Genomic DNA, 72,089 nt, shown 5'->3' with positions numbered 1-72,089 from the left:
TCATAGAGAGCTGAGGAAAGACAAAGGATGTGTTGAATGCCTTGAATTGGGCCCTTAATTATCTGTCAATTCTGTATTTTGGGCCCAAGCCTGTTAGGGCGTAGCTTAGCACTATATATATAGACGCTATGGCAAACCCTATTCTGTAATTCTTTTTTTGCCTCTCCATAATAAAACTGCTCCCTCTCTTCCCCGTGGACGTAGCCAATTTATTGGTGAACCACGTAAATCTGTTGTCTTGTTTTTCGCATTTATATTTTCTCGTATTATCTCGAATTTCGCACAACAAATTGGTATCAGAGCCTCTCGGTTAATCGGTGTTTTTTGGATAATTCGAGATGTCTGCTTTGAACGTGAAAATCGATAAATTCACAGGGAGGAACAGTTTCAGTTTATGGCAGATCAAGATGCGGGCTTTGTTGAAACAGCAAGGTTTTTGGGCGCCGTTGTCGAAAGACAATAACGTCGTCGTTACTCCTGAGATGGCGATTCTGGAGGAAAAGGCGCACTCGACGATCATGCTGTGTCTCACGGATGATGTCATCACGGAGGTCTCGGATGAAGAGACTGCTGCTGGTCTGTGGTTGAAGCTGGAGAGTTTGTACATGATAAAATCTCTAACCAACAAGCTGCTTCTGAAACAACATCTATTCGGTTTATGAATGACTGAAGGTACACAACTCAGGGAACATTTAGAGCAATTGAATACTTTGTTATTAGAATTGCGTAATATCGATGTGAAGATCGAGGATGAAGATGCAACCCTGATTCTGTTAGTATCTCTCCCAATGTTGTTTGAGAATTTTATTCAATCATTCATTGTTGGGAAAGATACTGTGTCGCTGGAAGAAGTCAGATTGGCCCTTCATAGCAGGGAATTACGGCATAAGGCTAATGGCACAAGTACAGACATACAACCTTCCGGTCTGTTCACCAATAGCGGAAAGGGAAGGAAAAACAGCGGAAAGAAAAATAAGCCGATGTCGAAGGGTGCAAAGCCGGATGATGTTTGTAATTACTGCAAGGAGAAGGGACATTGGAAATTTGATTGTCCAAAGAAGAAGAAGAAATCGGAAAAACAATCAGTTTCTGCTGCTGTTGCTGAAGAAGACACCAATTCTGAAGAAGACATTACCCTAGTTGCGGATGAGCACACTCATCATTCAGATGTGTGGGTTCTCGATTTTGGGGCATCCTATCACATCTGTCCTAGGAGAGAGTGGTTCACGACTTATGAGCAAGTAGACGGAGGCAACATCTCGATGGCCAACAGTTCTGTCTGCAAGGTGGTTGAGACAAGCTCGATCAAGATAAGGACACATGACGGTAGCTTCTGCACAGTAAACGAGGTCAGGTACATTCCATTGATGACGAAAAATTTGATATCTCTCAGTCTTTTGGACAGCAAGGGATTCAACTGGTCAGGAAAAGATGGAGTCTTGCGGGTCTGAAAGGGTTCAAATCTGATTCTAAAAGGTGTCATGCGTGGTACTTTGTATTTTCTACAAGCTTCCACGGTTACAGGTTCAGCCCATGTTGCATCGTCAGAAGTTCACCAGGAGGATATGACTAAGTTATGGCACATGAGACTTGGTCATATGGGTGAAAGAGGGATGCAAATTCTGTCAAAGGAGGATCTTCTTGCTGATCATAAGGTTAAGAGCCTAGAGTTTTGTGAACATTGTGTCTTTGGAAAACTACATCGCAACAAGTTTCCAAAGGCCATTCACAGAACAAAAGTCACACTTGATTATATCCATTCTGATTGCTGGGGTCCATGCCATGTTGAGTCTTTGGGAGGCTGCAGATTTTTTGTGTCCATTATTGATGACTACTCAAGGATGACTTGGGTGTACACGATGATGCATAAAAGTGAAGCTTTCCAGAAGTTCAAGGAGTGGAAAATTTTGATGGAAAATCAAACAGGGAAGAAGATCAAGAGGTTGCGAACTGATAATGGGCTGAAATTCTGCTGGTCTGAATTTGATCAATTCTGTAAGGGTGAAGGGATTGCTCGACATCATACAGTCAGAAATACACCACAGCAGAACGGTGTAGCTGAGCGGATGAATCAAACACTTCTGGAGAGAGCAAGGTGCATGCTCTCTAATGCTGGGCTAGATAGAAGATTATGGGCAGAAGCGGTTAGTACAGCTTGCTACTTGGTTAACCGCGGACCACATACAGGCATACATACAGTGCAAGACACCTATGGAGATGTGGTCAGGAAAAGCTGTTGATTATTCAAATCTGAAAGCTTTTGGTTGTGCGGCTTACTACCACGTCAGTGAAGGTAAGTTAGAACCAAGAGCTAAAAAGGGAGTATTTGTGGGCTACGGAGATGGAGTGAAAGGTTTCAGAATCTGGTCTCCAGCAGAAAAGAGGGTTATTATGAGCAGGAACGTTGTCTTTGATGAAAGTTCTCTGCTTAGAACCTTTGTGAAGCCTACAACTACGTCAAAAACTGGGAGTCTTGATAAACAGGTGGAGTTTCAACTCATTCAGAACGAGAGCGATTTGAAAGAACCTGAAGAGGAGGATCAAGAGCCACAGACAGAAACTGATATTCCAGAATCTATGCCATCAGATATCTATCGGAGTATAGCTCAAGATCGGCCAAGGAGGGTTGGAGTTCAGCCACCTACGAGGTATGGTTTTGAGGACATGGTGGGTTATGCACTGCAGGTTGCTGAAGAGGTAGATACATCTGAGCCGTCTACTTACAAAGAAGTCATTTTAAGTCCTGATTCTGAAAAATGGTTTGTTGCTATGGGAGATGATATGGAGTCCCTACACAAGAATCAGACATGGGATCTGGTCATAGAGCCTTCGGGGAGAAAAATTATTACTTGCAAATGGGTTTTCAAGAAGAAGGAAGGGATATCACCAGCAGAAGAAGTCAAGTATAAAGCCAGGGTTGTTGCTAGAGGTTTCAACCAAAGAGAGAGAGTGGACTACAATGAGATCTTCTCACCAGTGGTCAGACATACTTCCATCCGAGTGTTACTAGCGATAGTTATACATCAGAATCTGGAGCTTGAACAACTTGATGTGAAGACAACGTTTCTACATGGAGAGTTGGAGGAAGAGATATACATGACTCAGCCGGATGGTTTCCAAGTTCCAGGGAAGGAAAATCACGTCTGCAAGTTGAAGAAGTCCTTATATGGACTTAAGTAGTCTCCAAGGCAGTGGTACAAAAGGTTTGACAGCTATATGGTGAAGTTGGGCTATACTCGGAGCTCATATGATTGTTGTGTCTACTACAATAGGCTCAAGGATGATTCATTCATCTATCTGGTGCTTTATGTAGATGATATGCTGATAGCTGCAAAGAAGAAGTATGACATTCAGAAGCTGAAGGGTTTACTTAGTGCTGAGTTTGAGATGAAGGATTTGGGAGCCGCTAGGAAGATTCTAGGGATGGAGATCATTAGAGACAGAGAGAGAAGGAAACTTTTCTTGTCACAGAGAAGCTACATTCAGAAGGTCTTGGCGAGGTTTGGCATGTCTTCATCTAAGCCTATTGATACCCTCAGTGCTGCCAATATCCATCTCACTGCCATGTTCGCTCCACAGTCAGAAGAAGAGAAGGAGTATATGTCACGAGTCCCTTATACCAGTGCCGTAGGAAGTTTGATGTATGCTATGGTCTGTACAAGGCCAGATTTAGCACATGCAGTCAGTGTAGTGAGCAGATTCATGGCACAACTAGGGAGAGAACATTGGCAGGCTGTGAAGAGAATTTTCCGGTACCTTAGAGGTACATCTGACGTTGGTCTTATTTATGGAGGTGATACTCAGTGCTTGGTTACTGGCTATTCTGATTCTGACTATGCTGGAGATGTTGACACAAGAAGATCGATGACTGACTATGTGTTTACCCTTGGAGGATCTGTCGTCAGTTGGAAGGCAACTTTGCAACCTACAGTGACTTTGTCTACTACGGAAGCGGAGTATATGGCCTTGACAGAGGCTGCAAAAGAAGGGATTTGGCTGAAAGGACTGGTTAGTGATCTTGGTCTGCATCATGTTGTCTTGTTTTTCGCGTTTATATTTTCTCGTATTATCTCGAATTTCGCACAACAGGATGCTTCCCATGACAATGATAATGATAGGATGTAAAAATTAAAAATGATCCATCAACATTACTTTTTTGTTGTTTCTTTTTGTCTGTTAATTAAAAAATATTGAGTCGATTTTTTTCATTAATTATACTTTTTTAAGGCTTAATTAAATTGACACACGTTCACTATCTCTTTGTCATTACAATCTCCATCACAATGCAATTATATCACCCAATTTAATTAATTATTCCAAAAAATCTTTAATGAAAATTACTTCTTGTTTAACTATGTATATACTGGCTGCTTCTTAGAAACAAAAAATAAAATGCCAAAGGTTTTGGTAATGATGATTCAAGCCATGATCTCAGATGCATCAAAATCAAGTCTGATTCAAATTAATATGCAACTATATAGTAATTTAATTAAATCTATGTGGGCATGTGTGTTGTTGAAAAAATATAATAGAAAATATATAGAAGGCACTCATGTATGTGAATGAACTATTTATACTAATTTGTGCAATATGCAAATCTATCATATTTGACGTGCTTGAGTTTAGTACCAAGAAACATATTTTCTAAAAATAGTTTTTTTTTTGTTTGATATTATCCGCAAAATATTTTAATATAATTTAAACAAATATTATAAGAGGTAATGACAGAATCAAAAAAATATTTAAATTTTAAAAGAATGAAATTTTTTAGCGAAGTAAGTGCACAAATTATTTTTTTATTGGTGAATGGGTGTACCCAATTTTGAAATTAAATTGCATATCATCTAATTAAATCAAACGAAAATATAAATCATAAAACTATCAATAATATAAATCAAAATTAACAGAAAAAGTCAAGAAATTTTTTTTATCTACTAGTTGAACTCACTCCATCTAATTCATATTAAATAAATTGTTGAAATTCTTTTCATAATTTAGGATATTTGTATATTTTCATAGTTCAAGACAATTGTTGAATCTTTTTCTCCATATTTACCATGCATCTTTTCAATTGAGATTCTTTAAGTAGTTTACATATTCTAAAAGAATGATTTAAAAATAATCAAAAGAGTAATAGAGAAAATGACTTTTAAGTTTTTCTTTAAATGTAATTTCATCGGAGAGTGTTAATCTAACAATTTACTTAATATAAATTGAAATATAAAGAAAAAAATAAAATCTGATAGGTTAATAAAATCATGGAATAAAATGTAATTAAATTTTAGTTTAAAAATAGAATATAATTAACTATTTCTGTTTCTTCCTCCTTTTTTTTTTTCCTTAAAGAAAATTTTGTTAAAATGCAGTAAGCATGAATCAAATCAGGGACCTTCGACTCTTAAATGGACACATTAATCACAGGACCATAGACTTTTGTTGTGTTTAAGAGTGTTTATTTATTCATATACCCATATAAATAAAGAATATCTTATCTATATGCATAATTTAATTTTTTGATGAATGATATTCGAGTGTCTATCTGCCCTGAGGAGAGGTGGGGTGGACTAGGGATGTTAGGTAGCGGAGATGGGGACTACAAGAATGGGATGAAGATGAAGTACGTTAGAGTATGACGAGGATACAATCAATATGAAATGTCAATACTTGTGTAACTTGTTTTTCCTTTCTTATTAAGATAATTATTTTCTTCATTTTTTAAGAAACTTATTTTCGTGTAAAAAAGTATTTTCCGAAAACATTAACCAATCAAACAATAATTTTTTTTTGAAAAACATAAAAATGTTTTCCTTCCTACCATGAAGACTTAGTAGTCTTGGTTGGGTAGACAATATTTCTCCATTTTCCATATTTCTACTTATCCTTTTCCATAGACTTGGTTGCATGAATAGGACATTCATTTGTTATGTTAATTAGAAATAAATAAAAGCTTGTTATGCAAAGACTTTTTCATGGTCTTAATTAATCAGTCACTCATTTGAATATCTGCTCCTATTGCAGGCCAGCTGATTTATTTATAAAGACACTTTTGTGTATATATTAGTATTAAATACTAGGCAAGTGCCCTTACATTATTCTAAAATTCATGACATTCTTTTTGGGTATTTGTATAAACTATATATAAAGTTTTCCATGGCCAAATATGTAGGAAAATCCGTTTATAATAAATGATAGTGAAACTTGAATTGGGGACCTCTGACTAATAATATGTTATAATGTCACATGAAATTGTGTGCCTATTTCATCTAATATTATAAGCCACTAGAGAAAGCAAATTTGGTTTACTATTCAATTGTACTTTTACACATCTCTACCCTATATGTTGATAATAATATCCAAAGTTTACAAAGGCTTGATTCTTAATTAATAAAAAAAGACAGTTCAGTGCATTAAAGATATCGCTATGTATGCATAGCGTTCAGTGAAAGATCTGACCATCAAGTTTGCATTTTACGATCAAAGGCTATTTTCAAAACTTAAACTCGTGACCTCCTGATCCCGTGATTTTCTCATGAAATGTTGCCAAACAATTTATTTTGTCCTTGACTTTGATGAGGAGACAAAAAGGATTGAAGTGGTTCAAAAGAAATGAGAAGACAAAACGCAAAAACATAAACGAAAGACCTGTGGTCTTGTCATCCTTTTGTTAACTTGTCTCTCTAATTCCAATCCTTATTTTAATGTTGAACAAATTAAAATCAATCCTCTCACAACAAACCAATAATCAAACAAGTTAATAATACTAATTAAAAAATAGTAGAAATTGTCTTAGACCAAACGTCACGTTATAACATGAGATGGACATAGATTTGATCTTTTTTGACAAAGTCTTCACCAGCTCAAGTGTTGATTAGTCTTAAGTTAAAATCAAAAAAAGATTATTTTTGATAACTACGTGACTGATCTTAACTACTACTGCACTCAAACATTACCAAATCATCTTGTCATTTAGTATACAAACAATGTGTTCATTGATCTATTCTTATTTAAGCCTAAGCCTGCATCCTCCTCCTGTAAAGTTGATTCATTTATGATGTGGCATGGTGGCATTATATGATTTAGAGGGGGGTGACTTTTTCAAAAAAATAAAAATAAAATAAAGGATAACTTACTTAAATATCATTAATTAGGAATTATACACGCTAGCTTATAATATTGCGAATCTAACTAGACTTTGGTGCGTCCAGATACGTCTAGATACATATATCTCGAGATACTCAGATACATGTGATCAACATTAAGTGTAGTTTGTTCTGGATACGCTGTATTCAAGTGAATTTGCATAAATTATCGAAGAAACAAAAATTGCAGATATATGGGGATATAAATATTGTCCACCTCCCTTCCATCTCGGTCACCACTCTCTTATCTTACTCGGATATTTGAATCACAGATACATGCAAATTTCACTAGATTAGTGAGATGCATAGACAAATTTCATTTGTCTTCCTCCTGTTCTCACTCACTTCTCTCTCTATTTCGATATACTTGGTAGCAAAAAAATAAGTATATAGATATATCTAAGTTGAAATCTTGTATGAATTATTAATAAGTGAGATAAAGTATAATTATCTCAAATTATAGAAAAAAAATTAGTATGGGTAGAGCTGTTAAAATGGGCTGGCCCAACCTAACCCAACTCAACCCTAACGGGCTAGAGAGCTAAATGGGTTGGGATGGACTGATCATTTTAATTAAAAGGCCTGTAAAATAACAGTTCAACTCAACCCTAAGCGGGTCATAGATTGGGACGGGTTGACCCTTTAGCCAAAAAATGAACAATATTACGTACTCTCTTAGAAAGAGTATCAAACGTTAATGTCCATGAACACGACACCGATACATACAAATTTTCATTTATGAATCACACACTTCGGTGGATACTTACAAAAATACATTTATGAATTACACACTTCCGTGAATACTTACAAATATAAATAATAGTCAATGTAGGATTTAGCGGAAAGATATTGATCATTCCACCATTCCTCCCACAAAAAGCTAGCTAGTTTAAATTAGATGATTTTTTTTATTTTTTTAAAATATATTTTGATAAAAATTAGGCAAATCACATAGTCTAAGGGACAAATTACATTTTATCCCTACTGTTTCAATATTTACCAAAAATCTCTTTTTTAAGAGTAATCCGGATACTTAAAATGACATAGGGATACTTAAATTATAGCAACAGATACTTTAATAATTAGTTTGTTGTTAATAGTTACGGCGTAAAAAAAAGGATAACATTTTATCCCACGATTCACGTTTACGTTTAACAAATTTAGCGTCTAATCTTGATAAACATCTAACTAATTTATTGCATTATTGAATTTCAAATGGTGAAAACTTCAGATTATGCTTTGAAAAAAAATCGAGCTTGTTCAAAAAAATTCTGGAACGCAATTTCTGAAGATTTAAAAATGAATATTTCGATCTTGTTACGACATTCTGAAATATGGGAAAGTGATGTTATATATGAGCGATACAAAAGTAATGGGATAGTGGTTGGGGAAAATATTTCGTTCATAAATCTTATTTCAGCAATTGCGGCTGAGTGGTATTGATGAATCGAAAAAAAATATCGAGATTAGATATATTGTTGAAGGTAATTCGTCTCCATTGTGTTTTCAGACTGATATGGATTTAAAATTGTACATAGAAATTAAGAAACATGAGGTGAGATTCAGAATGTATCCTCTATGCATTGATACTTTAGATAAAGGTGTTGAAGAGATACTAAATTTCGATACAACAACAGGTGTCATCGTGTGTGTTGAGGGTGAAAAAAATGACGCAAAGACTCTCAAAATTGTTGAATAAAAAATTGGTGACACATATTACATACCGGAAATGGATGTTGAAAAATATATATCAGATACCAAGAATTCAGTTGTGGAAGAGAATCAAATATACAAGGATAAGTCAACTTCTAAAATTGTGATGAAAAATTACAAAATAAAGAATAACTTCAATTTTAAAGTGAAAAGATCTGATAACAAAAGGTATGTTATACAATTATATGTTAATATTTTTAATAATATATACTTTGTTTGTAATGCATTTAGCATGATACACTAATATTATCTTTTACGTGTAGTCGTATGTATAATATATATTGTTCGTTTTGATGTTTTCACATTATAAATGTATAAACTAATAAAGATTAAATTTGTAATTACATTACAGAATAAAGTATCACAATGTGAGAAATTACAACACTATTATGAAAACAATAATGCATTTTTTAGTGCGGTCTAAAGAACACAAAAATTCTCTTGGCGGGGTCTGTTTGAACAGACCCGACAACTAAAGGGACTTCTATTGTGAAATTTAAATAATGTATTATATTCTATTTTTTTTATTTATTAAAACAGTCAACCTTAGCAAATAACAAATATATGTTATGTAATTGTCACTACGTATTAGTTTCTTATTCAGATGATTGTTATTGGAAATTGAAGGCCTCTGTTAGAGAGAATTCAGAGACATTCATAGTGAAATACTTTAATAGTGAACATACATTTCCATTGAGAGATAGGGTATTAAGTAAGATGCAAGCTACTGTTGGGTTTGTTAGTGGTATGCCAACTCCAAAATTAGAGAATCATAAAAGGAAACATATCCAGAACGATATAATTGAGGATATTAAGGAAATGTATAGCGTTGAGATTTCTTATCAGCAAGCATGGCGGACAAAAGAGAGTGCATTGGAACTTATAAGAGGTAAACCTGCTGATGGATACAGAAACATGCCAAGATACATATATATGTTGGAAACTGTGTATCCAAATTCATATGTAAGGATGCACAAGTCTGAATACAACAAATTTATATATCTTTTCATATCATTAAGGCCAACGATGAGAGATTTTGAGTTTTGTAGGTCAGTTGTTGTTGTTGATGCTTCACATTTTAGTGGAACTTATCGAGAAACATTTGTGTCTACTAGTACACTCGATGGAGCAGGTATGACATGTTGCTTGTGAAATTATTTTATTATTTTCTTAATAGTAAGACGTTATTTATTCTATATTGTTTTGTGTTTCTATATTAAGGTTGCATATTGCCTTTGGTGTACGGAATTATTGACACAAAAAATGATTGTTTATGGACATGGTTCTTTCAACAGTTTAAGAATGCATTTGGTGAGAGAAAAAAAATGTGTGTTGTATCTGACAGAAACAAAAACATAAAAAAAGGTGTAAGTATTGTCCATCCAAGTGTTTCTCATTTTGTATGCATATGACACCTCTAAAATATGTGTGTTCAAACTTTAAGAGAAGCGGGACCATTTTAACTGATCTGTTTTATTCAATGGCAAAGGCTTATAGAAAAGATGATTCTGAAAAAATTGATGGCTGAATTGAATAAAATAGATGAAAGAGTAAAAAGAGTATCTTCAAGATGCTGGGTATGAAAGGTGGTCTAGGTCTCATGCAACAGTGAACCGGGGAGAATGATAACTTCAAATATAGCTGAATATATCAATGGTTGCCTTGTTGATGCACGACAACTACCTATTATAGACTTTTTGGAAGAAGTTAGAATTCTATTTGGTTCTTAGAATTGCAAAAATAGAGAAATAACTTCTTATACAAAATAAACATTGGGGAAGAGATTTGAAGAAATATTGACTTAAGACGCATCAAAAAGTGCAAAAAATGAAGGTAAATATTTGTATTATCTTTATTATATTATTGTTTAACAAAAAAAAAAGAGTTGACTGTCTCTAATTTTTTTAAAAAAATTGCAGGTTGGTACATATTCTGAGTTTATTTTTTCAATCTATGAAGGTGGGATTAGATACATTGTTTGTTTTGAGAGGAAAATTTGTTCATGTGAAAGATTTCAACATGACGAGATACCTTGTCCGAATGCAATAGCCGTCTTGAAAAAATATAACATATGTACACCCCTACTGCTCTGATTATTATAAACACGATGCATTAACAAATACTTATGCAATTCCAATAGAACCAATGCCAAACAAAAGTAATTGGACAGCTCCGAACTGTGTTTTGAAAGAAGTCGTCTTGAAACCTCGATACAAAAAGATGCCTGGGAGACCATGAAACAAGAGAAAGAAAAATTCAGATGAAAAGCTAACAACAAAAACTAATTGTTGTGGACGTTGTGGACATGAAGGTCTCAATAAAAGAACATGTACCTTCTTTCCAAAAGATTCTTGATGATTTCTATTGATTTTATGCTTCATGTGTAATAATGTTTCTGCATATTTTTAATTTGCTAATAAGATTTGAACTTTTTCATTTGATGTGATTAAAACCATGTGATTGTTTCAAGCTACAAAATATATATTGATACTAAATATATCAAATTTTGACTGCATTATATGAAGTGTAAAGACATTGACAAATTTATAACTTGTTTATTCTCATTTACATAAAATGGTAAATATATAATGAATTTGATAACAAAATTTTGTTATTCAATGCAAAAAAATAAGCAATACTAAATATATATAAAGTATTATATGATTCAACATGTTGAACGATACTAAATATATTCATTACATAATTTTGTATTAATTATTAAAGATACACAAATTTATTTTTTGATACTAAAATATGTATCATATACTTAATAATACTAAAAATTTTGTGTATCTGATTGTAATATTGTATCACACATTTTTTGTTTACTGAAAAAACTACGATAATATAAGTAAATTATTTTGTATCATTTATTGTAATAATCGTGTAAATATATTATCAGGTATGCTATGAACATAGTTTATATGGTATCATCAATTATTTTTTAGATCCTACTTTTACAAAAATAATTTATATGTATTGTTAATTAACTTATATAATTGGAGACAAAAATTTGACAAGATTATAACCTATACTAAATATATATATAGTACTATATGATTCAAATTGTTGAACGATACTAAATATATTGATTACATTAATTTATATTAATTGTTAAAGATACAGAAATTTATTTTTTGATGCTAAAATATGTATCAAATACTTAATAATTCTATGAATATTTAGTATCTGATTATAATATAGTATCATATCTTGTGATTTACTGAAAAACCACGACATTTTGAACTAAATTATTTTGTATCATTTTGTGTAATGATTGTGTAAATATAGTATCAGTTATACTGTGAACAAATTTTATATGGTATCATCAATTATTTTTTAGATCTTACTTTTATAAAAATAATTTATAGTTACTATTAATTAACTTATATAATTGGAGACAAATATTTGACGAAAGAAATTATTCAAATTAATAACTACTTAGTAAGATTGAACGTAAAAGAGAAGTTGTAATACAAAATATTAATTAACGTAAGTTCAACATAATAGAAACCTAACTAACCAACATCAACCAATCCACCTTCTGCCTGTGTATTGTACCCACTCTTTGGCCTTGTTGGATCGTCCCTATCACTAAAATATCAAGCCTTGACATTGTCCATACCATACTTTCATAACAGTGTTCCGTATCTATTGCGAAGATAGTCACTCTGAAGATTAACAACGGAATTTCGATTTCGTCGCTCAAGTATTCTGCATAAGCAGCTACATATATTCCACAATCATTGCAAAAAAAAATGAAGATACATTAAAAAGGATTTGAATGTATAAGTAAATAAATTGATTCACAATACTAACAGGCTATCGCTTTGTTGTTGCATAATATCTTAAGCATATTCCATTGTAAAGGAATGTTGTGGACCCAATAGTTCACCAGTTTCCTTGTCTTTGTACGCCTCCAACAATAATCAATTAATTCTATCCGTTTTATCAAGTCACTATCATGTAGATAGTTTGAAAGCATTACAGACAACTGATTTATCTCTTCAGAATGCACTCTTTTTCTTGACCCACCAGATGAGTCATACACTCGTGTTAATCTTTTCTTCAAAACAACCACAACCAACACCGGATGAAAAACTTTGCCACAATTAACAGTAATATAAACCTCATCAACTAGATGCCAAGGTAAAGCAGCAGATATCAAAAATCCATTTATGATGTCTTTTATAGACCTTTCATAACAAAATATAGAAACACCACGATCAATATATTGTTGTGTAGTCAGAGTTTCATCCGCGGGAGCACATTAGTACCTATTGTATAAAATGTTGATGTATGACTTAAACAAGCAATTGACCGAGTGTATATGTATTGATCCAAACCTCTTAATTTTGACTTCTTGCGTAAATAGTAAAAAAATTACATCTGTGTGCTGTTACATATATAAAAAAAATAGCACAATATAAGATTTGCACACTTTGAAAGATAACAATAGATTTAATAACAGTAAATATCAATTTGTAAGTTCATGTCTATATAATATGAAAGTTTTTTTAAGTTGTATTACTTAAATAATTGAAATGCATAATGTACCTGATCAGTCCAACATTTCATTGGATGTGACATGATATAAAATCAGTTCTTGTCAGCAGAAAATGCGACAACAAAATCCATATATTCAAACCCAAAATTAGCAAATTTGCCTCTATATTTATCATCATCAGGTTTCCTATAAGAATTAATAAATTCAAAATGAAAGTACTTTTTTTTTAAAAAAAAAACTGATTTTATAAAGATACTTTATTAATAAAAACTTACTTATTGGCATGTGTTTTGAGGAGACCCTTTTGAATTCAATCTAAAAACTCTTGCATTAAAGCTGACAATAGTTGAGATGTAATGCGGTAATCATCAAATGGAACGAATGGACGGATTTGATCGTCTATTTTATCCTTACCCTTATCAGTTGATCCAAATGAATGCACATAGGGAGACTGCAAAACCTTAGAAGGCATTCTGTTACACAGAGCCAGAGTTTTAGTAGTAATATCATTGACACCAAGCTTGGTGGGTAGCTGACTGTCCGAAACAGATCATCACTCCAGGTAAGCTGGAGAGGAATGACAACATCCAATGGATTCACATTAGTTTTCCGATTTGATAGTCCATGTGCAAGTGCATCTATCACTGCTTCGATTTCAGGAGAGAAGGAGACCGATGAGGTAGAATACTGTGTGATGTCAGATAATTAACAAAAATACTAATATTTAAATAACTTATGCAACATAAAAGATACTAAATTTTGTTGAAATTAAATAGAAGCAATTGTTGTCAAAGTGCATTAAATAATGTATAACTGAACCGATGTCTCAACAACTACTGAATTTTAAGGATATTTTTCAACTTATTTTTTTAATTTTGTCAGCACCATGACCTATATAAAATATAATATTTGATACTATACTTTTTTTTTACTAAAATTAATAATGTATAACAACTTACAAACTTAAAACTTACCACCTTAATATCAGTAATATTCACATTCAACGAAGGATTGTTTTGTTGTGCATTGGGTAGATGCACATTGGACTGTTCCATTGACTGTTCCTTACTGGATGTATCGTCCTTCATTGTTTGTCGAACAAATAAAGCATATGTTAGTCTATTATGTATTGTGCAATCAATGATACTTAATATATAATAATCAATTTCATACATTAAAGTATATACCAAATTCTTTATTAAAAGCATCATATATAGTTTTACTGTAAAAAAATTACGCAATCAGTGATACACAATTATCAAAAATAAATTGATGACCTAAAGTATCAACCATCCGAAAAGATACTTTGTTAAATGTTTTATTGGGAAAAAATAAGGTATCATCCAATAAACTAATTATCAGATACTTAATTACCTTTTTAACATCTTCAAAAGAGCCCTTTTGTTTTCCAACCTCCTCGGCAATTTCAACAACATCATTAATAGTTGCAAAATTCATATACTTATGTGAAACAATTTGTTGATCAAAGTTAGTCTATTAATGTGTATTGTGCAATAAGGGATATTTAAAATATAGTAATCAATTTCATAGACTAAAGTATATACCAAATTCATGATTTAAAGCATCATATATAGTTTTATTTTGAAAAATTAGGCAATCAATATTACACAATTATTAAATATAAATTGATGGATTAAAGTATCAACCACGCGAAAAAATATTTTATTAAAAATTTTACTGCAAAAAATAATAATAGATCATCTAATAAATTAAGTATTAGATACTTAATTACCTTTGTTACATCTTCAAAAGAACCCTTTTGTTTTTCAACCTCCTCGGCAGTTTCAACAACATCCTCAATAGTTGCAAAATTCATATGCTTAGGTGAACAGTTGGTTGATCAAAGATACCAGAATTGAATTTTGTACCAACTTGTCTTTCGCCACAGAATCATCCATCATCTGTGGCGATAAAACTCCTCCTGTATCCTTATCACATAAAAGATCAAAAAAGAATTCAAAAAAATTAAATATCACCTTCTCAGATTTGTTATCTCTCGCACCAACAACTTTCAACAATTCTGAATGATTAATATTTATTAATGCCTCAAGAGCTTTAACTTTATTACAAAGATTTTTTAATTTCTTGTCAACCTAGTATCAAAAATAACATATAATAAAGTGTAGTAGTGAACATATAAATGTTTATATTACTTGTTTACTTACCTCAGACTTCATGAACGTCTTCAAATCTTCAATTTCTGGACTGTCCAAACTTATTTTTTCAGTGAATGTATTAGGAGAAACAGCAACACCAGATACATTCTCAATTTTTTTTGATGTGATTCTGGACTTTGAAATGACTGATCTGGTTTCTACTGTGGTTGTGAGAGTCTTGGCAAATCATATTTATGTGAATGTACAACCTTTATTCTCTTGCGTGGTTGTGGGGTAGTTCCTACATTGCGTGGTTGTGAAGTCTTCAAAACCAAGAATCTCCTTCGGATGCACATCATCACTATCTGAAATTGCTGAATCTAGTAGAGTTGGAGGTACATAATTGTGATCTGGTAAATTAAGTGATGTTTATTTCCTCAGGAATTGGCTGAATGTTAGAACATTCAATCTAAACAAATAAACAATCAATTAATGACAATAACCATATTAAGAATGTATCGCATACTTAAACAAATGAATTAAGGATGTTGTATTGAAGTAATTACCTCAGTAAAAATGGTTTTCATATACATCTCAAATTTGGGCTTTAAACCCACAACTTGCCAGTTGCACATCTTCGATACACCATTTTCTTTTTTAACAGCAATATCGGTATTTATCGTAGAAGCACATTCACAAATTCATACATTAAGTGTATGAAAATCTATTCAACCGATACATTTTTTCAGTTGGGTTGTACTTTTTTCTAAAAGATTTCATTAACTTTTCAAAATCAACTTGTCCTCAAGGATACTGTTGATAACTACCATATTCCACCATAAAGAAATCTTCAATAGGAATTGGTGCATCACTCAGCTGGGAATACACAAATGTATGAATAAAAAATAATATAGTCATCTGAAGGGCATTATCGTTGGTTTCCCAATCACCTACCATAAAACAGTCTACCAGGCGTTATTTATTAACATTAAATGTAGTATCAGAAAACTATTTTTCCACTAACCTACTGGTTTTTGAAGCTGGATATGTAAAGTCCTTTACATTACCTTTACATTTCAAACCAGTAATAATGGCAAAATCACGGATACTGAATTTCAACACATTTCCTTTGGCATGACGAATGTGAATTTCTTTATCTAAATTACTGTGCGCAATCTCTAACAAATATAAACACTTAGTAATTTGACCTTGGTAGTTGCATCTAGGGATATTTAGGTATGGGGAAAATATGACTTCTTTGAATAAACTCATACCTTCATCCTTTATTGATGATATTAAATGTTCATCAAAAGTGGTGTTGTATGTTGGACCAAACTTTAGAGCATTCGTTGGAATATGTTTAATTACATAAATCATATTCTGCAATAAAATAAAAAACTTTTTATCAATTTTGTAACATATATAAAATGTTTCTAAACTATTGATGTCATATAATAATGTTTTTGTTTTAAGTGATACTAAATAATAAGAATAATGATACTAAATAAAATAAATATATTAGCATGATACTTAAAAAATACTATTATATACAGTAATCTATATGCAATTTGATTCTAAATAACAAACGAAACATTAAAGTTAAACATATACCTTAGATACATTAATTTTTATGTCCAACACATAAAAGATACTCAAATACACAAGTTTGATTATTGGTTGTATAAACAAAACAATTTATACTTAAAAGGATATCTATGGAACATTAATATTAATGTGAATATGATACTTAAAAAGTATCACAAAAATAGAAACTAAATAACACCTTTATGACTCTATGATACTTAAATAGTATTATTTGATACCTTATTTTGCATGCAAATTTATACTAAATAACAGCAACACATCAAATTTAAATATCTTTGTATTTCGTGTCCAACATAAAAAGATACACAAATAGCAAATTATATCAGTATTCTTTATATAAAGATACAAATAAATATATATAACAAATTGATACTTAAATAGTATATATGATATATTAATATATATGTAAAATACTTAAAATTAACACAGAAATCAGTTTATCATGAGAGAACTGAAATATGAAAAAAAATCGATACGTAATAGAAAAAAATGAATCAGCAGACTAACAAAAAAATATAAAAATCATGCTAAAAAATAAACGATACTTAATAGAAACAAATGAATCATTAGACTAACGAAAAAATATAAAAATCCTGATACAAAATAATCGATACTTAATATAAAAATCAAAATCATCAGACTAACGAAAAACATATGAAAATCACGATGGATATGAAAACAAACGTACATACCGTTGGAAGTGTTGGTCGAACAATCGGAGGTGCCGCCTTTCTACCCTTTTTTTTGTTAGGGGGTTGGGTCTTTCGAATTAGATGCATGTTTGTTTTTTGACGAATTTTTCTTGCTAGAATTTGAATTTGTCATGACTATAGTGTCATGCAACGACGTATAACTCAAATCTACGAAGGTTTCAATTCTTAAAAAAAAGATAGAATTTAAAGAACAACAATGAAAATGCAAAAAAGGAAAAAATGAAGAAATCGTAATGGGGAAGATGATATACCTGTTTTTGGATTCAATTCCGGATGAATAGGGATGAAAATCGTTTGAATTTCAAATTTACTTTAAATTTTTAACTGAAAAATTTAGGGGGAAAGTTTTGGGCGAAAATTTTGGGGAAGGAAAACTTTTGTTTTTGATTTTCAACGTAAAAAGGTTAAGTATCATTGGGGGTAAAAAAAGGAATTTTTGAATTTTAATAAAAGAGTGAAAAAAATATTGGGATTAGGTAAAATAAAGTAGTGTAGTTTAGTAATTTTTTCTTTTAATATTCATAGCCCACATGCTGACCTTTGAGGCTTGCGGGTTGGGCCTACGAGGTTAGCGGCCGAATAAGGTTGGGTTAAAAAGCCTCGTTCCTAAAAGAGTCACAAAAATTAGGCCCAACCTCACTTAATTAAAGATTTAGATTGAACCTGCCTAGCAGGCCAAGTCCATTTTAAAATTTTGGTTATGGGTCAATTCTTCCAATGTATAGAATTTAAAAGATGGAAAGACTACTTAATTAGACATACATTACTATCATTTCTACTAATTTAATCTCTAGTTTCAGACAATTAGTTATATTACCATTTTTTATAGTATAACTTACATAAATAGCTATAGTTTGAGCGTTATTATATTGAGATGACTATATTTATCATATTTTAAAAAATAGCTACACTTTGTTTTAAAAAATGGCTAATTTTTTTTTTTTTAAAAAATACATTGAAATTTAAATGTAAATGAAAATCCTATTTTCTAGCCAACTAATCTGGCACTTTCAAATTGTAACTGACCTTTCCTTAATAGGATTCTTATCAACATATAAAAAATTGAAGGTATGCAATCTGTTCTTATACATTGTACTACCGAAAAAAATGGCAACGATCTGCTTTTTGATTCGCCATTCTGGAAAATGGAGCGATGAAAATTGTTGTGTCGAATACATCATTGACGTGATTGTTTTGAAGGATTATGCTTCATATTCTAATTTAGTTAATGTGATTTCTGTACAACAAAACATTGATCTTACAAAGAAGAGTATGAAGATTAAATACACTATCGAAGGTGACGACATGCCTATGAAAATACGTAACGACATGGGTGTGCGCCTATATGTTCAGTTGAAAAAAATGAATACTCAAATTGGAGTATATCCCCTGTATGTTAGTATTTACGATATTGATATTGTATATTCTGATTCTGGAGAAACTTCTATTAAAAGTGATGTGTTGCAACTTGAATACAATAAAGAATTAAATAGTGAGGATGATCCACTAGCAATCGTACCAGCATTTGGCGATCAAACAGTAGATGCATTTGATGTTGAAAATGATTTAATAATTACAAACAGATCTTATACGGATAAGTCGACATTATCCATGTATATCCTTTAAAGGATGGGGTGCATACAGATTGTCGTACAACAAGTTCGTTGATTGGAGGAATAATAGCACCTAAATTGAGGAATCATGAGAGGAAGTACACTCCAAATGATATTAAGGATGACGTCAAGTTGGACTTGGGTATTGATATTTATTACATGTTGGCAAGGCGATAAAAGGAGAAGGCATTAAAATTTATCATGGGGCAACCAGTTGCGTCTTATGGGAAGCTACCAGGATACTTGTATACGTTGGATAAGACATATCCTTGTTCACATATACGAATGAAGAAAACACCTAATGACGAATTTTTGTATGTTTTTATAGCGCTGGATGCTTTTATAAAGGGATTTGATCATTGCAGGCCAATTGTTGTTGTAGACGCCAGCCACCTCAAATCAGCATACACTGGTGCATTCCTATCAGCCTGCACTATGAATGGAGTAGGTATTTGAATACATACATACATTTTAATTTATTTTTATTTTTTTATTATTCATATATTTTTGTATATGATAATAGGGAATATATTACCTTTGGCATACAGAGTTATAGATTCAGAAAACGATGCTTCTTGGACATGGTTCTTTGACCAATTCAAAAAAGCATATGGAGAAAGAGAGAATATGTGTGTAGTATCTGACCGACATAATAGCATAATTAAGGTTGTATATATTGTATACAACAATGTCCAACATTACGCCTGCTTATGGCACTTGTGGGCTAATGTATGTAAGAATTTCGAAAAGCAAATGATCAATTGAGTGAAGTATTATACCCAATGGCAAAGGCATATACTTAAAGTGATTTGGATAAGCTAATGAAAAGGGTTGAGCAGTTTGATGTAAGGGTTAAGAATCACTTGGAGATGGTTGAATATGAGAAGTGGGCAAGGTTGTATGCACCAGTTCCTCGTGGTTGGGTTATGACATCGAATATTGCAGAGTGCATCAATTCGACGTTAGTAGCAGCAACAAAATTACCAATATTTGACTTTCTTGAACAAGTGCGATTGATGTTTGCTAGATGAAATTGCACAAATCGAAAAAATGCATCACGCACATACACACTGCTTGAGAAGAAGTTTCAAGAGATGCTTTTGCTAAATGAATAAAAATTTAGGCGTATGATGGTATGTATATTGAAAAAAAATTCTTGTTTAATGGATTGTGTATTCATTTATTTTAGTAATCAAAGATATTTGCTTTAATAATAAAGTGTATAATTGAATTTCTGTATTGATTATAGGTTGCCCCGTCAACTAATTACGTTTATTCCGTAAGTAATGAAGGGAAGAGTTATATTGTATGCTTGGAAAAAAGACTTGCAGTTGCAACATGTTTCAAGTTGACGGTATACCGTGCTCACATGCGTGGAGTGTGTTGAATAAAACCGCATGCTTTCAGAAGAATATTGTTTAGATTTTTATAAGCGAGGAACAATATTGAAAACATATGAAGTCCCTGTATATCCTCAACCTGACAAAAGTGAATGGAACATACCTGAACACATTGCTACCGAAGTTGTGTTGCCACCAAAATTCAAGCGACCTCCAGGAAGGCCAAAAAAGCAACGTGAAAAGTCATTTAGTGAGTTGAGAAAAAGGAAGGGTACCAATTCTTGTAGTACATGTGGACAACAAGGTCATAATAGGCGTTCATATCGAACTGCAACACGAAATGCATAGAAATTGTTATATAACACTATTAAATTGTTCTTGTAGTTAAGTTTAGTTATTTTGAATAAAGGAATGATGACTTATTTGCCTTTTGAATATTTTAAAATATTTGTTAAATAAGATATAATTGAATATTATGTAAATCTTAAAATATTTGCAATCAAATTCTTTGGTACAAGTGTATATGTATTTTGAGGAAGGACGACTAAGCAACTATACTACTATAGGCACCCCAAACTAAAAACTACAACTGGAAATCCAACTTTAGGTGGTCATTATGATCAGAAACTCCCCCCAAAAAATGAGTTTTTCACACGACGATCTTTATTTGAAATATGAGCCACTAAAATTTCTCCCTTTTGAATGTATTTACCCCTATGAACCTGATGCATACAAGTCTTTCTGTTTGTTTACTCAATATGTAGACTGTTAAAACTGTTTGTGGGCTCGCGTCATTATGTGCATGGATACCATGTTTATACATGTAAAAATGGGGTCACTTAATTTTTTACTTTTAATGTGAAAAAAAAGCTATGATACGAAAATATGTTATACTTCTTTTGCAGGAAATTGTTTTACATGGTCAAAAATATCGTTTATCCCCTTGTGTTGCAGCTGATAAGCCATTGAATAATTCACCGATGCCAAAGCCAAATCATGGCAAGTCATGATCATCTCATTAATTATGAAATAACACAGAAATAAATTTAAAACAACTAATGTGATCATATATGAATATAAAGAAAAGTTGATAATGTTTGACAAAAAATCAAAATATTAATTTTAACCATAAGTTCAAAAAATAGAACTAGTACAAAATACTAATCAATCAGAACAAGTTGACTATTATCGACCTTGCGGGTGTCCTCGTTCTTCTTGGCGGTGCCTCATTATCGCTATCAGCCCCGTCTTTCATCTTTTTCATTGCATATTCCCACAAGAGTGCACCGTATCTGATGCGGTATAACTTAGAATCAAGGTATTGAACTGGAATACCTTCACCCTCACTTAGGTACTCGGCAAATGCTAGCAAGTATATTCCGCAATCCCTGAAAAAATATACATTACTTTTTAAAATCTCATACTATTTAGGAAAATTGAATGAAGAGACTTGTTTTATACTTACAAAAAATCTTGATCCTTGTTGAGGTATATCCTTCACATACGTCACTTCGTATGCGATGTGGTTATCTTCTGCATCATCCGAATTATTTCCAATCTCCATTGAAACATTCATTGGCAGAAGCTGAGCAAACTTTTGAATTTCTTCTGTAACGTGATAGTTATGACCTGCTGCTCTGTATGATTCATATACATAAATGTGTTTGTCAATTAATCACAAAACAGCCAACACCCAGTGATTTTTATGCTCCACGTTCACTGGTATGAACACATTGTCGATTGTATTCTATGGAATGACAACCATCAACCTATATCCTTTTATGTAATCACGTATGGCGCTTTGAACATTTGCAACACAAAACATGCTCCAAAACATGTATCTTTAAATTGATTGAATTGGGTCGCTGTAAGTTTTCCCTTCAAATCTGTGACTATGTTATGGTTCACATAAACCTGCATGTATGGTGGTTTAATTGGGCGAGCCAATACATGAAATCTGAAAGATAACTCATTCAAAAAAGGAAAAACTACTAATAAACTTTCTTGGTATATACTCAACGTAACCGTTGTTGTTCGACTTACATTACATTATAACACGTACAAAAAGCTTTAATGATCTTTTTTGACTTATTGTACGTTATCTTGATATTTCTTACAATATACACTAATTTTTACATGCAACCTGCATACATTACATCACTGTCTATTTTCACACAAAAAGGTCTCATACAAAATGTATTCACTTATGTACTTTTTACAAAACTAAATGTATATATATCTCCATTCAACAACATTAATACTATATCATAATCAAAAACTATATTCATTTAAGTAAATTTTACAAATCAAAAGATATATACTCCACATGATCTTTCTTAATATAATTAAAGTACACTGCATGTACATATGCAAAAATTATTCGAAAAATTAAAAAATTAAAAATGTACATACCTTTAATTCTTCACTGACTTCGTCTTGTTCTTCATTAACTGCATGTTCTCCAATCATGTCGGTAACTACATTTTTTACTTTCATCCTCTTGTAACAATTTTTTTCAATCGCTTTCACCTTGACCCTACTTTTCTTTTTGAAGGAGACCTTACTAATTCATCTTTCGACTTCTTATGTAATTCCATTGCAGCAGTATATCCTGAAATTTGTGTTTTAATCTGAGTTATACCTAGATCAAAAGATGGTATTTCAACCATGAAATTTTCGGTATATTCTATACCTCTTGTGATTATCCTTGTGGTATTTCGTTTAGACATTATATTCAACAACCTAATCCTAAGAATTTATAAACAAATAAATATTAAAGAATTTAACCTAATAAAAATTGAAGAAACCTGCATGATCTAAACAACATAAATATCTCCAAAAATCAAGCAATGTGGCGTATTTGATTTGGAAAAATACAAACCTAATTTCGCGGGAGCTTGATAGAGATTAAATTGATTAAGAATTTTATGATAAATCTGATTTTGGGAGAATTTGGGAGATAAGTTTGAAGCTGTAAAATGGGTTTCTTGGAAAATGACTAAACGTGAAATCAGATTTTGGGAGGATTTGGGAGATCAGTTTGAAGTTGAAAAATGGGTTTCTTGGAATTAACGTGAAAATAGGCTTCTTTAATTCCAATAGGTCATAATATCTGTGCACAATTATTATGGAAGGAAGAGAAACGTTAAAATAGGAACATAATTAATAAAGGAGTAGATTATAGAGAGAGAAACGTGAGGCGTGCATGCACAATTATTATGGAGGAAATATAAACGTGAAATTAGGGACATATACTATATTTTTTTAAGGATAATTTAATATTTATTTGCTATTTATTAATTAAATATAGTCATAAAATAAAAATTTAAGGAAGTATAGCTATATTATTTTAATATAAAATATAGTTTGTCATTTTATGTAGTTTTTCCTTTTTTATATTTTATACCATATATTTTAAAAGATACAATCAAATAAATAAATTCCTTAATAATGGAATTGATTAATTATTTTTGTATTTAAACTCCTAAATTAATGGTGAAATAACATAGAAAAATTCTCTCTCATCAACCATTACTCTCTTTCAAATAAAATTCTCATTATTCATCTGTATGTATCATCCCCACCCTCACGTACTACATCCATCATCTTTTTTCTTCTTTCTTGCTCTCAAATTACGTTTTAATAACAAATTATTATCAAAATTGAATATTGGCATTCAAAATTTTATGTATGAAACGCTTATAAGATTTGTATAACCTGATATATTAGACATGATTTATGTCGTAACTTAGACTTTTGTGTTTTGCTGAAATTTTGTTGCCTAAGGTAGTATTATTTGTGTTCGCTCACTGTGGTTATTCAAGACTTTTTTATGATTATAACTTTTCGGATGCTTCTTTGTGCTAGCTAATATTAGAAAATAATTAGAATCGAAATTATTCTTCTCTTAGATTAGGAATATTTGGAATATTGATGCAATTATAACTTCGATAATTTGAATCATGATATTTGATCATCAATGAATAAATTTTCGATCTTCTTCCTCTGTAGGTTATGCTCAACCTACTCCTAATACAAACACAATACATATAATTCTGGCTCCTAACAATAATCGAACAATACATATAATCTCAACTAGATTATCATTTGATTCAGTAAGAAAACTATGAATGGTGAACATTGATATACATGATATACATGACGGTGATACAATCCTATAAGAAAACTATGAATGGTGAACATTGATATACATGATATACATGATGGTGATACAATCCTAATGTTCTACTTTTGATTTTTTACCACCTAATTTTAAAATATTAAAATGAATGATATTGTTGGAACATAAAGTTTCTGTAATACTAAATAACTTACGACAAAGCAAATAGTTAACGAGTAATAATATAATTAGCTATATAGTTTAATAATCTGTGTTTGAGGAGTCAATTTCTTAAATGGTCACCCAAGTTAAGAGAATTGCCTTGAAATATTATTTATGTTTCACTTACGATCAAATATCACTCAACTATCACTATTTTTTCCTCCAAATATACTTGACACTTTAAAATCATTACTCTCTCCTAGTTGGCATGACTTGTCTTTAAAGTTTTTTTTTAATAATAGACTAATTTAATTCATTGAACCTATTTAACTAAATAATGATCATATCATTTTTAATCTCTTAAGAATAAATTTTTATACTTAAAATCTTTTTTTTCACAATTAAACATTTATTTTTTTATGTTATGATGAATACATTTTTAAAATGTATTTTTTGAATACTTATAAACACATACATTTAAAAAAATATTGATATACAAATCAATCATGAATGTTAATTTACATCAACTAATCATAAGTATTATAATAAATCAATAATATTAAAGGTCAATTAACTATTACAATAATATTAATTGTATATTTTGCAATTCATGCTTCCGATTTCGAAAAAAGAAGAAGAAGAAAGTGAATGACATTATATTTTTTTATCCATTAGAAATATTAAATACCTCAAAATCTCCTTAAATTTTAGTTGATATGTCCTGTCATTAAATAGTAATTTTTAAAAAATAATAGACCTATTTAATTCATCAAACTTATGTCTCTACAAAATAAATATATAAACTACACGAGAATTTATGAAGATTATAAGAAAAGTAATGTAAAAAGTCTAGTAATTTTATGTTGTCACCTAGCAAAATTGAATTAAAAAATCTCAGTGTGCACTTATTACCTGATAATTTTAAAATTTCTAATTAAATTATTTAAAAATTTTAAACAAAAGTATTTAGATAAATTTGCAAGGTTGACCAAAAAATTGGTAAGAAAGAGAAAATTATTGTTTAACTTTATTTTTATTTTTATTTTTATCCTTTTATTCTATATTATATTATAATTTTTCATACAATTAAACATCAATAAATAAACTAATAATAAATTGAATTTGCTAATTTAATTCGATTGTATACTTATTATATGAGATCAATATAATGATAAATAAAGACCAAAATTTTATTTTCTATAAATATTATTCTCTTACTATTTTCTTATTAAAAAAAAGATATTGTCAGTATACGTGAATTTCAAAGCACCCAAATAGTTATTTTTTAATAATTAATCGACCTCTAAATTATTGATTTACTATACAATTTATAATTAATTGAAGTAAATTAGTGTTCATGAGTGATTTGTATATCAATATTTTTTGAATGTATGTGTTTATAAGTATTGAAAATTGATGAGATTATAGTACGTTTCAAAAATGCATTTTGCATAACATAAAAAGAAAAATTTAACTATGATAAAAGATTTTAAGTATGAAAATTTATTCTTAATAAATTAATTAAAAAATTAAAAATAATTTGATCATTATTTTAGTTAAATAAGTTTAATGATTAAATTAATCTATTATTAAAAAAAGACATTAATGACATGTCATACTAACTAGGAGAGAATGATATTTTTGAATTGTCAAGTATATTTGGAGGAAAATAGTGATAATTTGATAGTATTTTGGTTCTAAATGTAACATAAATAATTTTTAAGACAATTCCTTTAACTTAGGTGACTATTTAGGGAATAGACTCGTGTTTGAGTTTCTCCTCTTATTTACTTATATATTTCGTATACTACAATATTACTTTTAAAAATTATTTTTTATTTGATTTTGATTCAGAAAGAAGCATCAAGTCGGTGCATTTCGCACAGAGAAAATTAGATAAAGTGGCAAAGTGCACTTTGCATATTATATTGGTTGAAATAAATCACACATAGTGATACTTTATCTAATTGTTTTTCTTGTCTTAATTGCTGACTAATATTAAATTAGCGATAAATTTTATAATTAATTTTATGATATAGGATATGTATATATATTTTTTTTTAAAAATGGTGAACATGTGATGTCTAACAAATAGTACGTATTTCTCTTTCCATTAACATAATGTATTTACTAGATTTTAAAAAAAAAAAATCTTCAAATTGATTTTTAAATTTTAAAAACATCATGTTGATTTCATTTGGCAGGAAAAACTACTAAATAAGAGAGAACGATCCGATTAAAAATTTCACTCGAAAATAATAAGTGTTGTCTATATGGAGAAAGCAAACTATAGATTTAAATACATTACATTCATTTACAGTGTGTCTGGACAATAAAAATGAAAAAAACACGAAAAAATTAATTGATTATTAAATATAAATAAGAAATGTGACACAATCCCTAAAATGTATAAAAGGAAGACACTAAAAACAATATAAGAAAGAAAATATCAATCGTTATATGGGAGATTGAATTTACCACACATGAAAGAGCAAGTAATTGGGAACTATTCAAAGAAATAATAATAAATATGAAGATTACAATCATATAAATAAAGAAAAAAATAGTAAAAAGAGTGAATTTCTTAAAAGGATAATAGGAAAGCAAGTAATTGTAGATACTTGGTTCAAAAAATTTGTAACTAAATTTGTGTATGTTTGAGGCTTTAGAGGAAGGTGGCTCATCTACCTTTTTAAGTGCTATATGGTCTAAATATTTTGCTATCAATAATAATCTTTTTACCATTTATTAAAAAAAAAGAAAAAGATGTGCACGTCTTTTATTTCACTTATTTCTATTATTTTTAAAAAAATTTAAAATTTCTTATATGTTTAATGTATTTGAGCTGTATATTAATAAATCAGAGTCACTATTTAATGTATTTAAGTTAATTTTTAATGTAACTGAGTTACATACTGATGTATTTGAGCCAATATTTAATATATCTGAGTTACATATTATATACTTGAGCTTCAATTATGTATCCGATATTTTTCAAAGGGATTTATATAATTGGAAATTTATGAGAAATAGATTATTATTTCATATCAAAATTATGAGATTTATGTAATTTACATTTTTTTTATAGAAAAATATATTCATTTGTGCTATTTCACACTTTAAACCACAATCACTTATTAATATTTTTTGTCTACTTTAATTTGTCTGTGCTTATTTCTTTTTTGGGAAATTCTCTAATTTTAACTCTATGTCCTAAGATAACAAGTTTAATGATTTTTTCTGATAACTCTTTAATTACAATTTTACAAAAAAACATGACAAATATGTACAATTTATTGTTTTTTCACAAAGTCAGAAGTTTATGTTGTCTGTGTGGTATATTTTTTGTTTTTACAAGTCAAAAAGTTGTTAAAGAAGCAAACTCCACAAGCAGCCCCTCTCATAGTGAGTCACCCAGTATCTCTGTTTCTTCAATTGTCTCAACCGCCATTGATGACATACCAGAAAAACTCTGTTGATTGAACAGGGTAGAGTTTCTTATCCTCTCTATGTTTAAATTTCCACAAAAAGATTGGGTTTTTTTTCATACAGAAGCAAAATTGTTACGTGGGGTTCATTCAGATTAACCCATGGCTCCTCCTTCTTCAACAACTGTTACAAATCAACTACAAACCCTAAACCCAACTATAATCCCTGGTCTACCAAACGATTTAGCAGCGATTATACTTGTATTCGTTCCTTACTCTCATCATTCACGTCTTAAATCCATTTGTAAATCATGGAAGCAATTTTTCTCTTCCAAAATCATCATTTCTCTGCGGCAAAAGCATCTCCCACCATCTACCCTGTCTCCTCTTCTCTGTATATTCCCACAAGATCCTTTAATTGCTTCGCCTTACCTGTTTGACCCTAGAAATCTTGCGTGGTCTCCACTTCCACCGATGCCTTGTAACCCTCATGTATATGGGCTTTGTAATTTTACATCGATTTGTATCGGCTCTCATTTGTATGTGTTAGGTGGGTCGCTTTTTGATACACGATCTTACCCTCTTGATTACCCATGTCCTTCATCCTCTGCGTTTAGGTTTGATTTTGGGAGTTCTTCATGGGAGACGTTGGCGCCTATGATTAACCCTAGGGGGAGTTTTGCCTGTGCTGCGGCACCTAATTTGGATAAGATTTTGGTGGCGGGTGGTGGGTCTCGGCATACGATGTTTGGGGCGGCTGGGAGTAGGATGAGTTCAGTGGAGATGTATGATATTAGGAAAGATGAGTGGGTTCCATTGGATGGGTTACCTAGGTTTAGAGCAGGGTGTGTTGGGTTCTTTGTTGGGAATGGAGAGGAGAGAGAATTTTGGGTGATGGGTGGATATGGCGAGTCGAGGACAGTCTCCGGTGTGTTTCCTGTGGATCAATATTATAGGGATGTTTTAGTGATGGAAATGAAGAATGGTGGGAAGTGGAGGGAGCTTGGGGATATGTGGGAAGAAGGGGAAAGGTGGAAGCTTGGAAAGATTGTGGTGCTTGAGGATGTGCCTTCGGAACCTCCTGCGGTATTCATGCTCGACCGAGGAGATATTTTCAGGTATAGTTATGGAATAGCTTTATGAAACTGTTAGTTTCAGATTATCCTTTATTAAGCTTTAAGAATGAATTAAGTTATATTATTGGAATCGTATGCACCCGAAAATTATGGAATTGACATAGAAGATTCTTCCTACTTACACCGACTAGTTTGCATTGAGGTTTGTTTGATTCATTGACTGAAATTCAGTAAATTAAGGAACCACTCATCTAGCGTAGTCATTGCAACATCACTATGACAAGTCTAATACATTGTGCATCTAAGAGTCGATTTTGGTGAAATATCCTACCTAGATGTTGTGTCTTTTTACCAGGAAAGGGGTGGATAACATAGTAAGAGGCAAGGAATTAAGCACTAGGTGACAATTTGGTATGTTTGTTTGATGCCCAGATTTGTGATTTATGTTTTCTTTTTTTGATTAGTTGAAATATTTTTATTAGAGTTAGTCAGTAGAGTGACGTTTGGTTTAATTCTTTTGGATAATGGTGGTGTCCAAGTTTGGCGTGCACTTAACTAAACCAGTTTGCTACTATATCCAGTGAGAACTGAAAAGAGATATTGGGTGACTCTCATAAATGTATAGACAGATGCGTACAAATCACTTTTCTCCTTTTTATCTGTACTTAGATTTGACCCAGTTTTGTCGAAAATTCTGAAGAGTTCTACCAAATTATTTTCCTTTTCTTTCGATTGACTTTCTAGGCTGGTTACTCAATTCAAGGGACAGAATCTTCTCGATGCTGATCTTCAACGTACAACTTTTTACCAAAAAAAGAACTTTATATTTTTCATTTTGTTGCAAACTGTTTTCAACCAAAAGCCAAGAATAAAAGCTCGTTAGGTTTTTTGTCTCAAATTTCTTATCCAGATGCCTTCCGTAGACTCATTGAGATGATTGTTTGTAATTTTCCTGGAGACTTTTGTAATTCTGTGATTTTTCATTTTGCATTAACTCCTTGGCTGTTGCTTCAATCAAGTTTACATACCTCATCCAAGACTGGAAAAGAAATTAGAAATCCAAATGCCAGACAACACCCAATTTGCTCATGGGCAACATTAATGAATAAAAGATCAACCAGATCCATTGTACGTCGCTCCCATAAATGATCTTTTCCTTTAATGCCATTGTTATTGTGACTCTGTGCCCCCTGGCAAACCTGTCAACGCTAATCACCTCCATTTATGGCTGGAAACAAGTGTCGAAGCTTCCCTAAAAATCTCAAGGTATTTCTATCTCTTATGGTTTTGCAAAGGGAAGTGAATTATTTGAAAATAATTAAGCAATAACCATACTTATCTTTTTATGAAGATAATATCATCAGGAACCTAAGCTAATCATCAATGAAGAATATACTAACATTTAGAATGCCACTTTTTTGCATAAATCTTTAAACTATAAGATTTTGAGCCATCTCTGAAACTAATTTGGTGACCTCTCGCGTTCCTATTCTATTTTTTCTTTCATCTTCTGTTCCTCTTCAAAATTTAAAGCACCACTCATAGAGAGTTTCTGAGCTTCTTAGATTGTGGGTCTTCAGTGGAGGAGGCTAAAAATGGCAGTGAAAAGATGGAACGGTGGAGTAGTGTGCAGTTGAGGATTACCACGTATTTTTTTCTTTCTTTCTTGTTGCTTTAACGTTTTAAAAAATATAATTACCATGTGATATCTTTTTAGAAAAAATTACATCTGTTATTAGTTAATTTGCTCATTTAATATTCGACACTCTTATAGATACAAATGTTCACAAGACACTTTTGTCAAGTAAAAGTGTCTATCTGGTCACTAGTTAAGTTGGAGTGTCTTAACTTACAAAACTCGCCGAGTTTAAGGGGCTATCCGGGTATTTAGCCTTTTCCCCTTTATTGTGATTACAGCAATCTGTTTGGTTCCTCTATTGAACACCATATTAGTCAATGGAACTAAATGTAAGTGGATATAGTTTGTGACTCGTCTTTAGACCGTTGTTTAACTGATGACCGCATGGGTGGGTTTTAAAAGTTTTTGATGCCAACAGATAAATCATTCTTCGACATCATATAGATTTCATTGGGTATGGGCATAAAAAGGATTGGCTGAAATTGTACGTCATTAATTTCTTAGTGAAGTAGGTTCAGCTCACTTCTTTTACATGGAATAAACATTTCTCGCCTATCTACCTGAAACACAGTTAGCAAGTGGTATATATATGTGTATGTGTGCGTGTATCTCTCTGAAATGCAAGAATGCTCACGTGTCCTGTTTTATTGCATGTAATTTGAAAATTTATAACTTTTATGGTATAAGAATAGTGGACATAGTGGTGGAACATTATGTTGAGTTCTGTTGTATAGGTGAAGAACAGCTCATTGTTCATATTATAATATGAACTTGACGACTCAATTTTTTTTGTATGAGTCATAATATTTATTCAGGAATATGTCTACATTTATTTTTGTTTATAAGGAGTATGATATATATTATAATATGAACTTGAAGACTCAATTTTTTTTGTATGAGTCATAATATTTATTCAGGAATATGTCTACATATATTTTTGTTTATAAGGAGTATGATGTGAATAAGTGGTTGATCTGACTGTAGCTTGTTTGTTCTGAGGTTTCGCAAATTAATGTTTCTTGGGTGCATCATTGGTCTCAGTTTCATGGCAGATACCAACAGATCCTGCAATGTTGGACGGTTATAGCAAACCGGAAAAAGATAACTTTTTGTTTATATTTTTGGGTGTATTACAATGTGCTCTTTTAAAATTTTGATTTATTTTGTGGCTGGGTTGGTTCACCACTATCATATGAAGTCTTTAAAGTATACAGCTTTTAGAAAGCTTCTAAACTAGAAGTGTATCCATGTATTTTCTGTTAAACCTCGTGATAGAACTTGAAACTTTGGGTTATTTGATGTTGAATTTCAGCTTTCAGGATTTTTTCTTTGAAAGAGAACTTTTAAGAGTTCTTGGTAATATGCATATTCAACCCTAATTTAGCTAGAACAGTTTCTATTGTGTCTGATTGCCTATTAGCGTATGACTACCGCCTATACTCTGTTAGTTGCACAATACTTGGAAATTTCATCAATTTGTCAGTGTCTACATGGAGTTAGTGTTTCGTATCTTACATTTTTCTTGTCCTTTGCTGCATTTGTAGCTACATAATGGCTTCCAATAGTTGGGTAAAGGAAACAAGTCTGCCAAGAAAAGCATCAGATGAATCCTCTGTTGGCTTTGTTGCATTGGATGGGGAGCTGCATGTGATGACTCATTTAAACGTGGTTAAATCAAAGGAGTGCCAAAGATTAAGGCAGCAGAAAAGGTCAGCAACTATGCTTGTACAAATATACCATCCTAGGACGAAGTCATGGAGGTCTGTCACTACAAGGTCACCATTTCATCACCCTTTGGATTTCAAAACTGCAGTTATGTGCACCATTCGTCTGTAGATCTATATTGTTGCATTGGTGTGCCTATGAAGCAGTTGTTTGGTTTAGTGGATATTCCTTCGTTACCTATTGTGAATGGCATTGTGTATATCTTGCATTGACATGTTCTTATTGTCAGAGTTACTACTGTAAATGCAACTGTAATAAATGTAATTCTTCTCATCTCTTTCTCTTTACTTTTATCAATTGCTTCTACGAAACACTTGCATGTTTTGCTCTCCATCATTCCCTTTCTATAGTCTTCCTGCAGTTTATCCTCTTCCTATTTTGAACTTTGATTCGTAGTTCCGTTTCTTTATGTTGTTTTGGATTTATCTTCTGTTCAGGCAACTGTGATGCCTTTTCTTTCGGTTGTCTATCTGCTTTAGCAACTGAATGTTGTTTGAATCCTCTCTAGCAACATCTTTTGCCATAGAATCTGCTGCCCCCATTTCTTTCCGCATCACAGAATGTGCTGCAATATGTGAGTATTTATTGCATACCACACCTAGGTTGTGACTTGTGCCTGGTTAGAGAGGGATGATGAATCTAGCTTTTCCCCTTTCTCTGTTTTTGGGGGATATCAGTACCTTGCTTGCTAGCTAGATAGGAACTATTGTTGACATTCACATTGTATCTTTGAAATTGTTCTTTTCTAGCCACCCAAATGTGTAACTTCTGTTTCCGCTTTCCGATTTTTTCTTTAATTTTGTGGTAAGTCAAATGGTATCATATCATGTTTGAGCTCTGAGGGGCAGAGTACTTTCTTTATCCTCTTAAATTGGAGACACCAGTCACTTGAATTGAATAGTCACAAATTATAAAGAAAAGTAAGAATATTTGGTAGCACTGGGTTCAATAGTACAAATTTGAAACCTTTGTTTGTAGTAATAAGTAAAAAGCCTCTGCGCTATAAAATGTTGGTTCCTGGAAACAGAAATTAGTGGGGATCGATGTACTTTGACTTGGAAATTTGTGGTTTAAATCACGTGACTAAAAAATAGAATAAAATAATTTGGTACTAAATATAACAATATGTCGTGCCTGTGTACAGTATAAGTTGAGACAAAAGAATGTATAAAACTTCCATAGTCTGCGGACTTCAATTCTTGGCTGCTGTGCTATTTTTCTTAATTGTCTGTTCTTTGTTGCCTAAAAACACATGCATAATACAGTAAGTTGTTTTATTCAAACATTCCGATTGTCCAATTAATGGTAGCCACCAATTTTGTTGCATTAAAATATCAAATAGGAATTATCTGTATATGATTTTGAAAGATAACATTGAGGAAAAGTCGTGAGAGACTAATTTTTTAAACTTGAATTTTAATAAATCAACGTAATTTTTCGACAACACTGCCAAAATTTTGGACTCAGCTTCACTAATTTAAGCATTATTAGTTTAGATTAAATTTGTTAATCACAATTCATAATCCGACAAATTTTGAACATATTATGATTTAATTTAGTAACTCGTTGAGATTTAACCCATAGCACTAATTTGATAACCCTGAGGTCATTTTTTTTCTAATGAATCCTACACAATTTTAAAATACAGCAGAACCTTCTAGATTTCTACTCTACGTCCTAAGATACAAAATTTTCTTTGGTTTCAATTTGGGCAGTGAAAAAAATCACTGATTTTGATACGATAATATACTTCTGAAAGACCCCTAAATAGTTATATGATTCCCTTAATATTATCGCGATAAACGAAATCATGAATTATTTATTTCTTGTATTAATTCAATAAATTATGATATATAGATTAGTAAGAAATAATGATTTTAATATAATAAAAAAAACCTTCATTGAATAACAAAAAACACTCTTTAAATGAATATTAATTTATTAATTAAATAAATCTTGAATAAATAATAATATTTTATGATCCCGACAATATTAATTTAGAGGGTTCCTACCGTAATTATATATATATATAAAAAGTTCATTTCCTGATTGACAAGATTTTAACGATTCAAATCAAAATTAGATAGTAATAATTACGTATATTGCCCGTCATTAGATAGTCATTTCTGTCCATGATGGGCCTGACCCATTCAATTTCCAACTTTTTTTTAATTAAAACTCTTCTCGTCAACAGTCAATAAAAAGGAAAAAGACTTGAAACATTGTTGTTTCAATATTTTCATGCGTATAAATAGACCCCCCCTAATAGAAACTTTTATTTTGTATAATCATAAATATGAGATCCCAAAATAGGAATATTATAATAACAATAACATTTGTTATTCTATTAAGCAGCATACCTCATGAAGCTACATCTAGGATTCCAAAGGAAGAAGGATGGAGAAATAAAAATAAACATCTTTTGTTACCATCTTTCTACAACCCCGTCCGTACCCCTACTCCTAATCCTGGCACTGAAGGCAAAGCGTTCAGTGCCAGGACTATCGAGCAGAAGAACTTTTCTGCTCGAGGAAGGAGGGTGATTGTTCATCCTCCTCCTTCTTCCTATGATAGAGCTTTTAGCAAAAGAGACTCTAGGGTTTCTTAACCGGTTTAGTACTCGATCTATAACTCATTAGACTTGAGTCTTGTATAGCTATATACCCGTTTTTTTTTTAAAAAAAAAAGAAACTATGGTGTCAGGTTCAACTTGGCGTACGTCGACTAATTTCAAGGGTTATTTGTACACTTTTACTAATAACACATGTATTAAGTAACTCTGTCCTGACAAAGTTAAGACAGATGAGAAGAAATTACTTAATATTTTTGTCTCTACTGAGATTTGAACCTTAAATTCCATGGATCTCAACTCATAATTTATTTTTGTATTTTTTTTAAATTTTGGTTTGATCATTCTTTCATTTGTGATATTTAAAAAAATCCTAATGTAGTCCCTCTATGGGGCATAAGGATTATTTGTGCTTGTTATAAGTCTAGAAAAAGTCTCAAAATAGTGCTTTATTTTTGGACATATACTCAAATTCATTCGTATTCTTTTACCTGGAGTACTAATAGAGTTTATTGTGTATCAAATTATTATTTTTTACTACAATTATTGACACACCTTTATGAGAATCTTATGTAGACGGATGGATTGGTGAGTCTTACAAGGCTCACTCTGACATTAGCCTTACAATGGAGGTGTACAAATCAAGTCGACAACTCAAATCTAATCAAAAAATGATTTTTCGTTTGATTTGACGTAAAAAATAAACGATTACTCTTGATTAAATGTGATATTAACAAAATAAACAATCAAACCAAGTTTAAATCAAACCAATATATCGTGTATATATAGTTTGACTTTGTATACCTAAAAAATTACTATTTATAATCTATTGTATTTAATATATTTTAAATTAGATGTATTATTTTGAATCCGAGGGTAAACATCTTGTTTTGTATTCAGGCTGGAAGTTGCAGTTGTATTGTTACAAAATTCAGATTGGAAACAGTCTAATTTGCAAATATTTGATTTTGTATTCACAAGGTGCAATAGGGTGGTGCCGGGAAGAGGTGAGCCGGGGGTTGAGCTTCACCCGTAAAAATATTAAGCCGCTCTATATAACAATTTTTTTCATTTTCAATCCATTCTGCTCTGTTCGTATAAATTGTTTAATATTTTTCTTTTTTAGGTAATTTTGATACTAAAAATAAAATTCATAAAAATAAATTTATTTTTCGTTAAGTTATAGTATTAATTTAATAGATAATGACTTAAAATTTTATTTTTTAGAAGTTATCAAGAAGCATGTAAGAAATTGTATTAATTTTGATTGAACCATTTTCAATTATTATCTTAAATATTTTTAACTTTAAAGAAATATCTTAATAGAGAATGCTTTATCACTCTTATAACATGTAAAAATTAAAATTAAGTTTGAACCTGTATAAAATCGCATAGACTTGTAACCTGCCCGACACTGCATTAGTTTCTAAAAAACCCACTTCAACTGGACGTCCCACATCCTTCCCCGTTTTGCATAACCTTAAAGCCGCACCGCTCGCATAGTCTTAAATTCGCACGCCTTGCATCCATCTATTCATTTTGACTGTCGCAATTTATTGAGAAATTTTTTAAAATGTCAATATTTTAACATTTAAGAGGGTTCGTTAACAACACTTTCAATATTTAGTAAAAATGTCAAAATTTAAGTTTGTTATGTATCTTATTTATGTTCTTATTATTTGTTTTATTTTAAAAAAATATAATTTTTATATAACAGATTGAGAGGAATTTAGGGGAGATTATTATTTTTAAAAAGGAACAAATGTTAAAAGTTTTAATCAGTTACAATTTATTAAAATACACCAACTTTTATCTATTTCTTTCTTTTTTTCATCACGTTATTAAAAATTTTTTTTGTTTCTCCATTGTTCTAAAAAAATTCAATATCAAATTCTGGTAATCTTTTTTTTTGTTTCTAAACACTTTTATTAACCAAAATAAATATCCAATTTTCACTAATTATTGTCATAAAAATCACGAAATTAAAGAAGTACCACATCTATAAAATTTCAATATCAATTTTTCACTAATTATTGTTATGAAAATCATAATCAAAAAATATAATATCTCATTCTCACTAATTATTATTATGAAACTTTATGATGATACATTATAGTTTTATCTATTAAATTTATTTATTTTTTAATTTAGAAACTTGAACACCTATAGTTATTTGTAATTGCCATACTTTTCTCACAGTGTATTTGTTTTATTTTTTTAAATTTTGTATCCTTGCTTAAATTGTATTTAATCCAACATGTATACCGTTTGTGTTAGTATCCATTCTAGTTTTCATGTTGTATTTTGTATAATGAAGCTTGTATTTCTTTATTAGTTTGTATTCATTCCAATAAGTATGTCAAATAAAATGTAGCTATTTAGTAAATACATTTGTATTTGTATACATTTTTCACTGTGTATTTATTTTTCTTTGCAAAATCTTGTTTCCTTTTCTAAGTCGTATTTATTTCAATATGTCTATTATTTGTATTTGTATTAGAATACAAATAAACTAATAGAAAGTTGTTCTTCTTATAAATAAAATACATAACTAGTTGCCATACATTTGGATGAATACAAATTAGGGACAAATACAAGATTCATAAACCATGCAACATGAAATTTTTAATAAATACAATTATTGATAGTATACATAGTGATTTGAATACAAATTGAGAAAGCATACCAAATTCTAAAAAAGAACTATAAATACAAAACAAACAAATAGAAAATTGTTCGAAAATTATCCGATCTTCGTCGTCTTTTTTCAAGATCCTCACAAGTAGACAAAGATTCTACATTTGCATTCTGAATTTGAGTAAGGTTTTTCACACCAATGACTCTTGTAAATGTTCTTACCCTCTTTCTTCCCTCATTTTAGCAGTGATCATACATTATACACTATTTGTTAAGTAATAAATAAATTAAAGGATGAAAAATCACCAGAAATTGATTGATTAAGATGAATACCTCTAGTAAGCCTCTTGGATTCAGCCATTGGAGAGTAAATCATAATGGAAATTGAAAAATACAGACAACATTTTTTAAGATTTAAACAAAAATAAAATTAGAAAAGAAATCTGAAAATAGGATAAAGATTAGAGATACCTTAATCAAAGGGATTCTTGTTGATCCAATTTTGGATTAAAAAAACAACCAAAATATATGGCAGAAAAATATTTGCAACTTGAATGTTGGAGGAAAATTAGAAAAGATAATCATGAGAGAGAAAAAAAATTAAATGAGAGAGAGAATTAACAATTTGAAAAGATAAATATGAGAGAGAATGATTTTTTTTTGTTAAAAAAAAGGATATATAGAATTAATTGAAAAAGAGAGATAAAATTGGAGAAAAATTGGGACACATAAATTTTTTAAAATAATGACATTTTTGGCATTATTGCTAATATTTATAAAGTATGGATATTTTTACTAAATATGTTATTTATTTTGACTAGTTTACTAATTTTTTCTTAATCTTATAAATTTAACATATTGAACATTGATATTTCAATGTAACTATTCTGTATTCATGTGATTTTGAAGATTCCTACTCAATCAATGTTTTTAAGTTTTAGCCTATTACACTGCTAAGCGAGAATATATCTGATTTCTTTTTCAATTATTGTGTAATTATAAGAAACCCAAAAAAACTCAAAATTTTTTTTGACCTAAATCATAATCGAAAAAATCGTTTTCATGTTAATTTGTTTTGATTTTTAAATTTAATAAACCAATATAATTAATTTAGTTATTTTCAGGTAAAAATAAAGGGAAAATGGTATATAATGGCAAATTAATAAATCAAATTAAATGTTATAACCACACTTTGATTTAATTGTGCTCTGTAGCAAACTGTTTGCTAGTCACCTCTCTTTTCAAACTCTCGCTCGCCACTCTCTCTCTCTCTCTCTCCATCTCTCGCTTGCTCCCTTTCATTTTTATACAAACACGAGTGTATAAAATGTGTTTTTGTTTATCTAAAGCGAGAAAAAATTGTATATATATATATATTTTCGTTCCCCTCTCTCCCCTCTTGCTCGCCACTCTCCTAGATCTCACTCGCCACCCTCGCCTCTATCGCTTATACAAACAGAAATAAAATGTATAAATTGTGTTCCTATTTGTATAAAGCAAGAGAAAATTATATATACACTTGCAAATACATATATCTTCATCCTATACACTTATAATTATACAATAAAAATATTTCTCTGCCCAATTTTCTTTTGTCTTTCTCTCTTTCTCATTGTATACATACACAAATTATACAATTGATTTGTATACAATTATTTTCTTTCGTATATGTATAGCGAAATATACAATTGGTTTCTTTGTATATATATAGCGAATTATACATATTTATGTTTGCTATGGAGCGCAACTATATAAACTTTGCTATAACATACAAATATGAATTTTATATTTGCTATATGTGAAACTTGCTCAATAAATCAACAAGACCTATATACTGGTGGATATGTAATTATTGTACGTATATATATATATATATATATCTACTTACCATAAGCTATGTTGTGCAGTATATTTGAGGAATCATATATATAGAGATTAATATTTATTATATTTAGAATAAACTATCACACTTGTTATAATTAATTTTCTAGTCTTGATTTTTTCCTTTTGCCAAATAATTAATTGGTAAAAGAATTAAGAGTTTGGAAAATTAATAAAAATATTTTTCAATGAAAGTCGAAACTGTTTTTCTGTTATTGAGAAGAAGCTAGAAATTTCTGCTTTCTAAAAGCACAAACAATTTTTTTTTCAAGATTAAAATATTCCTTTCATATATAAATATTTACCAGTATATCTCTTATTAATTAATTAGCATATCTCATAAATTTGGTTGATTTTTTTATATGATTTTTTTAAATTTTACTTTTATATACTTTATTAATTATTTTATGTGTTATTTTGCAGAATTTAGAGAAAAAGAAAAAAAATTAAAGATTTCAGCTCCCGAAAAAAAAGTATAAATATTGATTGAAAATTTGAATATGTACATTTTAATTTAATAAAAATAAGAATTTAATTAAGACTTTTATAATAGATATTTAAAATAGTTTCTTTCTACAAAAAAAAAATTTAATATAAAAGTTTGTTAACATTTGCTTTTCCGTAATTTGACTCTTGAAAGCACTTTTAAAAAAAAGATTAATCAAACATAATTTGTTTGTGAAAAATGATTTTCAAATGAACTAGTCATCCACAAATTATTATTTTTCAAATACACTTTTTTAGATAGATTTTTTTAAAAAATGCATCAAAATATAAACAGTTTTTTAGTAGCAATGTCTCATTAAAGATTAAAGTAATAATATTAATACTTACTCGCACATAATAAATGACAAAAAATATGTATATAAACTTATAATATTATATATTTATTGATTTAATATAAATATTTGATATAACTGAGTTATTGTATAACTTAAAGCATTTTCTCATCCTTCTTTTTTATTTGTGGTAATATTCTCGTCTTCTGTATATATGACTTATTCAATTCAAAAGTTTTTAGTAAACTCAAACATATAACAGTCAAAACTCTTGCATAAACTTAAAAAGGAAAAGATGAGGTCTTAGTATTACATAGAGCTGTCAATATGGTCTAGCCCACCTCATTCGGGCTAAACCCATACAGGCTTTGATATTTTACGGGTCAGGCCAGGCTGACCCATTTTTGGCGTGGGCCAAAAATGGTCGGCCCAACCCACAAGTACGTGGGCTACAGGCTTGACGGGTCAGCCCATTTTTTTAAAAAAATTATATTTTTTTATAATTATTAAATTAAATTTTAAATTATAATTTAAAATATTATCATAAATATAAACAAAATAATATTATATGATGTTAATGTTAGTACTTGTTAATCAAATCAAAATAAAATTATTTTTATAATATTTATTCGGGATAATTTCAGAGACCTCCATGTTTCGCTCTATAACACTCACCTCCCCTTTGATTTACGATATTACGTCTACCTCCCTTATTTTCATTTACTTGTAACCATTCTTAAACCTATTTAAAATAAATATAAATTAATATAGATTTGACAATTTTACTCTTTTTTATATAAATTTCTTCTTATTAATAAATATTATATAAAGGGATAATGCCCAAGTACCCCCTCAACCTATGTCCGAAATCTCAGAGACACACTTATACTATACTAAGGTCCTATTACCCCCCTGAACTTATTTAATTAATAATTTTTTACCCCTTTTTAGCCTACGTGGCACTATCCTGTGGGCCCAACGATGGTTGACTTTTTTTTTTCAAACTAGTGCCACGTAAGCTAAAAAGGGGTAGAAAATTATTTATAAAATAAGTTCAGGGGGGTAATATGACCTTAGTATAGTATAAGTGTGTCTCTGGGATTTCGGGCATAGGTTGAGGGGGTACTTGTGCATTTTCCCTTATATAAAAAATAACTCATTTAACAAATACTTTAAAAACAAATTAACATAAAGACTTGTTTTTTTAATCCAACAAAAATCAAAGTCTTCAACTATGTTGACCCACATTTTCACCACATATTAACTCTTTATCTCTATTTCACCTTTACCAATTCACGTAAACTTTATCCCCACAATAACCCATCATTTTTCGACAACAATTTCTTCAAATAGAAGACAAAATTGAACTTCCCAAGAAAGAAGTTCGATAAGAACGATAAAATTTTGTTCTAGTTCAACATTTACACAAATGAAGAAGAAACATGATCCAACGAATAAAGATAAATCATTGAAAATTAGATCTAAACATTCATATATAAGGGTAAATTTGTCAAATCTAAATTAATTTATATTTATTTAAATAGGTTTAAAGAATGGTTACAAGAAAATAAAAATAAGGAAGGTAGACGTAATATCGTAAACCACAGGGAATGTGAGTGTTATAGAGAGAATCCTGGAGGGAGGTCTCTGAAATTATCTCTATTTATTAACCTTTTTTTCCCAAGTAAAAGTAAAAATATATAAATAAAAATATTAACCTAATTATTTTGAATTTGGACTCTCTTTAATTTTAAAATTTAATATTACAATATATTTTTTAATTAATTACTATTGACCCACGGGCCGACCCTACCTATATTTCTCAAGCCCATCAAATCAACAGACTTATTCAGGTCGGGCTAAAAAGCCCTTTTCTTAAATAGGCTTCAAAAACCTTAGCCCAACCCTATTAAATCTCAGGCTAGGCTAGGCCGGTCCAACGGGCTTAGCCCATATTGACGGCTCTAGTATTACATGAGTTTAAATACCCCTTAAAATATTTTCTTCCCAACCAAATTATAATCTCTTCGAAACAAAACCTATATTTCATAGTACTCTCAATATTCATAAAAATCAAATATGAAATCTCAAATGCTACTTTTTATAGTCCTAATTAGTATCACATAAATAAAGCTACTCAAATTATTAACACAGTGAAAAAGAAGAAATTTTTTTGAAGGTCAAATATCTTTTATTACAATAGCATCATGTTCGTTCACCAACTACAAATACAGGAACCAATGTTTACTCTTAATGTGAAACATAAACTTATTCCGAAAAATTATCAATGTCAACCAAATGATCATTAGGATGAACTTCTAGAAGTAGTGTATCCAAGTGGATTCGCATGTATATTGTTTGTGATACACAAAAATCTCGTTCGTCACTTTCGTATCTCGCTCGCGCATGTGGTATTCTAGATACATGTGGATCATAACAGATACATGTATCTGGGATATATACATAGACAAATCTCGATCGCCTTCCTCCTATTCTCTCTCGCCTCTATCTCTATTTCAGTGTATCTTGTAGCAAAAAACATGTATCTAGGTGTATCTAACTTGAAATATGACATGTAATGAAAAAATTACACGAATTAGTACATTTTAATAAATAATTAATGATTTTAGTGATACTTTTTTATTTATTACCATTTATAGCAATATTACGTTAAATCTGCAATGTCTGTTAAAAGTAAATTATGTATGCAATATACATGAAATATAATTGTTTGATAAAAATTTGACACATTGTGTTATAAGTGTATTAAGATATGTGATAATTGTATGATTCATTATTAAAACTTGTGTTATATGTGTATCAGAAATTATTCTTTGTAATATGTATTAAACTTGTATTATAAATGAATTAAAAGTGATCAAGAAAAAAAATATTATTGCAATAAATGGTAAATACTTTTTGTTATAGTATATTTATGTAAGTTTAATTAGTAAAGATAAAATATTATTATTTCAAACTATAGGGAAAATTAGTAACTATGATATACATGTTTGTGTAATTAGGTAGTTTCTCCTTAAAAATAATCTCCAACCTAGCCCATTTTTCTAATCGCAATTTAAACCGATTTTGGACTTAATCCACTTAGCATAAGTTTAGACAACTTTTATCCTCACTCACATAAGTTTTGTAAGAATTATATTTGTCTTTTACTGTATAATGACTTGTGAATTACGAAATTGAAGTTTTGTCTCGTTCGACACAAGGTCTATCTAAATTACATTTTGTAGTATGACATAACTTATATATTATGTCTTTTATAAGAATTATATTAGTCTTTTACTGCATAACAACTTGTGAATTACGAAATTGAAGTTTTACCTCGTTCGACACAAGATCTATCTAAATTACATTTTGTAGTATGACATAACTTATATATTATGTCTTTTATGGTATAACTTATGGTTTTGCAACTGAACTTTTATCTTGACATAAGTTATAGAAATTAAGATATGTAGTATGAGATATTTTGTTATGTGTTTTATGATATAAGTATTTGTGAATTTTGAAATAAACTTTTATCTCTTTCGATATAAGTTATTTATGAATAAAGATATGCGGCACAACATTATTTGTTTTCTCTTATACGTATAAGCCATAACTTACAGTATATCATGATATGAAAATATAAGCTTAGTCGAGTAAAAGAACTATATGTTATTTCATTGTCAAAGGGATAAAAATTAAAGTTACTCTCCACCTCCACCCCCCCTCCCCAAAAAAGGAAAATTGTGCGATTCATTTTAACTTCTTCAATTTCAACTCAACCCGACTCATTCAAGGCTCATATTAATTATCTTGTTAGAGATTAAAGTAATTATACCATCAATTAGTTTGGTAAATACCAAGTCTTTCTTTCTCAAAATTAAGACGATATCAATTTTTTTTTTTTTTTGTTAACACCCTTGTCTTCTATGTGACTCATTCAATTCAAAAATTCATAATGAATTAACCCAAATAGTCAATAGTCAAAATTCTTGCATAAACTTGAAAAGAAAAAGTATCATGATGGAGTCTTACTAACACGTTATTGCATGAGTTTAAATAGCTCTCATATTTTCTCTTCATAACCATATTAATTACCATAATCTCTCTTAAACAAAACATATCCTTCATATACTATTCTCATAATCTCATTCCATAAAAACCAAACATGAAATCTCAAACATATTGCAGCAGCATAATACTAATGCTACTTCTTATAGTCCTAATTAGCATGACAACAAATGAGGCTGCTCGAATTCTTAACGACAATAATGAAAAAGAAGAAGATTTTTCAAAGGGAGGCAAATATCTTTTGTTACAATCTCTACAATGGCGTCCTGTTCGTTCACCAACTCCAAATCCAGGCACTAATGTTCCTAATCAAATAACAAGCCAAGTGACTCAAAGAAACTTTGTAGGTCGCAAAGAGTTTGCTCATCCTCCTCCTCCTTATAACGAATACCCACAAACTAAAATTGCATTTGGTGTGGCTACGGATTGAAGATATATAAGTTCTTGGCTTATCTATTATATTAACAATCTAACGATACCTTTAATTAAACAAAGATATTAATATACTTTTTATAAATGTATGTTGATAATAATAATACCTTTGTAATCTTGTGTTTTTGCTCATATCTGGCATAACATGTTGGAAGAGTTGGGCTAGGTTGACTTTGGGATAGAAGTATTTTGATTCTACATTTATTATTATTATTATTATTATTATTTATAATTATGTAGTCTTCAAGGTTGAAATTTATGTCAAAATTGATTTCAAGGAATTGCTAGCAATCGTCTTCAACAAGAATTTGTCAAAGCACAATCTTTCCATACCTGCTTTCCGGGCGTATATATCAAATGTGATAAAATTAGCTCATAAAATCATAATATATTGTTTAAGTTTAGACTAATCATCGATGGAAAAACTAATTTATCTACATATATTCAAATAATTATGTATCTTACAACAAATTAAGAATTTTCTATCATATATTGAGGGTGATACACATATTTTTCGTACCAGATACACATATTTTTCCTACCAGATACACTAAGATAGAGAGAGACGAATAAGATGGGAAGGAGATAATCATGTATCTCAAATGCATGTAAATCACACTACATACACTACAACAAAATTGATCATTAATGACAATTAAGAATTAATTATTGCTAAGTGTGTATTTTTAGCGGCAATTGTCACTCTTTGTATATATTCCTAAAGCCTTTAGCAATATTAGTTCTAATGACACTTAACTAATGCTAGCACTCTTTATTAGTGGGGCAAAGGACATAAATCACATACTTTTAAGACAAAATTACCATTTATCCCTTATAAGTTTATAATTACAGAAATCTCTCAAACTGATACAATAGTATAAGCGCTGATACACTAATTTTATCAACTCAACCTATTTAAGTCCAACTCACTTCAGCCCATCAAAATTGAGGTTTATATCTAGGTGGACTTCAATCCTAAATAAGTTTGGGTTAAATTGGACGGTTCATGAACTGACTCAATTTTTAGCCCATTTTAACCTAAATTGACACTTTCATTTAGCAACAAGTTTTTGCAGAATTTGCCCTATTTAGCGGTGGTTTTAATTAATTTTTGCCCTAAAATATGATGGTATTTAATAAGTTTTGTCCCTACTGTTCATTCACTAAAAATTTGTGGCTTAATTCGCTTGACATGGATTTAGTGAACTTTTGCGTTGTTCAACATGAATTTTGTAGGAACTAATTATTAACTTATGTGGCATAAGCTATGTAGTATTTGTGCAAAACCTAATTCTCTCTGCATAAATTTAGAGAATTTTTTTCTATTAAGTTGTACTTTTCACTCTACAAAAACTTGTAGGTTATGAAACTTCATTTTTGTCTAGTTCAAGTAGAAATAATCCAAGTTATGCAAATATGATATAATTTTCTTTCTTATGTCATTTACGGTATAATTTGTGGATATTCTGAAACTAAACTTTTACCTCACTCGGCATAAATTTTGTAGGAATTAATTAAGTTATGCAACACGAGATATTTTATCATGCATTTTACGATATATTAATATTTGTGGAATCTAAAAATTAAACTTTTGTCTCACTCGATATAAGTTCTATAAGAATTAAATTATACAGTACAACATAACTTGTCATGTTTTAGACATACGACATTGCATGTCGTTTCCTATATCATATGATACGAAAATATAAACTTATATTGTCCGAAAGAATTGCTTTTTTTTTTTGGTGGGAGGAAAATTTCCGGCCATTTATTTATATTTGATTAAAATGCTGAAGGAAAAAAAAAATCAAATAGCATCATATTTAAGGGCAAAACTAACCAATACCCAACAACATCGACATTTGTTTGAATGATTATCGTCATTTTAACATCTTTAATTTAAATTCTAACCTCATAATATTCGAGATTAAAATAATAATAATAATAATAATAATAATAATAATAATAATAATATCATTTTGTTGTAATACCACGTCTTGTATGTGACTCATTCAATTCAAAATAGTCAACAGTGAAAACTCTTGCATAAACTTAAAGGGATAATGCCTAAGTACCCCCTCAACCTATGCCCGAAATCTCAAAGACACACTTATACTATACTAAGGTCCTATTACCCTCCTGAACTTATTTTATTAATAATTTTTTACCCCTTTTTAGCTTACGTGACACTATCTTGTGGGTCCAACGATGGTTGACTTTTTTTTCAAACTAGTGCCACGTAGGCTAAAAAGGGGTAGAAAATTACATATAAAATAAGTTCAGGGGGTAATAGGACCTTAGTATAGTATAAGTGTGTCTCTGGAATTTCGGGCATAGGTTGAGGGGGTACTTGAGTATTTTCCCAAACTTAAAACGAAAATGTACGAGCTAGGGTCTTACTAACACGTTATTGCATGAATTTAAATAGCATTCGTACGTTCTTTTCATAAAAACATTAGAAAAGTCTCGTAAAATATTAAAAATTGTATTAGATACCATTATTGAATAAAAATTGTTGCTGAAACTGCATATTTTCGCTTTTGATCATGAGTTCCAATCAATTTTTTCTTTTTTTTTCTTCTAAATATGGACGGTAAAAATTTGATAAATATTTGACTATGATTAAACGTTTCACTTTTACCTAATTTAAAGGAATAAAAGTTGCTCATGAGTATATTTAAAGGCAACTTTCACATATAGAAAATAAAAAAATTCATATTTGTATACGATAGCAAAGTTTACATAATTGCACTCCATAGCAAACATAGAAACTATATAATTCGATGTACATATACAGTTGAAGCAAATTGTATAAAATGAAGTGTATAAAACAAGAAAAAGAAAGACATTTGGGCAGAGAACTGTATAAAATGAATTGTATTATTATAAGTGTATAGAACGATTATATACAATTTGAATTTATATAAAATGAGAAAGAGAGAAAGACAAAAGAGACTTGACAAAGAATATACAATTGAATCGAATTGTATAAAACGAGAAAGAGAGAAATTAGATACAATTTGAAAATTGTATAAAACGAAAAAGAGAGAAATGCAAAAGAAACTGGGCAGGAGAGTATTTTTATTGTATAATTATAAGTGTATAGGACGAAAATATATGTACTTGCATGTGTATATACAATTTTCTCACGCTTTATATAAACAGAAACACAATCTATACATTTCGCTTCTGTTTGTATAAGTGAGAAAGGTGAGGGTGGCGAGTGAGATTTGGGAGAGTGGCGAGCGAGATCTGGAAGAGGGGAGAGAGGGGAACAAAAATATATGTATTTATACAATTTTCTCTACTTTGTACAATTAGATATAATTTTTATACACTTGTGTTTGTATAAAAAGTGAGGAAGCGAGCGAGAGACTGGTGGAGAGTGGCGAGCGAGATATTTGGGAGAGAGACGTCTGACAATGTTTTGCAAACGTTTGCTATGGAGCACAATTAGATCAAACCCTAGCTACTCCATTTATTTTTGGTTATTAGTTTGCTATTATATACAATTTTCCTTTTTAAAAATAGTTTTTTCAAAAAAAACGACTTTGCGAAAAAAAATAATAAAATATTGTGTTTTGGTAAATTTGTTTACAAAGTGTTTTTATATATAATTTGTGTTTTCATTAATTTTCTTTAAAAAATATTTTTAAGAGTTAAATTACGAAAACGAACAAATATCAGTATGCTTTTAATATTATTATTCTAATACTGAAAGTTTAAGGAAAAATTACATAAATTATAAAAAATAATTACTGATTTTAGCGATATTTTTATTTATTACCATTTATAGCAATACTGTGATAAATCTGTAATATGTATTAAAAGTGAATTATTTGTGCAATATATTTGAATTATAATTGTTTTGAAATATATTGTGTTTGTTTGAAAAAAAATGGTCACATAGTATTATAGATATATTAAAATGTGTGATAAATGTGTTATCCATCATTAAAATTTGTATTATATGTGATAATAAATTATTCTTTGTAATATGTATTAAAATTAAATTATAAATGAATTAAAAGTGATCAAGTGGAAAAGAAATGTTATTGCTATAAGTGATAAATATTATTTTATTATAGCACGTAAGTTTCCCAAACTTTAATACATCTTTAATTTAATTAATTAAAATTGTACATATTCAAATTTTCAGAAAATATTATACACAGATAATATTATTTAAAAAATTGATAAAGCAGAATCTTTTTGTTATTTGTTACCTATTTTTATAGACTCAATCTTACTTATTATCTTTTTTTTTGGTTATATTACTCTAAATTTTTTAAAAAATCAAATTTAAATATAATAATACTTAAAACAAAGAATAGAAAAAATTGTTATTTGTTACTTTTTTGGGAGGTGCTAAATCATTAGTTGTTAACTTTTATCTTTTTATCATACACAAAAATATCGTTACTACTTTTAGTTCTAACTTTGTAAAATCATACATAAAGTAATATATACATATACAGTATAATATATAAATAACAATATAAAATATAAAAAAAAATGTATAATATTGAAAATTAACTTCTTGAATAAAAATCAACCAAACTTACGTATATACGTCAGGGTTATTTTAGTCGTAAAAATATTAATTTTCTATTTTTGTTTCTGCTAATTTTTTTTTTTACAAAAAACAAGAATTTTTTAGCTTCTTTTCAACGATATAAAATTTAACTTAAGACCTCCCAACATCAACGCTAAACATGCTCTTAGTAAGGCTAAATATGTACGTATAACTATAACTTGTGATATATTATGATTTGAGAATATACGCATAAAAAAAATATTTGTTATTTTAATGTCAGAGACATTTCCAGACACTTGTTTTTTACTTAAAATGTAGAAGGAAAAAAAAATCACAAACTATCATATTTGAGAGAAAAAATTAAAAAACTATTTTAATATAGATGTATACGTTTGTGTGATCGTTTTATTCTTAATTCCTTCAATTTCAATTCCACCAGTTTGACACCCTTATTACTTCTCGATATTGTTAGAGATTTTAGTAAGAATAACTATCATTTTCTTATTTTGTGACTCATTCAATTCAATAATTCTTAGTCATGAACCCTAATATTCAAGTCAAAAACTCTTGCAAGAGGGTCTAGTCTTACTAATAACACGTTATTGCATGAGTTTAAATAGCAATGATATGTTCTCTTCATAACCATACTAATTACCATAATTTCTCTTAAACAAAACATATCCTTCATATAGTATTATCATAATTTCATTCCAACTAAAACAATTATGAAATCTCATTTAGCATGCAGCAATACATTACTGATGATACTTCTTATAGTTCTAATCAGCATCACATTAAATGAGGCTGCTCGAATTCTTAAAGATAACAATGAAAAAGAAGTAGATGTTTTGAAGGGAGGCAGATATCTTTTGTTACCATCTCTACAATGGCGTCCTGTTCGTTCACCAACTCCAAATCCAGGCACTAATGTTCCTAATCAAATAACAAGCCAAGTGACTCAAAGAAACTTTGTAGGTCGCAAAGAGTTTGCTCATCCTCCTCCTCCTCCTTATAACGAATACCCACAAACTAAAATTGCATTTGGTGTGGCTACGGATTGAAGATATATAAGTCCTTGGCTTATCTATTATATTAACGATCTAACGATATCTTTAATTAAACAAAGATATTACTATACTTTTAAATGTGTTTTCATCATAATAATATAATTGGTTCATTCTTTTAGGGAAAGATTAATTTGTTTAACAAAATTATTTTTATTTGTTCCCTTTGTAATCTTGTGTTTTTGCTCATATCTGGCATAACATGTTGGCAGAGTTGGGCTAGGTTGACTTGGGGATAGAAGTATTTTGATTCTACATATTTTTATTTTATTATTATTTATAATTATGTAGTCATCAAGGTTGAAATTTATGTCAAAATTGATTTCAAGGAATTGCTAGCAATCGTCTTTGACACGAATTTGTCAAAGCACAATCTTTCATACCTACTTTCCGGGTGTATATATCAAATGTGATAAAATTAGCTCATAAAATTATAATATGTTATTTAAGTTTAGACTAATCATTCCTGGAAAAACTAATTTATATATATATTCAAATAATTACGTATCTTACAATAAATTAAGAATTTTTTATCATATATTGAAGATGATACACATATTTTTCCTACCAGATACACTAAGATAGAGAGAGACGAGTAAGATGGGGAGGAGATAAGCATGTATCTCAGATGCATGTAAATCACACTGCATACACTGCAACAAATATGATCATTAACGGCAATTAAGAATTAATTACCGCTAATGTGTATTTTTAGCGGTAATTGTCACTCTTTATATATATCTCTAAAGTCTTTAGTGACATTGGTTCTAATGACACTTAACTAATCTAGCACTCTTTATTAATAGGGCAAAGAACATAAAATCACATACTTTTAAGATAAAATTACCATTTGTCCCTTATAAAATTATAATTACAGAAATTTCTCAAACTAATACAATAATATAAGCGCTGATACATTAATTTGATGCGTGAGATATATTAATTGTTAAGCAAGATACATTACATTTTATAAATGATACACTAATATGATGTACATTTTATTCATGGTATACTAATATGATGCGTGAGATACATTGATCTGATGCATGAGATACATTAATTTGATGCGCGAGATACATTAATTTGACGTGCTGATACATTAATTTGATGCATGAAAATTAGGGATTTTGGGAATTTGTAAAACTAATAGGGGATAATGGTAATAAGAGAACTTAAATGTGAAATTTTTGTCATTTTTTTTTATTAATATCAATATTTAATGCCGCTAAAAATTATTTTTGTTATAATAATATAATATAAGTAATTAACATCTAAACTAGTGACATTTCTTTAATTTTTTCATTACTAATTCTTTCATTTATACGCAGATAATATTGTTGAAAAATATTGATAAAGCAGAATCTTGTTGTTATTTGTTACCTGTTTTTATGGACTCAATCTTACTTATTATCTTCTTCTTTTTGTTATATTACTCTAAATTTTTTTAAAAATCAAATTTATATATAATAATAATTAAACAAAGAATAGAAAAGATTGTTATTTGTTACTTTTTTGGGAGGTGCTAAATCATTAGTTGTTAATTTTTTTCTTTTTTAATCATACAAAAATATCGTTACATTTTTTAGTTCAAACTTTGTAATATCATACATAAAGAAATATATATACATATACGCTATAATATATAAATAATAATATAAAATATAAAAAAAGTAAAAAATTGTATGATATTAAAAATTAAATTCTTGAATAAAAATCAACCAAACTTACATATATACGTCAGGGTTATTTTAGTCATAAAAATATTAATTTTCTATTTTTGTTTCTGCCTTTTTTATATAAAAAAAAAACAGAAATTTTTAGCTTCTTTTCAACAATATAAAATTTATTTGTGCTTTTATATAAAAGCAGTTTTTAAAAATTTATGAAACACTAAATTTCTCAGTAAAAAAAACACTTAAGACCTCCCAACTGTTAGGTAGTGGAGCCTGATTAATTTTAGGTTTTCCTATTTATTCTCTATTTTAGGTTTTCCTATTTATTCTCTATTTTAGGTTTTCCTATTTCCTCTCCGTAACCAAAAATACTCTGATTTATTAATATAAATATACCTCACCGTCGTGAAAGTTTACTCACGGGGTTTTACCACGAAACATTGGGTTTTCTCTTTCTCTCTCTAGATCTCCCATTTCTTTCTCTTGAAAGTTCTTGTGTTCTTCATTCATCTAGTATGTGTGCGTGAATTCGATCCTCACAACTGGTATCAGATCTAAGGAGATTCAACACGATCACAGAAGATGGATAGTTCGAAGCTTGGAATCGAGAAGTTTGATGGATCCGATTTCAGTTTCTGGAAGATGCAGATCGAAGATTATCTGTACCAGAAAGATCTTCACGAATCGTTGACCGGGGTGAAGCCGAAATCCATGACGGAGGAGAAGTGGAAACTCAAGGATCGCCAGGCTCTAGGGTTGATCCAGTTGACTTTGTCAAGAAACGTGGCATTCAATATCGTGAAGGAGAAGACTACGTCCGGTCTGTTGAAGGCACTATCAAACATGTATGAAAAACCATCGGCTATGAACAAGGTATATTTGATGCGTAGATTGTTCAATTTACAAATGTCTGAAACTGGATCCATTTCTGATCATATAAACGAGTTCAATATGATTGTGAGTCAACTCAATTCTGTGGATATTAATTTCGAAGATGAAATTAAGGCGTTGATTTTGATGTCATCTCTGCCCGAGTCTTGGGATACTGTTGTTGCTGCGATTAGCAGTTCCCGTGGATCTGAGAAACTGAAGTTTGATGAAATCCATGATGTTGTTCTTAGCTAAAGTATTCGCAAACGAGAAGTGGGAGATTCATCGGGCAGTGCTCTCAGCGTTGATCGAAGGGGGAGAAGTAAGACGAAAGGCCAAAATCAACATGGTCGATTAAAAACAAAGAATCGAGGAAAATCACTGAACAGATCAAACATGACTTGTTGGAACTGTGGAGAAAAAGGGCACTTTCGGACGAACTGTACAAAGCCAAAGAAGAAACAGAATCAGAAATTTGGATATGACAATGATTCTGTAAATTCAGCAGAGGACATTGGGGATGCTCTAATCCTTAGTGTGAACAGCCCGGTTGAATCATGGATTTTGGATTCTGGTGCATCTTTCCATTCGTCTCCAAGCAAGGAGTTGTTTCAAAATTTCAAATCTGGAAATTTTGGAAAAATATATCTTGCTGACAATAAAGCCTTAGAGATTGAAGGAAAGGAGGATGTTTGCATAAAGACCACCTCGGGAAACCAGTGGACATTGGTGGATGTGAGATATATTCCTGGGATCAAGAAAAATCTGATCTCTATTGGTCAGTTGGATAGCACGGGATATACAGCAGAGTTTGAGAAAGGTTCGTGGAAGATCGTGAAAGGTGCTATCGTAGTAGCTCGTGGCACCAAATTTGGAACCTTGTACACCACTGCAGGGTGTATAAACATGGCCGCTGTTGCTGAAGGTGCTTCTGGTTCATGTCTGTGGCACAACAGACTTGGACACATGAGTACTTAAGGAATGAAGATGCTGGTTGCAAAAGGAGCATTAGAGGGTCTGAAGTCTGTTGATATGGGTCTTTGCGAGAGCTGTGTTATGGGAAAACACAAAAGAGTAAGCTTCACAGAGACTCCTAGAGATCCAAAGAAAGTGCGGTTGGAAATGGTCCATACAGATGTTTGGGGACCATCTCCAGTATCATCACTTGGAGGATCCAGATTCTATGTTACCTTCATTGATGATTTCAGCAGGAAGGTATGGGTTTACTTCTTGAAGCATAAGTCAGATGTGTTTGCAACTTTCAGGAAGTGGAAAGCTGAAGTTGAGAATCAGACCGGTTTGAAAGTCAAATGTCTAAGGTCTGACAATGGAGGAGAGTATGATAAATCAGAGTTCAAGGCATTCTGTGCAGCTGAGGGAATCAGATTGATGAGAACAGTTCCTGGTAAGGCAAGGCAAGGCAGAATGGAATTGCTGAGAGGATGAACAGAACATTGAATGAGCGTGCAAGAAGTATGAGGTTACACTGTGGGCTGCCCAAAACACTTTGGGCGGACCATCAGTTTCTTTAGGGTTCAAGATTCCAGAGTAGGTGTGGACAGGAAAAGAACTCAAGTACTCACACCTGAGGACTTTTGGTTGCACTGCTTATGTTCATGTTGATCCAGAAAAGAGAGACAAGCTTGATGCCAAGGTTGTGAAGTGTTACTTCATAGGATATGGTTCTGATTTGTTTGGTTACAGGTTTTGGGATGACAATAACAGAAAGATCCTGAGACATTGTGACGTGACATTTGATGAGTCTGTCCTGTACAAGGACAGAGAGCAGAAGGTTCTAGAGATTACAAAGCAAGTGGGAGTTGAGGTTGAGTTGGAGAAGAGTAACACAGAGATGTCGAAGCAGATACTCAACCAACTCCTGCTGAAGAATCTGAAGTGGAGCAAGTTACACCTGAGCAGGTGTTAAGGAGATCATCCAGATCCATCAGGGCACCAGATAGGTATTCACCTTCATTACACTATCTATTGCTGACTGATGAGGGGGAACCAGAGTCTTTTGATGAGGCCCTACAGGTGGAGGATTCGATCAAGTGAGAGCAAGCCATGGATGATGAGATGAGGTCACTTGAGAAGAACGACACATGAGTGTTGACTGAGTTACCTGCAAGGAAGAGAGCTTTGCTGAACAAGTGGGTGTTCAGAATCAAGACTGAACCAGATGGCAAAAGAAGGTTCAAGGCTCGTTTAGTGGTTAAAGAATATTCACAAATGAAAGGTATTGATTATGCTGAAATATTCTCTCCTGTTGTGAAGTTAACCTCTATTCGAATTCTGTTGAGTATTGTTGCATCGGAGAATTTGCATCTAGAGCAAATGGATGTAAAAACAACGTTTTTACATGGAGATCTGGACAAAGAGATCTATATACAGCAACCGGAAGAATTTGTGGTTCCAGGCAAGGAACACATGGTGTGCAAGCTCACCAGGAGCTTGTATGGACTAAAGCAAGCACCAAGACAGTGGTACAAGAAGTTTGACTCCTTCATGACCAAGAGTGGATTCTGCAAAGCTGAAAAGGATCCTTGTTGTTACTTCAAGAAATACACTGATTCATATGTTTTTCTACTCTTGTATAAGGATGATATGTTGATTGCAGGATCTAGTATGAGGGAGATTATCAATCTGAAGACAAGGTTGTCTGCAGCGTTTGAGATGAAATATTTGGATCCAGCAAAGCAGATTTTGGGGATGAAGATTTCTCGAGATAGATCTGCTGGCACTTTAAATCTATCTCATGAGTTGTACATTGAGAAGGTTCTGAGCAGATTCAAGGTTAATGATGCTAAACCCAGGACTACTCCATTGACAAATCACTTTAAATTGTCAAAGAAGCAGTCACCCAAGACTGGCGAGGAGCGTGATCACATGGCACTTGTTTCATATGCTTCAGCAGTTGGTAGTTTGATGTATGCTATGGTCTGCACTAGACCTGATATAGCACATGCAGTGGGAGTAGTTAGCAGATACATGGCGAGCCCTGGGAAAGAGCATTGGGAAGCTTTGAAGTGGCTTCTGAGATATCTGAGAGGTACATATAGTACTTCACTTTGTTTTGGCAAAGGCAAGGTGACTCTACAGGGTTTTGTGGATGCTGATCTTGGTGGGGATGTTGACTCGAGCAAGAGTACATCCGGGTACATTTACACCATAGGTGGAACAGCAGTGAGTTGGATGTCCAGACTTCAGAAGTGTGTTTCTCTTTCATCTACTGAAGCTGAGTATGTGGCAATAGCTGAAGCTGAGAAAGAGATGATATGGCTGGCAGATTATTTTGAGGAATTGGGCAAGAAGCAGAGCGAGAAGATTCTTTACTCAGATAGCCAGAGTGCCATACAGTTGGTGAAAAATCCAGTTATCATTCGAAGACAAAGAACATCAGAAGGCGATACCATTTCACTCGCAAGGCAGTGGAGGATGGTGATATGTGCTTGGAGAAGATAGAGGGTGCAAAGAACCCGGCAGACATGTTGACAAAATGTGTTGATGTTGGGAAACTGAGGTTATGTAAAATCTCGGTTGGTCTTCTGTAGTTGTTGCTACAGATATTGCGGTGCGGTAAAGATGTTGATGATGAAGAGATTTGTTTTGAGAATGTATTTTTTGGATGACTTAGTCAGTCTCCAAGTGGGAGAATTGTTAGGTAGTGGAGCCTGATTAATTTTAGGTTTTCCTATTTATTCTCTATTTTAGGTTTTCCTATTTATTCTCTATTTTAGGTTTTCCTATTTATTCTCTGTAACCAAAAATACTCTGATTTATTAATATAAATATACCTCACCGCCGTGAAAGTTTACTCACGGGGTTTTACCACGAAACATTGGGTTTTCTCTTTCTCTCTCTAGATCTCTCATCTCTTTCTCTTGAAAGTTCTTGTGTTCTTCATTCATCTAGTGTGTGCGTGAATTCGATGATAACACCAACATCAATGCTAAACATGCTCTTAGTAAGGATAAATATGTTTGATACGTATAACTATAACTCATTTTAAAATTAATCTCCAACTTAGCTCAGTTCCTATTCGCAATTTAAATCTAACCTAATCCATTCATGGTAATTAGTTTAGAGAACATTTTTCCTTCGCTCACATAAGTTCGATATGAATTAAGTTAAGTCATTTACTGCAAAATAATTTATGAGTTGTGAAATTAATTTTTACCTGGTTCAGCACAAGTTTTGTTGGAATTAAGTTATGTTGTATGAAATAATTTGGGTATCCCTTTCATGTTGACTCTACAATTGAACTTTTGTCACACTCGACATAAGTTTTTTAGCAATTAAGTATACAATACGAGATATCTTGTTATGCATTTAATAACGTAAGTATTTGTGGGTTCTAAAATTGAACTTTTATATTTTTTTTCAACACAAAATTTGTAAGAATTAAATTAGCAGTATGACATATGTACTTGTTGTGCCTTGTATATACATCATAACTTTTGTGATATATTATGATTTAAGAATATACAGTTATGTGAAGTAAAAAAAATTATTTGTTATTCTTAATTTCTTCAATTTCAATTCCACCAGTTTGGCACCCTTATTACTTCTCGATATTGTTAGAGATTAAAGTAAGAATTACTATCATTTTCTTATTTTGTGACTCATTCAATTCAATAATTCTTAGTCATGAACCCTAATATTCAAGTCAAAAACTCTTGCAAGAGGGTCTAGTCTTACTAACACGTTATTGCATGAGTTTAAATAGCAATGATATGTTCTCTTCATAACCATATTAATTACCATAATTTCTCTTAAACAAAACATATCCTTCATATACTATTATCATAATTTCATTCCAACTAAAACAATTATGAAATCTCATTTAGCATGCAGCAATATATTACTGATGATACTTCTTATAGTTCTAATCAGCATCACATTAAATGAGGCTGCTCGAATTCTTAAAGATAACAATGAAAAAGAAGAAGTAGATGTTTTGAAGGGAGGCAGATATCTTTTGTTACCATCTCTACAATGGCGTCCTGTTCGTTCACCAACTCCAAATCCAGGCACTAATGTTCCTAATCAAATAACAAGCCAATTGACTCAAAGAAACTTTGTAGGTAGCAAATAGTTTGCTCATCCTCCTCCTTCTCCTTATAACGAATACCCACAAACTAAAATTGCATTTGGTGTGGCTACGGATTGAAGATATATAAGTTCTTGGCTTATCGATTATATTAACAATCTAACGATACCTTTAATTAAACAAAGATATTACTAAACTTTTAAATGTGTGTTGATAATAATAATACCTTTGTAATTTTGTATTTTTGCTCATATCTGGCATAACATGTTGGAAGAGTTGGGCTAGGTTGACTTGGGGATAGAAGTATTTTGATTCTACATTTTTTTTATTATTATTTATAATTATGTAGTCTTCAAGGTTGAAATTTATGTCAAAATTGGTTTCAAGGAATTGCTACCAAACGTATTTTACACGAATTTGTCAAAGCACAATCTTTCACACCTGCTTTCCGGGAGTATATATCAAATGTGATAGAATTAGCTCATAAAATCATAATATGTTGTTTAAATTTAGATTAATCATTGATGGAAAAAATAATTTTTTTTTTATATATATATATATATATTCAAATAATTACATATCTTACAACAAATTAAGAATTTTCTATCACATATTGAGGATGATACACATATTTTTCCTACCAGATACACTAAGATAGAGAGAGACGAGTAAGATGGGGAGGAGATAATCATGTATCTCAGATGCATGTAAATCACACTGCATACACTACAACAAAAATGATCATTTATGGCAACTAAGAAGTAATTGCTGCTAGGTGTGTATTTTTAGCGGCAATTGTCATTCTCTGTATATATCCCTAAAGTCTTTAGCGACATTGGTTCTAATGACACTTAACTAATGCTAATACTCTTTATTATTAGGGAAAAGGACATAAATCACATAATTTTAAGACAAAATTATCATTTGTCCCTTATAAGTTTATAATTACAGAAATCCCTCAAACTGATACAATAATATAAGCGTTGATACATTAATTTGATGCGTGAGATACATTAATTGTTAAGCAAGATACATTACATTTTATAAATGATACACTAATCTGATGTACATTTTATACATGGTATACTAATATGATGCGCGAGATACATTAATTTGACGTGCTGATACATTAATTTGATGCACGGAAATTAGGGATTTTGGAAATTTGTAAAACTAATAGGGGATAATGGTAATAAGAGAACTTAAATGTGAAATTTTTGTCATTTTTCATTATTAATGTCAATATTTAATGCCGCTAAAAGTTATTTTTGTTATAGTAATATAATATAAGTAATTAACATCTAAACTAAAGACATTTCTTTAATTTTTTCATTATTAATTCTTTCATTTATACACAGATAATATTGTTGAAAAATATTGATAAAGCAGAATCTTGTTGTTATTTGTTACCTGTTTTTATGGACTGAATCTTACTTATTATCTTCTTTTTTTTTGTTATATTACTCTAAATTTTGTAAAAAATCAAATTTAAATATAATAATAGTTAAACAAAGAAGAAAAGGTTATTTGTTACTTTTTTGGGAGGTGCTAAATCATTAGTTTGTTAATTTTTTTCCTTTTTAATCATACCAAAATATTGTTACTTTTTTTATTTCAAACTTTGTAATATCATACATAAAGTAATATATATACATATACGCTATAATATATAAATAATAATATAAAATATAAAACCGTAAAAAATTGTATAATATTAAAAATTAAATTCTTGAATAAAAATCAACCAAACTTACATATATACGTCAGGGTTATTTTAGTCATAAAACTATTAATTTTCTATTTTTGTTTCTGCTTTTTTTTTAAAAAAAAACAACAGAATTTTTAGCTTCTTTTCAACCATATAAAATTTATTTGTGCTTTTATATAAAAGCAGTTTTTAAAAATTTACGAAACACTAAATTTCTCATAATTAAAAAAAACACTTTAAAACCTCCCATCATCAATGCTAAACATGCTCTTGAAAAGGGTAAATATGTTTGATACGTATAACTATAACCCATTTTAAATTAATCTCTTAGCTTAGTTCCTAATTCGCAATTTAAATATAACCTAATCCATTTATGGTAATTAGTTTAGAGAACATTTTTCTTCGCTCACATAATTTCGGTATGAATTAAGTTATGTCATTTACTGCATAATAATTTATGAGTTATGAAATTAAATTTTTACCTGGTTCAGCACAAGTTTTGTTGGAATTAAGTTATGTTGTATTACATAATTTGGGTATCTCTTTCATGTTGACTGTACAATTGAACTTTGGTCACACTCGACATAGGTTTTTAAGCAATTAAGTTATGCAATACGAGATATCTTGTTATGCATTTAATAACATAAGTATTTGTGGGTTCTAAAATTGAACTTTTATCTTTTCTTCAACACAAATTTTGTAAGAATTAAATTAGCAGTATGACATAAGTACTTGTTGTGCCTTGTATATACGTCTAAGACTGGTCAACGGATCGGATACGGTTCATCAGACCGGAATGAACCGGTAGCGGATCGAATCGGAGCCCGTTAACCGGTATGTTGATCGGTACCGGGATGAACTGGACCGGAATTACCGGGATGATTCATCGGTTCCGTTCCGTTCCACTATATACCGGGATGGAACCGGAATGAACCGGAACGGACCGGGATGAAACGGGACGGGATAAATGGGACGATATTTTTTGGAATTACGAAAATATAACTTTTATTTTTTTAATTATAAATTAATAGTTTTTAAATTTACATTATAATTTTTTACTTAAGTCTATTTTAAAGATATTTTATTAATTTTTTTGTTGTTGTTAAGTTTGCAAGTAAAGTCTAATAAAGTTTTCAAAATTTAAATCTTTTGAAGTTTATACTTTATAAGTTATTACATATATTCATTAATATTTATTTTATAAGTTATATTTATAACTTGTATCTTGTAAATATTAAATAAATAAAATTTGTAATTTTAAAAAAATTAAATTAAAACAAGGATAAAACAATTACAAAAATTAAAAAAGTATCACTTTAATTTATTTAAATTTATAACAAATTACAATTTCAATTTACAACTATTAGTAGAGTACATAGCTTACGCAACCACCTTCTAGGGGCGGACAGCTGGGCAGGGCAATTGCCTCGTGCCAAGTGTCAAGAAATATAAAATATAATTTATAAAAAATATAAATATAAATTATAAAAAAATAAATATATATTAAATAAATCGGACCGGAACCATCGGACCGAAATGGAATCGGAATGAACCGATACCGATACACAGGTACGAAATCACGATTCCGTCCTGTTCCGTGTACCGGTTCAGGCTATCCCGTCCCGTCCCGTAGGCAACCAAAACAGGACGAACCGAAACGGTACCAATACGTCCCGTTCTGTTGACCAATCTTATATACATCATAACTTGTGATATATTATGATTTGAGAATATACACTTATGTGGAGTAAAAATTTTTTTTTTGTTATTTTAATGTCAGAGACATTTCCAGACACTTGTTTTTTTACTTAAAATGTAGAAGAAAAAAAAATCACAAACTATCATATTTGAGAGAAAAAATTAAAAAACTAATCTAATATAGATTAGTACGTTTGAGTGATCATTTTATTCTTAATTTCTTCAATTTCAATTCCAACAGTTTGACACCCTTATTACTTCTCGATATTGTTAGAGATTTTAGTAAGAATAACTATCATTTTCTTATTTTGTGACTCATTCAATTCAATAATTCTTAGTCATGAACCCTAATATTCAAGTCAAAAACTCTTGCAAGAGGGTCTAGTCTTACTAACACGTTATTGCATGAGTTTAAATAGCTCTTATATGTTCTCTTCATAACCATACTAATTACCATAATTTCTCTTAAACAAAACATATCCTTCATATACTATTATCATAATTTCATTCCAACTAAAACAATAATGAAATCTCATTTGGCATGCAGCAATATATTACTAATGATACTTCTTATAGTTCTAATCAGCATTACATCAAATGAGGCTGCTCGAATTAACAATGAAAAAGAAGAAGTAGATTTTTTGAAGGGAGGCAAATATCTTTTATTATCATCTCTACAATGGCGTCCTGTTCGTTCACCAACTCCGAATCCAGGCACCAATGTTCCTAATCAAATAACAAGCCAAGTGACTCAAAGAAACTTTGCAGGTCGTAAAGAGTTTGCACATCCTCCTCCTTATAATGAGTACCCACAAACTAAAATTGCATTTGGTGTGGCTACGGATTGAAGATATATAAGTCCTTGGCTTATCTATTATATTAACGATCTAACGATACCTTTAATTAAACAAAGATATTACTATACTTTTAAATGTGTTTTCATCATAATAATATAATTGGTTCATTCTTTTAGGGAAAGATTAATTTGTTTAACAAAATTATTTTTATTTGTTCCCTTTGTAATCTTGTGTTTTTGCTCATATCTGGCATAACATGTTGGAAGAGTTATTTTGGGTTCTTCATTTTTTTTTTTGTAATTATGTAGTCTTCAAGGTTGATATTTATGTCAAAATTGATTTCAAGGAATTGCTAGCAATCGTCTTTGACACGAATTTGTCAAAGCACTATAATTTATATATCAAATGTGATAAAATTTGCCCATAAAATCATAATATGCTTAACCTGTTTAAGTTTAGAGTGATCATTAATTGGAAAACTGTCTTATTAGACATACATTCGTCGGACATATACTAATTATATATATATTCAAATAATTACATATCTTATCACAAATTAGTAATTTTTATCATATATTTAAGAAGATACATATATTTTTGTTACTAGATACACTAAAATAGAGAGAGGGACGAGTAAGATGTGGAGAAAAATAATCATGTATTCCAGATACATATAAATCGTACTAGATCTTGTATAAATTTTTTATTATTAATTCTTTCATTTATTAGCTAAATCCATTTCAGGCTATCAAAATTAAGGTTTATATCTAGTTGTACTTCAATCCTAAATAAGTTCGGGTTGAATTGAACGGCTCATGATTCAACTCAATTTTTAGCCCATTCTAGCCTAAATTGACACTTCCATTTAGTAACAATTAGTTTAAGCTCGGATTATTGGCCCTATTCAGGGATGATTTGTAATTTTTGCTCGGTATTTTACTGTTTATTTATTGAAAATTTGTTGATCAAAATATCCTAATTATGTGACTTAATTTGTTCAGCATGAATTATGTAGGAATTAACTTATGTGGCATAAGTTCTATTATATAGTATTTGTACAACCTAATTAGCTTTGTAAAAATTTTGAACAACTTTTTCTCACTCTCATAAGTTTTATAGGAATTAATAAGTTATGTTTTTTCACTCTATTAAGACTTGTAGGTTATGAAACTTGACTTTTGTCTAGCTAACTCGGCATAAGTTTCATAAAAACAATTAAAGTTAAGCAATATGATCATATAATTTGTTTCATATGTCGTTACGATATAACTTGTAGATATTCTGAAATTAAATTTTTATCTCACTTGATATAAATTTTGTATGAATTAAGTTATGCAACACGAATTATTTTGTTATGCATTTTACGACATTTAAATACTTTCACGCAAGTAAGTATACTTGCTGAGCTAGCCGCATTCCTAGTTATGATTTAGTAGCCTTATTTCATTTACATCTATCTAAGACATTCAAGGGCTGTGTAACTGCTGTTAAAACGCTTCGTTACGAATGTCGAAAAATAAAAATTGGTTGTTTACCAGGTCATGGTGATATGTTAAATTTTAAATTAAACTTTTGTCTCGCTTGATATTAGTTTTGTAAAAATTAAATTATGCAGTACAATATAACTTGTTGTGCCTTAAACATGTATTACACAACTTATATATAATACGAAAATATAAACTTACGTTGAACAAAAGAGTTATTTGTTGTTTTGGTGTCAGAGAAATGTTCAGCCATTTGTTTTAATTTAAAGTGTGGAAGGAAAAAAGAATTAAATACCATCATATTTAAGGACAAAAGTTAAAAAATTAATGTATAATATCGATATTTATTTGAATGATTCAGGTCATTTTAACTTATTCAATTTCAACTCAAAACCCCGAAATATTAGAGAATAAAGTAATAATATCATTTTGTTGTAATACCTCGTCTTGTATGTGACTCATTCAATTCAAAAATTCATAGTGAACCCAAAAAGTCAAGAGTCAACTCTTACTAACACGTTATTGCATGAGTTTAAATAGTACTCAAATTTTTCTCTTCATAACTATATTAATTAACCAAAATCCCTCTTAAAACAAAACATAGCCTTGATATAGTAATCTCATTCCATCAATAACAAATATGAAACCTCAAACTAGCAATATTATTATTCTACTAATGCTACTTCTTACATTCATCACATCAAACGAGGCTGTTCGAATTCTTAAACATAACAATGAAAAAGAAGAAGTAGATTTTTTAAAAGGAGGCAAATATCTTTTGTTATCATCTTTACAATGGCGTCCTGTTCCTCCACCAACTCCGAACCTAGGAACCAATGCTCGTATTCAAATAACAAGCCAAGTTTCTCAAAGGAATTTTGCAGGTCGCAAAGAGTTTGCTCCTTTTCCTCCTTGTAAAGAATATCTGCAAACTAAAATTGCATTGGGCGTGGCTACGATTTGAATATATATAGGTCTTGACTAACCTATTATATTAACAATCTAACGATACCCTAAATTAAACAAAAAAATTAATAATGTAGGATATATTGGTTCATTTTTTCCCCACTGTAATCTTGTGTTTTTGCTCATATCTGGCATAACATGTTGGAAGAGTTGGGCTAGGTTGACTTGGGGTGATACAAGTATTTTAGTTCTACTTTTTTGTAATTTTGTATTATTCAAGGTTTGAAATTTATGTCAAAATTGATTTCAAGGAACTTCTAGCAAACGTATTTGACTCCAAAATGTCAAATTACAATCTTTTCATACCTTGACTTCTAGGGTATATAACTATATATTAGAAGTGATAAAATTAGCCCATATATTCATAATTTGTTTAATTTTATTTAGATACATAACTTATTTTATCATGTTATTTTTTAAAAATCTATTATTTTAAAAAATTATAAAAATCCCCAATCTCTTCTATTCTCAGATAAATCACTTTAAGTGATATATTCTAATTCCACCAAATTTAAAGAATTTTTGTAATTTAAAAAAGAGTAGAAATAGAATGTAATATTAACTATTAAGATCATGAGATATGCATAAAATTCCATTTTGTATAAATAAGTCTGAATGTAATATTATTGATCCACTTACTTATTATCCCAGTTCAATTCATTTTGACGTCCCATCAAAATTTAGGTTGACATCTAGCCAAAATTAATCTACAAGACATTTTGAAAAAGATATTTTTATTTGATATGTTACAATAAAGTAACATAAATAAGTCTATATGTTATATTTAGGGGTGTTCATGGTTCGATTTGGATCGGTTATTGGTTAAATTAAAATCAAATCAAAATTAGTTGGTTTTTAAATTTCTAAAATCAAACTAAATCAAATAAAAAAAATAACCGTTGGTTTGATTATTGTTGGTTTAGCTCGGTTTGATTCATTTTTTAAATTTTTTTGTTATTTTTGTTTGAAAGTATATAGTTTGTTGAGGGCATATGCCTCTCGATAGACAAATTCATAGTATATGAATTGGATACAAGATTATTTAATAAGGGTAATGTTGGATCCATATAATCATAAACGATAGCCCATTTAAAAATAATCTCCAACTTAGCTCAATTCTTGTTCATAATTTAGTACGCTTTCTAACCGCTTATGAAACCTTTTTTTCTCACATAAATCCTATAGGAATTAAGTTAGTCTTTTACTGCATAACAATTTGTGAGTTTTGAAATTGAACTTTTGCCTCATTCGTTACAATTTTTCTAGGAATTAAGTTGTTGTATGACATAAATTGATATGTCTTTTATAATTTAACTTGTGGGATACAAAAGTGAACTTTTGTCACACTCGACATTAGTTCAGTAGCAATTAAGTTGCACATTACGAGATATCTTGTTATGCATGCTTTTTACGACACAAGTACTTATGGGTTATGAAATTTAACTTTATCTCTTTCGACATAAGTTCCGTAAGAATTAAGTTATGCAGTACAATATAGATATTTATGAGTCATGAAATTGAACTTTTATCTCTTTCGACATAAGTTTTATAAGAATTATGTTATGCAGTATGACATAATTTGTTGTGCCTTTTACGTACGACACAACTTGTGTTATATTTCTCTTTGTCACGACCCAACCCAATGGGCCGTGACTAGTGCCCGTTTTGGACACCCACATACAAACCTGCCAAGTATAATCAACTGAAACTAAGACAATATGGAATTTAATCAAATCAAGCCAACCCCAACATCATATATAAAGAGGACATGTCTCATAAGGAGTCATAACCATTCAACCGTAACAACATACGTGAGCCGACAAGGCCGCCACTATCCAAAGCATAATAACATACGTAAGTCGACAAGGCTGCCACTACACAATATACAATGATGTACGTAGCCGACAAGGCTGTCCCTGTACAAGCGGACATCCCAAACAAACCATGTCCAGACCATTATCCAAAACATATATATATACAACCCACATAATGTCCACAGACCTCTAAGAGTACAACAGTGAAACTCGACGGGACAGGGCCCCGCCATACCCATAGACGAGCAAAAGACTACACAAAAAGTTATGTACCAAAACGACTGGGCTCCAGAACAGTGGAGCTCTCCCAATCAGCAGAGTAGATATCCTAGGCGGGAGGATCACCGAACTGTGCGTCTACACCTGCGGGCATGAAACGTAGCCCCCCGAGGAAAGGGGGGTCAGTGCGGACAATGTACTGAGTATGTAAAGCATAAGGTAAAGATGACAAGATACCAATATGGCAAGTCGAAACAAAATATCGCTACACATGTACCCTTTTAAGTGAAAATCATGCATATCTTTAACATATAAGGTGCCCAACTTCTCTAGTAAGGGGCTCGACAAAATAATCATCACATCATCTCCGTCATCATCATCATCATAACCATCCTCATCACCAATCATATATATAATATACATACCCGGCCCTTTAGTGAGGGACTCGGTGACATATGCAAGAAACTCCGCACGAACATTACCCGGCCCGGGACTCGGTGAAATGATAAATGATTCTATGCACGAGCAGAATATTATGAGCAACCATATGCAATTAAAATCATTTCTTATAACTCAATAGAACAATCAACGTGAACCAGCAAGGAGTATTACCAAAGATTAACGATTTATCAAGATTATGAACCTTTAATACGATATGGAAACGTAAAATCTCAATGACTCTAAAAAGCACTACCATAGATATGAGAAATCATCATAGCCTTAAACATAACTGATATATAGAGGAATGATTGTGGAAGCAAGAATATACGTCACCTAGACGCTCTAGAGGTAAGTATCAAACCTTTCCGTTATTCGCTTATTTCTAAAAGTCATGCCAAACAAAGAAAGAAGGGACAGCGTTACATACCGTATAGTTGAGCCGCACGTCCAATATTTACTTCTCAAGCTATTAATCTATAACAAGCAACAATCGTGCCGCAATTAGATAAACGTCGCGCTTTACTATCTTGTAAGCTAGCTAATAATCTAACGAAAATCCGACAGCACTTCCCCTATTTTCCTTACTTCGTCCCAATCCGACAACAACCCAAATTATCCACAACAATACCAATAACACATATAACCCAACGAATCATATTAAACAGCCCCTCCCCCATAACCTGTCGTCGTAGCCATGCAACATATCTTCTAATGTCTGAATAGTACGCTCAGCCTGCCCATCAGTCTGAGGGTGAAATAGTGTGCTAAGGTTCACCTGTGTCCCCAATCCCTTCTGAAACGATCTCCAAAAGTTAGTTGTAAATTGAGCTCCTCTGTCTGATATAATGGACGTGGGAACCCTATGAAGTCTCACTATCTCCCTGACATATAACCTCGCATAATCTTCAGCCGAATAAGTAGTCTTGACTGGTAGAAAATGGGCCGATTTCGTCAGCCTATCTACAATAACCCATATAGAGTCATACTTCCATTGAGTGCGAGGTAAGCCTGTAATAAAGTCCATATTAATCAATGAGTGGTGGGGCCCACTGGATTAAATAAATCGTAATCAGCCACTAATTATAAGTGGCTGATTAGGATTAATTTAATCCGGTGGGCCCCACCACTCAAGACAAAAATTAAAAAGGGATCAGATTGGGAGCTGGCCTTAGTGGATACGTGTACAGGGGGGCTGCCTCCACTCCATATTATAAATGAGGTGGAGAAATCCACTCCATACTAAATAAAGTGGGGAAATGCATTGCTGCATATCATCTTCTTCACCACTTGGCTTAGGCAGCCATGGAAATGGAGAAACCAACCCTGCAACTCTTGGCCAGCAGCTGCAAATAATTTGGTTAGTAATCTTCTTGCTTGGTGTGTTAATTCTTTAGAATACCTTGTTAATTATCCATTAATATTAAGAAGGGGGCGTGACCAGTAGCTTAGGAAGTTTGTTTTAGTTATTAAATGTGCTAAGTATGAACGGAAACTATAATTGGATTATTAGTGGTGTCGTGTTGGTACTTGGGTTGTTTTGATTAAAGCAAACTGCGGGAAAATTCTGTTTTGGCGTTATATATGTTAAATGTGATTATGAGTATATACTCCAAAGGATGAATACGATATGGTAGATGTGTTGCGAATTATAAAACGAGTTATCGCTCGGTGTGTCGTTGCTTCGCTGCTACGGTTGCCGACCTTTTCAAACACTTGTTTTTTTTTTACTTAAAATATTGAAGGAAAAAAATTCATAGACCGTCAAATTTGAGTGCAAAAACTAAAAAAACTATTTCAAAATAGATGTATATATGTGAATGATCATTTTATTCTAACTTCTTCCATTTCAATTCTACCCATTATTTGACACCTCTATAAATTCTCTTGTTAAAGATTTAAAGTAAGAATTTGTTATAAAATCAAGTTCACATCAATATAATATAAAGAGAAAAAGATAAGATATGGAGAAGATCAGAAGAGGGTACTTTTCTTCTATTCAAATTGTGTCTTTTAAATGGTGAATGATATATCTATTTATAGTGGAGATATCACTCTAAAGGTCACCATGATTAATGTCTAACTAATAGGTACATAATTATCTATAAAAGTTCATATCACCTTAAAAATGTATATACATGATACGGATAAATTTATGAAGAAAACAAATAGACAATACATTAGTCAATGGATTTATGACAGAATTATCATTTTCTCCTCTTTCTTATTTGTGACTCATTCAATTCAATATAGTCATGTACCCGAATAATCAACAGTCAATATTCTTGCATTAACTTAAAAAGAGAAATTAGTATAAGGGTTTGTCTTACTAATAACACGTTATTGCATGAGTTTAAATAGCAATGATATGTTCTCTTCATAACCATATTAATTACCATAATTTCTCTTAAACAAAACATATCCTTCATATACTATTCTCATAATCTCATTCCATCTAAACCAAAAATGAAATCTCATTTGGGATGCAGCAATATAATACTATTGATACTTCTTATAGTTCTAATCAGTATCCCATCAAATGAGGCTTCTCGAATTCTTAAAAATAACAAAGAAAAAGAAGAAGTAGATTTTTTGAAGGGAGGCAGATATCTTTTGTTACCATCTCTACAATGGCGTCCTGTTCGTTCACCAACTCCGAATCCAGGCACCAATGTTCCTAATCAAATAACAAGCCAAGTGACTCAAAGGAACTTTGCATGTCGCAAAAGAGTTTGCTCCTCCCCCTCCTACTCCTTGTAATGAATATCCACAAATTAAAATTGCATTTGGCTACGGATTGAATATATAAGTCCTTGCCTTATCTATTATATTAACAATCTAACGATACCTTAAATTAAACAACGATATTTATAAAGTAAGTGGGTAGATAGAAATAACATAATCTAGGGCATATTGGTTCATTCTTTCAGAGAAACATTAATTTGTTTGACAAAAAGTCACATTTGTACCCATTGTAATCTCGTGTTTTTGCTCATAATATGGGCTGACTTGGGCGATACAAGTATTTTGAATCTTTTATTCTAGTCCTCTTCTTTTTTTTTTTTTGTAATTATGTATTTTTCAAGATTGAAATTAAATGACAAAATTAATTTCAAAGGAAATGCTAGCAACTCATTTTAGTCCAATTCATATAAGCGCGTTCATCAATATTTGGGTTGATATATCTAACCTAAATTGATTCATGATAAATTTTGTTAAAAGTTATTTTTTATTCGATAAGTTATATATAGCCATTATAAATTGTAGTAATAATTTTATTAGATGCTACTCCTTTTGTCTCAATATATGTGACTTTTTTCGTTTTTAAGAGTTAGACAATTTACGTTTGACCGATAATTAATGCATGAAATCTTCAAACTTTTTAAAATGAAATTTGTATATATTTATAAACTATGTAAAATATTTATAAGATGTATGAAAATAATGTGGTTTATTTAAAATAAAATTTTACATTATTCCAATATTTTATAATATTAATTATTTTCTTGACCCAAAATTAATAGTTGCATAAAGTACAATTTTTAGAGGTTTGAATGAGGACTCCGACAACTGAACACAAAGTTGATGGGAAGATTATTTTCTCTTAGGGGTGTCAAATATGGCTCAAATATCAATTCGATTGGTCCAAAATTTTATGGTTTATGTTTTAACTCGAAAGAGGGAAAATATTTATTTTCGAATAGTTTTTGACTTTTTAGAGTCGTCAACTCAATTTTTAAGAAAAATCAAGAAAATCGTGATTTTCAAAAGACTTTAAACAGAAAAAATCATTTAAAAACTTTAAAGGGGGGTTTGGGGATTCATATAAATATCTTAGGAAGGTGTTAGGCACCTAAAATATCTGCCTAATTGCGGTTCTCCGGCAACTAAAAATATTTGGTTAAACTTTATGTCTAACTTGACTTTTTGAGTTTTGAGAATTTATTAGAAACTGTTTGAAATGGATTTTAGTTTTTCATCTTAAATGAAATATCTAAATGAAAAATTTATTATCTTAAATTCGTTTAAACTTGACCCAACTTTAAATTGTTAAAATATTACGACACTCTACTCTACGGGGATTTATATATAAATTTATTTTAACCATTGGTAGATAAGCCTTTCCCCCTCAAATAGGATCAGAAGATATTTTAACCTCACGCTAAAGGAAAATAGACAAGTCGAATTAGCCGGCAAAATCAAAGTTTGCATCGCCATAATACTTTGACATAATAAAGATTTGATAACGGTCAAATCTCGTTTACAGTTAACAAAACACTCATGATAGAGAGGGAAAACGATTCTTAATTAATTCAAAAGAGAAGCTTTCACAAATGACATCAAAATTAGAAACCTCCTATTTTCTACAAAATCTTAGAACAAAAAGATAATTGGAACAAAAAAAATGTCAATTAGATTTCAATGATACAATATCCCCCTAAGCTACGAGAGAGCTCAAGAAGGCACTTTGATAGGAAATTAAAACTAGCCCCCTATGACAC

The 72,089-nt window shown here is 30.7% G+C and overlaps 2 protein-coding genes and 1 long non-coding RNA gene across 3 annotated transcripts in view; 2 read left to right on the top strand and 1 right to left on the bottom strand.

Annotated features, from left to right (window-relative positions):
- Nucleotides 1–21,745: 21,745 nt before the first annotated feature.
- LOC109121126 (uncharacterized) lies at nt 21,746–23,879 on the bottom strand. The gene is made up of 4 exons (XR_002028517.3): nt 23,629–23,879; nt 23,160–23,358; nt 22,213–22,661; nt 21,746–22,135 (listed from the first exon to the last, which is right to left on the bottom strand). It is a non-coding gene; the product is annotated as an uncharacterized lncRNA (long non-coding RNA).
- A 4,303-nt stretch (nt 23,880–28,182) lies between these two features.
- On the top strand, nt 28,183–33,170 carry LOC101249576 (F-box/kelch-repeat protein OR23). The gene is made up of 2 exons (XM_004247180.5): nt 28,183–29,575; nt 32,717–33,170. The coding sequence occupies exons 1-2, from the start codon at nt 28,620–28,622 to the stop codon at nt 33,006–33,008; spliced, it is 1,248 nt and encodes a 415-aa protein (XP_004247228.1). The 5' UTR covers nt 28,183–28,619; the 3' UTR covers nt 33,009–33,170.
- A 23,231-nt stretch (nt 33,171–56,401) lies between these two features.
- Nucleotides 56,402–72,089, top strand: part of LOC138338636 (serine/threonine-protein phosphatase 7 long form homolog) — a 19,382-nt gene continuing 3,694 nt past the window's right edge. Inside the window, exon 1 of the mRNA XM_069289611.1 lies at nt 56,402–56,462. Coding sequence (XP_069145712.1) covers nt 56,402–56,462 — 61 coding nt within the window. The remainder of the gene's footprint in view (nt 56,463–72,089) is intronic.

Source organism: Solanum lycopersicum, chromosome 9 (assembly GCF_036512215.1).
Source record: "Solanum lycopersicum chromosome 9, SLM_r2.1".
Classification (NCBI taxonomy): domain Eukaryota; kingdom Viridiplantae; phylum Streptophyta; class Magnoliopsida; order Solanales; family Solanaceae; genus Solanum; species Solanum lycopersicum.
The sequence above is the reverse complement of the archived record's forward strand: the minus strand, read 5'-3'. Positions and strand labels throughout refer to the sequence as shown.

Coding starts and splice junctions, on each gene's coding strand:
- LOC101249576 (XM_004247180.5), top strand. CDS start 28,620: ATGGCTCCTCCTTCTTCAACAACTGTTACAAATCAACTACAAACCCTA. Junction 29,576..32,716: donor GACCGAGGAGATATTTTCAG/GTATAGTTATGG, acceptor CTGCATTTGTAG/CTACATAATGGCTTCCAATA.